General features: G+C 41.3%; 6 protein-coding genes across 12 annotated transcripts; 3 read left to right on the forward strand and 3 right to left on the reverse strand.

Moving 5' to 3' along the window:
* Positions 1–3,108: 3,108 nt before the first annotated feature.
* Positions 3,109–4,553, forward strand: LOC111951991 (2-aminoethanethiol dioxygenase). Its single transcript, XM_023970389.2, has one exon. It carries the CDS (start codon positions 3,414–3,416, stop codon positions 4,161–4,163), a length of 750 nt encoding a protein of 249 aa, XP_023826157.1. The 5' UTR covers positions 3,109–3,413; the 3' UTR covers positions 4,164–4,553.
* A 737-nt stretch (positions 4,554–5,290) lies between these two features.
* Positions 5,291–6,642, reverse strand: LOC111951729 (early growth response protein 2b-like). The gene has a single exon (XM_023969934.2). The coding sequence runs from the start codon at positions 6,555–6,557 to the stop codon at positions 5,823–5,825; it is 735 nt and encodes a 244-aa protein (XP_023825702.2). The 5' UTR covers positions 6,558–6,642; the 3' UTR covers positions 5,291–5,822.
* Positions 6,643–14,289: 7,647 nt separating this feature from the next.
* Positions 14,290–21,139, forward strand: LOC111951886 (kinesin-like protein KIF11). Its single transcript, XM_023970191.2, has 23 exons — positions 14,290–14,380; positions 14,622–14,730; positions 14,904–15,036; positions 15,142–15,239; positions 15,382–15,460; positions 15,550–15,735; positions 15,885–16,009; positions 16,114–16,204; positions 16,351–16,593; positions 16,692–16,787; positions 16,907–16,995; positions 17,111–17,198; positions 17,312–17,500; positions 17,638–17,845; positions 17,944–18,116; positions 18,248–18,373; positions 18,471–18,629; positions 19,174–19,313; positions 19,461–19,740; positions 19,953–20,175; positions 20,279–20,436; positions 20,656–20,760; positions 20,859–21,139. The coding sequence occupies exons 2-23, from the start codon at positions 14,654–14,656 to the stop codon at positions 20,967–20,969; spliced, it is 3,177 nt and encodes a 1,058-aa protein (XP_023825959.1). The 5' UTR covers positions 14,290–14,380; positions 14,622–14,653; the 3' UTR covers positions 20,970–21,139.
* A 1,599-nt stretch (positions 21,140–22,738) lies between these two features.
* LOC111951730 (solute carrier family 22 member 15-like) lies at positions 22,739–32,734 on the forward strand. 6 transcript variants are annotated; one of them, XR_011474085.1, is made up of 8 exons: positions 22,739–23,009; positions 27,297–27,438; positions 27,624–27,733; positions 28,093–28,258; positions 28,541–29,139; positions 29,494–29,585; positions 29,784–29,856; positions 30,657–32,734. XR_011474085.1 is itself a non-coding variant. In XM_070434978.1 (8 exons), exons 5-8 carry the CDS (start codon positions 28,786–28,788, stop codon positions 30,708–30,710), a joined length of 267 nt encoding a protein of 88 aa, XP_070291079.1. In that variant the 5' UTR covers positions 22,739–23,009; positions 27,297–27,438; positions 27,624–27,733; positions 28,093–28,258; positions 28,465–28,785; the 3' UTR covers positions 30,711–32,734. The 6 variants fall into 6 exon arrangements, 1 of the variants encoding a protein (XP_070291079.1); XM_070434978.1 differs by lacking the exon at positions 29,494–29,585 and having other exon boundaries at positions 28,465–28,796; positions 29,011–29,139; XR_011474082.1 differs by having other exon boundaries at positions 27,297–27,733; positions 28,465–29,139.
* An 11,421-nt stretch (positions 32,735–44,155) lies between these two features.
* LOC111951646 (cytochrome P450 26A1-like) lies at positions 44,156–52,418 on the reverse strand. The gene is made up of 7 exons (XM_023969861.1): positions 52,116–52,418; positions 51,688–51,912; positions 51,271–51,552; positions 51,003–51,152; positions 50,778–50,912; positions 45,295–45,447; positions 44,156–44,795 (listed from the first exon to the last, which is right to left on the reverse strand). Exons 1-7 carry the CDS (start codon positions 52,395–52,397, stop codon positions 44,454–44,456), a joined length of 1,569 nt encoding a protein of 522 aa, XP_023825629.1. The 5' UTR covers positions 52,398–52,418; the 3' UTR covers positions 44,156–44,453.
* Positions 52,419–54,014: 1,596 nt separating this feature from the next.
* LOC111952085 (cytochrome P450 26B1) lies at positions 54,015–59,895 on the reverse strand. 2 transcript variants are annotated; one of them, XM_023970569.1, is made up of 7 exons: positions 59,631–59,895; positions 58,761–59,015; positions 58,102–58,326; positions 57,561–57,836; positions 57,025–57,180; positions 56,374–56,817; positions 54,015–55,481 (listed from the first exon to the last, which is right to left on the reverse strand). In XM_023970569.1, the coding sequence occupies exons 2-7, from the start codon at positions 58,962–58,964 to the stop codon at positions 55,146–55,148; spliced, it is 1,641 nt and encodes a 546-aa protein (XP_023826337.1). In that variant the 5' UTR covers positions 58,965–59,015; positions 59,631–59,895; the 3' UTR covers positions 54,015–55,145. The 2 variants fall into 2 exon arrangements, with proteins under 2 accessions (XP_023826337.1, XP_023826338.1); XM_023970570.1 differs by having other exon boundaries at positions 58,761–58,875; positions 59,631–59,894.
* Positions 59,896–71,764: the final 11,869 nt, after the last annotated feature.

The raw sequence follows: 71,764 nt of genomic DNA on the forward strand, positions 1-71,764 counted from the left end.
ATGTCAGTGTCATAATACCATGTCAGTGTAATAACACAATGTCAGTGTTAATAACACATGTCGTGTAATAATATGTCAGTGTAATAATACCATGTCAGTTGTATATAATATGTCAGTGTAATAATACAATGTCAGTGTAATAATATGTCAGTGTAATAATACAATGTCAGTGTAATAATATGTCAGTGTAATAATACCATGTCAGTGTAATAAATACCATGTCAGTGTAATACACAATGTCAGTGTAATAATTCCATGTCAGTGTAATAATACAATGTCAGTGTAAATAATACAATGTCAGTGTAATAACAAATGTCAGTGTAATAACACAATGTCAGTGTAATAATTCCAATGTCAGTGTAATAATACAATGTCAGTGTAATAATACAATGTCAGTGTAATAACACAATGTCAGTGTAATAATTGTCAGTGTAATAATACATGTCAGTGTAATAATACTGTCAGTGTAATAATACAATGTCAGTGTATAATACAATGTCAGTTTAAATAATACCATGTCAGTGTAATAATAACATGTCGTGTAATAACACAATGTCAGTGTAATAATACCATGTCAGTGTAATAATACAATGTCAGTGTAATAATACCATGTCAGTGTAATAACTCAATGTCAGTGTAATAATACCATGTCAGTGTAATAATACAATGTCAGTGTCATAATACCATGTCAGTGTCATAATACCATGTCAGTGTAATAATACAATGTCAGTGTAATAATACCATGTCAGTGTAATAATACCATGCCAGTGTAATAATACCATGTCAGTGTCATAATACCATGTCAGTGTAATAATAACTGATCAGTCTTCTCAAGTCCTCTACCTTATAGCGGTGTAGTGGTCTGGGTGTAGCTGGTGCAGAGGTGTCAGGCGCAGGACAGCAGAGATGAGTAACACAAGTAACTTTACTCAAATATTCCAATAACATGTCGTAATACCGAGCCCACAATAACGGACCGAACATACATAAAACAATTACGCACAAAAACCAAGGGGAAAACAGAGGGTTAAATAATGAACATGTAATTGGGGAATTGAAACCAGGTGTGTAAAACAAAGACAAAACAAATGGAAATGAAAAGTGGATCGGTGATGGCTAGAAGGCCGGTGACGTCGACCGCCGAACGCCGCCCGAACAAGGAGAGGGACCGACTTCGGTGGAAGTTGTGACAAGTGGCTCCCGATTGGTGCAGCGGTCTAAGGCACTACATCTCAGTGCTAGAGGCGTCACTACAGCCCCTGGTTCGATCCCAGGCTGTATCACAACCGGCCGTGATCGGGAGTTCCATAGGGTGGCGCACAATTGGCACAGCGTCGTTCGGGTTAGAGAAGGGTTTGGCCGGGYTAGGCCGTCATTGTAAAATAAGAATTTGTTCATAACTGACTTGCATTGGCAAAAATAAAGGTTAAATTAATTTAAAAAAATGTTGCTCTAGTTGGGACCAACTGTTCACTAACAAAGATTGGGGCTATAAGTAGAAGTTGTTAATAAGACTGTGTCAGTTAGCAGTTAGCCACTTCTTATTCATCCTTAGGGATAAGATAGCATGTGTGGAGACTGTACAACAGCCCTGCTTCCTGCAAATACCCAGTGGAGTGTCGGGAGCGCACACATTGACTCTGGTTTGAGAGACCCAACAGCTCTAAGCACATTATATCCATCATGACCTTGAGAGTGATTCTGGAAAACATAAATCCTGTTTATTGCCCAAGTGTAGCATTCGATGTGAAGAATTTTTGCGGAAATAGCCTTGTCTTGCCAAAGCACAGTGGATATCTGTTTAAGATTAAACCTCAAATAGCCCTATGTAATTTAACTGTAACAATGCCCTATTACCATACTGCTGTTTCACAACAAATCAAGCCAAGTGGAGTCCTCCACAGCTCATTGCAGGCCCAGAAGCATAACCTTGATGTTGTTTTCAAAGATGCTACTGCTGCTCTCGCAGAATTTCTAAGACACAGTGATAAATATACAAGTGTCGTGTGGGGTTTGCTGGCAAAACAAGTCCACAAATAAACAGCTTCTTGCAGATATAATTCGTGCTTATTTTGTTTGGACAGAAACACCACAATGGAAGCAAGGAGGCATGACAGTGTCCTCTTGCTTTAGCTATGCTTCTTGCTAAGCTTTGCTTTAAATTTAGCTCTCCAGAGTTTCCACCTGCTTCCATCGAGTTGATACCTCACACGAACCTCAAATAGAGTATCAACCTATTCAATCAAGGGTGCAAAACCCATTTATAATGTGGTTAGGTTATGCATAAAATGATCTGTTGCTGGAATATGCTGATCTGGGAGCCAAGAAGAAGAGGAACAAGGGAATGGACGGGGGCGTTTGTTTCATTTCCTACACATGAGTGTATCCTATTTTTAGATTTTAAAGTTGACTGTCATGGGTGCGTGTGTGTGCGTGCTCTGAATATCGAGAATTCTGGAGGGAAAAGAACAAAAAACAACCCGATGAGGAACGATGACCAAATGTGCCACCATCTGTCACTCTTTTTAGATAACATGCAAAATAGCTTCCATGACAGGTCACACATGATTCATAAAATACATTTGGGTGGCCAAATTGTTAAAAGGCAATTCGGTTGTCGTAACRTACATTGGGCTTGCTGCTGGGTGAGATTAATAGACCCTCTTATTTTCCAGAGGAAATTCTACCATTCTTTCAAAGTCTAATGCTGCTCAGCTTTTTCCATTGATGGAATAATAAACGAGTTTAGTCTTATATGGTAGGCCTTATATGGTAGGCGTACTCATACTAAACTGCTGGCACTGCTGCTCTCTGTATGGTCCAGAATCAGTCAACTCATGTAGAAAGGTCAACAACCTCACTGCTGTTCCCCTTTAATGAGGTGAGGAATGGTATTTGGTTAATGTAGTACATAATTAAGTAATAGTATTATCTCTCACAATTATATATTATTTAAGACGTGTAATTGAAAACAGTATCATAAAAAATAGCATACACATTTCATATGGATTATTTTTTTATCTAATAATTATGTGTTTTGGGGGAAGATAAATACTAATAGTCCATTATTAAACCACATTTCCCATGATGCCCCGCGTTACGTACGAAGCGTTTTCTTTGCGGACGTGTGTGAAAGATATCCATGAATGGTGTGATGGGAMATACATTTGCTGTTGTGCCAGGCAGTGTACCCCTCACTTAAAATTGTATTAGACCTTCTGCTTTATTTATTTTTTATTTGAATGTGAAGTTGGAATATATATTTCACTGGGTTTAATCAATCATTATCAAGGAGAGAGAGGCAGGCAGAATCATCGACAGCTGTGCTTGGAGCCCTAGCCTGCTGCTAAAGCTAGCAAGCGCGAGACTTGTGTAGAATTACAGGACAGCGCTTCACGGGCTAGTTAGCGATCATGCTTCGAGACAACATGACCTCCATCGTACAGAAAATTGCTAGACAGGCGCTTGTAACTTTTAGAAACCCATCTTCATTCGGTGATAAAGCGTTTTTGGGTAATCAATGTAAACTCCAAAGCCTCATGACCGAAATCAGAGCTGCGGATCTGAAGATCCCTCCAAGGAAAGTTGACAGCGCTTCTACGCCTTTGCCACACAACCCCCCGGTCACATACATGCACATATGCGAGACAGACGAATTCAGCATGGGGGTGTTTCTGCTAAAAAGCGGTGCTTCCATCCCCTTGCACGACCACCCGGGAATGTACGGAATGTTGAAAGTTATGTATGGCAAGGTTAGGATCACCTGTTTTGACAGGTTGGACAAATCATCTAGCGTGGCCAGTGACACGCAATTCAACCCTCCACTGCTACCTTTTCAGAGAGGTGCGCTGAGYAGGTCGATACTTGGGTCGGTCGGGGAGTTTACAGAAGAAAGCGGACCGTGTATCTTGACCCCTGACCGAAACAACCTTCACCAAATCGATGCAGTCGATGGGCCCACCGCTTTCCTCGATATTTTGGCACCCCCATATGATCCAGACGACGGGAGAGACTGTCATTATTACAAAGTTCTGCAGTCTGCCCCGGATTCTGAGGACAAAAAGGCTGACGGTCAAAAAGAAGTTTGGCTGATGGAAGTATCCCAACCTTCTGAATTCTGGTGTGGTGGTGAACCATACCCCGGCCCTGAAGTGAAGATCTGAAGCGCACTTGCTATGAACGCTGAATTGATTTGTGAACCATTGATTCTCAGGACCATGTCAAAACAATATGTAAATGTATGACGATCATGATTCCTACAATGATGGATTATGGAATGGGATGTGTCACAGTGCTGTGTAATGGGAAAACATGTCTTGTGAACTAAAAGCACGATTCCTAAATTGGACTATGCATTCTGCSTGTAATGAAAGTACTTAAGCAGTTGATAAATTGTGATCTTTGCACATCAGCTCTAATGTATTTGAATTTTTGATAAGCATTTCATGTCTTGAAATGAACTGAAACCATACACATTACTCAAAATAAAAACATAAAGGTGGATTAAAACTAAATGGTGGTGTTCAAGCACATTAAAATGTCAAAAGCCATGATTTGCTCTAAGCATGTTTTCATTGGATCAAACTACATTATTTGAGTTAATCCCATGGGACATGGATTACTGAATGACCATCTTATAAATTGCTTCATTAATTGAGCTTCCCTAATTAAACTTAAATSCCATAATAACCTTGCTTGCTTCATCATTTTGGGAGCTTGGCTCAATGTGCTGTGCTTTTAGGAGAGCACTATTGAATTCATTGCTTGTGACCTAGGGGCCTCTTGTGGACATACTGGGTATTACCTCAGAAGGACAATGTGACTAGTAGCTCACTGTACAGTTGGAGTTTTTACAGCATAAACCTTGACAGTAGCCTATAGTCTACTTTCAAATGACCAAAATAAGACCAAAAAAACAAACATTCTACAACACAAAATGGATTTCATTGTTGTTTAAATAATAAACCATGTCCTTTGCCCAGTTATTTAATTTGGATTAGGTTTAAGAATACATTTGTGAAACAATGAACAAACACACAAACAAGCAGTTATCTAACATATTCTACATTTATTGCAAGAAGCATCAAGTCAGTTAAAGAACAATGCTCAGTGTGTAAAAACACGTAAAATGACACATGTAAAATAAACATATTTCCCCTTAGTTACTTTCTGTAATGATCTTACACAGATTTGACTTTCATCTTCATCCAACAAGTAACAGGAGATTTTAAAAAGAAAAGCAAACGTAAGCAGTTCAGTTCTTAATTGTCTCTCTTGACAGTACAGGGCTTCCAGTTTTTACACACATGGGACTCTAACCCCCCCCCCACTCTCAAAACTGGATGTGGGTAATATACAGAACATACACGCCCCTGGCCAGACCACTCAGCTCTGTGATATTGGTCATGACACTCCTTTCCCAGCTATAATGCAGGAATACCCATCATGATCTCATCTATTGTGGGAAGTCTCTCAACACTGGCAAAAGTGAGSCTACTTGCTGGCTGATACCCCCTATTCAGCATCTCTGTGACTATTTCCCCACCTACTCTATTGAAACACTTTCTATACTGAGCACTTGTGTTGGTGCACATTTACAGTTATGTTATGAAAAATGTATTCTATACCTAATATAAATGTGATAGCTCTGTCCGTTTATGTTGTTATTCATTCTGCACCATATATCCAAATGCATTAGTCACCTTAATTAACCATAGTCTGCTAAATTCAGTGTGAATGTTTGATTTGGATATTATTTAATTAATTGGTGCTGCAGGGAAACATCATTTATCTGAATGTTAAAAACCATTCTGCCTGGGTCATTATGATGACTTTTTCTCTTTCTGTCTTAAGTGGATTTTCGTGTGTCTCCTTCTTTCATCACTCCTGGCAAACTTTCTTCCACAGTGGTCGCAGGAGAAGGGTTTTTCTCCAGTGTGTGTCCGGATGTGCGTAGTGAGGTGGTCACTGCGACTGAAACTGCGCATGCAGATCCGACACTGGAAGGGTTTGTGCCCTGTGTGGATCCTGACGTGTCTGCTCAGCTCGTCCGACCGCGAGAACCTCCTYTCGCAGCTCTCTGCTGGGCAAGGGTATGGTCGCTCATGGACAGGCGTTTTGCTTGGGAGATTTGGATACTTTCTCGGTCTCAATATTGGCCTCAGGGGTAAGTTCGGAGTGTTGTAGGGATTTGGTGGACAAGGGCCCTCTGTCGCAGGTCCCCCAAGCGTAAAATTCCTTATTGTGTTCAGAGGTGTCAGAGGTGGTGGAACCCTCAGAGAGTCCAGTGAATATGGTAACGCTTTCCTGTCAGGAAATGCCTGGATGTCTCGTTGGCAGTTTGGCTGGAAGAACCCGCTGTAGTCAGGCATGATGTTTAAGAGTGCGCTGTCCACTGTCGACTTTGGTGATGTATAGGATGAGTACGACGGCTGTGGATAAGACATGGGGCAGGTTGACGTTGCCAGGTAGGTTGATTGATCCTGGTACATWTCCCCGGTACAAGAGTAAGACGGCGTAGCATACATGTGGTTTATATCGTGTTGACTCTGCGCCATGGTGCAGCTCACAGTTCCTGCGTAAAAGTTTGGTGGTTCAGGCGAGGGCAAGGCAGGCACCGGGGACGAAGCTGCCACCCTTATGTCAGCACTAGCTACGTTAATGGCACCCCCGGGATTCCAGTATCCTCCTAAACCTCTAGAATTGATCGAGAACTTCCCCGTGTATGCCACAGCCTGAGTGCTCGGTGGCTGCGTAAAGTTGCCGTGGTAAATCAACTCGAGGGTGCCCTTTTCTTCACTAAAACAATCACCTGCGAAGCAAAGAAAAATAAATGTTAGTTATGTGTCAAAAAAACGTTGATTATTGCRTTTACGCAAGGGTTTTTACTATAACGCTTTTTGTTTGTCGCGCGGTTGCGCACCACTTTGTGGTTTTGTAATGGGTATGCAGGAGGTTTCAAGTCACATAACGATTTAGAAAAAATACATTGATTTACCATAGCAGACCATCTACTTGATTAATATTGACCAATAATATGGATTATCCTCAATTTAGGATAATCTCAAATATGACTAATAATGCATTTTAATCCTACATTTTTTGTAAAGTTGATGAGGACATATGGCTTCTTTTCTATTGGCCATAACCGCAAAATATAAATTAATATTTAACAAAAATATATTAAATGAATTCTTACCCCCCTCGGTTTCACCCAATTGGCCGTGCTGTTTCCAATATGATTCAACTTTTAACCCAGTTCCCGTCTCTGGCAATGATGCGGATATTTCCTCTTCCATTGAATAGATTACCTCTTGAATGTCTTGTATAAAACTACTGGTGGGTACACAAACTTTGTCAATAGTTTTAGCTGTCATTTTTTTGACAAGACYGTGCGCTTCAAGCCTTTACGCACCTTTAAGCACACAATATATAACCTTCAGCTGTCATGGTAAAAACGCTCTAATGCTGTATTCTCTGCCATATCATATAGTGTRCCCTACGCTTGGGAAATATCATCTCATCTCGTTATATTATGGGGATGCAATATTGTAATATGCATTTAAAGGGAGTCTCTGAATGTCCCGTAACGTCACTGACCATACAAGGACTTGGTGGTTAAAAAGGGAAAAGGTTGGGCTAGGGTTGGGTCTCAGGCTTGATGACGACATCAAAGAACACTTGTCAATGAATTTAAAAAATACATAACCCAAATTACTTTTATTTTTGCGTCGTTGATGTTAGCCTGTTTAAGTTGAGTAAATATTAACACATGTATGGCCTATTTTATTATCAATATAATACTCGGCTTGCTGCCAAAAGCCTGCAGGAATTCCAGTAACACTTCACCAAAAATGGATTTATCCGGTTTAATAGACGACACCCTCTTTTTACTTATATGGAATACATCCGCTAAATTGGTGTTCATGAAATATCGGGTCGTGCCAAGGAAGAAGCCCACACAGAAGCATACGAGACGAGCGACTTCCCGGGGGAGGTTTGGCACTGTGCTTTAGAGTGGAGCGTTCCTTAGGAAAGTTGGATCAGTTGGTTAATTAAGTATATTCATTTGTTGTTCTATATCCTTTTATAGTCTGGGCTAACATTTTGCAAAAATGGAAACTTGAATTGATCGAAGTGCTATATCTACGTACATATTTTTTTGTTGTTGAAAAATCTGTATAGGTAAACAACACATTTATGAAGCCTTCATAAACCCTAAATTAGGCATGTGCTTCAGGATACTTTAGAAGGAATATTCCTTAGCCTATAACACCCTTTATGTAGTGTGACTGTTTATAAATGATTTGTGCACTATATATGTAGTGCCATGAGTTGTCCATCTAGAGTTGTCCATTTAAAGTTGGCCTGTTTGTAGCCTGTGTATAGGAGGTTCATTAGATAAGCTATTAATCATTTGTGAATCGTGAGTTATGGGTTGCCCACATGTATAGACTGAAAATATTTCTGACATATCTCTCCACCTACTCAAGACCCCACTGTATTGAAGGGATCATCTTGGGACAGCAACCCCTTCCTCTCTTCTCAGCAAGCTGCCCTCCGTTGGTGTAAATGACACCTGGCTGATGTCTGTAGGCTTACATGTGACAGGGTTGTTGATCCAAGGGCTGTGGTAGATAGTGATAAAACAAGGGGAAGCCCTTTAAACACTGTCTAAAGCCCTGCACGTCCACTATGACACACAGGTAATGAGACTGCTCCTCACGCAAGTAGAGCTAATTGCTATTCTGTCTCAGGGGACACTGTCTCCTGATAATGGAGATGATCTTTGGTCTTAATATGCAAAATGTGTCTGACATGTTCCTAATGACATCATACTCCCTAGGAGTTGTTGGCATATTTGTTTCCGAAGGTAGTAATCCTTAAGAGACTGGAAACTTTCCACATATGCCACTGTAGGCTAATGTATGTCATTTTCTATACCCAATATGACAATGTAGGAGACACAAAAAAATTGTCCATAGGCTTTTTTATATTGTCTATAACACCAGCAACAACTTTAACACTTGTCCAATTGAACATGATAGACCTACTTAAATAAGACAAGAAGAGAGAAGAGAGAGAGGAGAGAAGAGAGAGGAGAGAGGAGAGAAGAGAGAGAGAAGAGAGAGATTGGAGAGAAGAGAGAGAGAGAAGAGAGGAGAGAGAGAAGAGAGAGGAGATAAAAGAGAGAAGAGACAGACAAGAGAGAGGAGAGAGAGAAGAGAGAGAGAGGAGAGAGAGAAGAGAGAGAGAGTGGAATTGAACATGATAGACATACTTAAATAAGATGAGAAGAGAGAAGAGAGAGAGGAGAGAGGAGAGAGGAGAGAAGAGGAGGGAGAGAAGAGAGATTGGAGAGAAGAGGAGGGAGAGAAGAGAGGAGAGAGGAGAGAGGAGAGAGAAGAGAAAGAGAGAGAGAGAGAGGAGAGAGGGGGAGAGAAGAGGAGAGACAGACAAGAGAGAAAGAGAGAAGGGAGAGATGAGAGAGAGAGAAGAGAGAGGAGAGAAGAAACAGACAAGAGAGAGGAGAGAAAGAGAAGAGAGAGAGAGAGAGGAGATAGGGGGAGAGAAGAGGAGAGACAGACAAGAGAGAAAGAGAGATGAGAGAGAGAGAGAAGAGAGAGGAGAGAAGAGACAGACAAGAGAGAGGAGAGAAAGAGAAGAGAGAGAGAGAAGAAAGAGTAGAGAGAGAGCGGAGAGAAAGAGAGGAGAGACAGAGAAGAGAGAGAGAAGAGAGAAGAGAGAGGAGAGAGAGAGGAGGGAAGAGAGAGAGGAGATGGAAGAGAGAGAGGAGATAGAAGACAGAGAGAAGTTAGAGAAAGAAGAGAGAGAGAAGATAGAAAATAGAGAGAGAAGAGAGAGAGGAGAGATAATAGGAGAGAGAGAAGAGAGAGAGGAGAGACAGAAGAAAGAGAGAACAGAGAGAGAGAGGAGAGAAGAGAGAGAGAAGAAGAGAGAGGAGAGTGAAAGGAGAGACAGAATAGAGAGAGATGAAAGAGAGAACAGAGAGAGGAGAGAAGAGAGGGAGAAGAAAGAGAGAAGAGAGAGAGAGAGAAGAAAGGAGAGAGAGGGGAGATATAGAGGAGAGAAGAGAGAGAGGAGTTAGAAGAGCGAGAGGAGATAGAAGATAGAGAGAAGAGAATGAGAAGAAAGAGAGAAGAGAGAGAGAGGATTTGACTAGTGAGAAGTTTAGGAACGGTGTTCCCTCCCTATCCCCTCTCCCCTTGCAGGGGGGAAAAGGAATCCCTTTTTAAGTACTCTTTTTAACGCCCACAGTTCCAAAAATGTTAGTGTATTGTGTGAACGCCGCCTTCCTCAGGCAGATGGGTTTTTTCCAGGTCCAGTGTCCGGCCGATAGGCTGCACAGCGTGCCTCCGTGGGGAATGGTGCCCTCCTTGCACCCCTCGCCCACGCTCCGCCACATTGAGCGGGATTTAGAGGGGGGGGCGTTTTGTGTTGCCTATGTCTCAGTGTCACCTAGGGGTCTGGAGAGCCCCGCATGACGATTAATCAAGTGTCATGTGTGGTTTTTGTTAATATGGATCTTTGTTTTCTAACACTAGACTGATATAGGAGACTTTTCTTTGTTATTGTGTTGTGGTTTTTTGTCAAATAGTTAATACATGCCAAATATATCATGTTTGAGCTTTGCATTAAGCTTTCTTATACATTAAAAACAGACCAGAGAATATTCATTCATAAATGCACGTATTGCAAATGGGATGAATGTATGTCTAGATGTGTTTACATCACCCCTGACTTGAATCTTAGACATCTTTGAAATCACAAACAACAGTTTTAAGAATGACTTTACACTACAGCATCAATAATTAATAGTACTGTATTGTACATCACTTTCTTTTGCGCTTACTTTCAAAACCCTCCATTGTGAAATTGAGGCCCGATTGCTTGTCTAGTATTTTGAGCAGCAATAAGATACAATGTCCAAATTATAGCCTAGTAGCAGCCTACCAATACACAGTGGCACTGGTTAGAAGTAGTGTGTGTGTATACAGTGACATACTGTACTTCATCAAGAGTGAGTTATATTTGTAATGGATCCTACTCTTCTATTTCCCAAAAGACATTGATTACACTACCTTCATTTCATACCTAACAGTTAACATATTGGGTATATATTGTAAAGGTTTAAATNAATCATTTCATACCTAACAGTTAACATATTGGGTATATATTGTAAAGGTTTTAATCATTTCATACCTAACAGTTAACATATTGGGTATATATTGTTAACATGTGTATTTAGAAAGTGATCTATTCTACATATTTTTTACAAGCTTAAAACAACAATACTGTAACTATGGGCCAGTTTCCCGGACACAGAATGTGTCTTAGACTTAAAGGCATGCTGTGTTTGGGGAAACTGGCCCTAAGATTTCTGCATGTTCAAGAAAACTGCAGGGGACAAAGAAAAAACACACACACACATGAAACAGCCCCTGGATTGCTTACCTGTAATATAATAAAGATACTGGTATGTCTCCTCGTTCAGGCCCCGAGGCAGTGATAGCAGGGCCTCAGATAGAGACAAATGCTTCTGCTGTGGCAGTCCCCTAACATCTGAGCAACCACAGTTACCCGCTAGATTCTTACTCCTCCAATGGAGTAGGTCATATAATGTTTCTTTTTCTGAGCGACTGATGGAAAAAGAAACAATAGGATTGTTCCCACTTCACTTTGCTTCCACCCTCACAGTTAAAATTGTTATGATAATGAAGTGGATTTGTGAGACCCAGCAGATTGGAATAGAAAAGCTCTCTTTGATCGGAGGAATCTGAGGTGTTTGGGTCACTCAAACCCCATGCCTGGGGCGTGGCCTGGGTGACAGCTGCTCTCATGACGATGAAACTCCAGGAGAGGGTCATCTCAGAGACCCAACAACCATCTATGAAGAATTAATTTCCAAAGAACATGTAGTTTTAGATTCCTCCAATTTTGGATGAGCTACATTGTAGCCTATTAGTTAATTTAGTGATCTACCCTCATTTGCTTCATATCCTCCATCAGGTGTCTCATGTGATTTTGGAAATGGAAAACCCAGAAGATGCATGCAATGTGCATTTATTTGCTTTTGACTTTTTGATTACCTAGATAAGTTGTTTATTCTTGTTCTAAAAGTGAGGGAATCAGTGGACTGTGTGTGGCCATTGAGGACTGAAATTAGTCACCCTTTTCTACCACCGTTCAAAAACACAGGTTCAGATAATTTTTTAAAGTGCTTTATAATTGCTGAATAATCACACTGGGTAGGGAAATTGTGTGTGTGTGTGTGTGTGTGTGTGTGGTGTGTGTGTGTGTGTGTGTGTGTGTGTGTGTGTGTGGTGTGTGTGTGGTGTGTGTGTGTGTGTGTGTGTGTGTGTGTGTGTGTGTGTGTGTGTGTGTGTGTGTGTGTGTGTGTGTGTGTGTGTGTGTGTGTGTGTGTGAGAGAGAGAGAAGCACACAAGGGAATAACCCCCTCCCCACTAGGATGAGTGGGTAGATGCCCACGAGGAGATGGATGACTGTGCTCTGCAAGGTTGATGGGTGGTGTCATGTCATAAAATATGAGACAAAGAGTAGAGGTAGAAAAGGTCTTTCTTGGCAAATAAAGGAAATAATCTGGCGATAGAGGTGAATGGCAGCACTTCATTGACTCACTGCTAGTTGTTTTACTTTATCTTGGGAAAACATGATGAAATACTGGAACAATTGATTATTGGAAACAATTATATCAACATGCCATATATATATATATATATATATATAATGTCCCCTGTTCTTTAATTTGGGTTTTACAATCTCTGTTATTTATTATTCATAATCATATTATATTTCAATAGTCAGACATGACCAACTTAAGAAAAACTCAATTGAAAGTAAATTATTGTGCAAGCACAGAAGGATGTGTTATGTTCTTGCTGCTGTTTGATGTATTAATTAATCACAGAGAGTAGGCTATTGTATTCACCAGTGGGTTTACCAGTCCAGTGCAAATCTCAAACACAAATGCAAATCTCAAACACAAACCGTTGTTCATCTACGACAATCTGATATCTGAATGTTGGCGCTGGATGGAAGTGTGCTCCTCAAATGGCTCATACTGTGTAACTATGAGGGCAGAAAATACTGGCATAATGAGCTGTGTGTCAAAATGACATGGGCATTTCACCCACCAGTCAATCAAGTAGTGGTCAGAAGCCACGCAGTTAAACATAAATGGATTCTGTGCTGTTTGTTCAGCTTCAAGTCTGTAGGGTGATTGATGAACTGATGAATAGATAATGTAGACTACATTATTAGCCGACACAAGATACATTTGTTAAATTTGACTTTTAGGCTAGATTGGAAAATAGTATATAGCATGTATGCTATTCCCATAGGCTATTAGGCCCAGGAAGTTATGTATTTAAAGGCCCAGTGCAGACAAAAATTATGATTTTTTTTTGTGTTTTATATATATTGCCAAACTATGAGGTTGGAATAATACTGTGAACTTGTGAAAATTAGGATAATGCCCTTTCAGTGTAAGAGCTGTTTGAAAAGACTGCCTGAAATTTCAGCCTGTTTTGGTGGGATGGAGTTTTCACCAGGTAGTGAATTAGTTAAGAAAGAGAGTTCCTAACCTCTCTGCCAATAACAGCTAGTTTTCAGTTTTCCCCTCCCCACTCAGACCACTCCCAGACAGTCCTAGCAACATTCTTGCTTTAGAAATTGTTCTTTGCTAAGAATGTATATACTTTTTTTTTTTTACCATTTTAATGGAAAACTATTACAGTAAGGTACTTAATTGTTACCCAGAAATGATTTGATATTGAGACAAAAATGGTTGCATTGGACCTTTAATAGATGTTGGTATTTTCCACATGATTAATTCCACAAAATGAACAGCCATATAACTGACTATAAAGAACTGACTAGGATGTTTTTATTTTATTAATATGACTATTCCTGTATTCCGGATTATGTGAATGCAAAATTAACAACATGTGGGGAGAAAATTAAATGACCAGATCCATTAACTTTCCATTTGGTGTTTGTCATGTAAATGTATTTACCTTGAATCACACATGAAGCCAAAACGGGATTATTTTTATGGGCATACCAAAAAAAGCACATTAGCGCCATCAAGTGGATATGTGTTCCAATGTAAAGCTCAGTTCCCGTGATGCATCTCGCCTCCATTTTTCATGTGACCCCAGACTGCCAATAAAATCGCGTTTAAGAAATTCCGCCTAAGCCATTGGCTGTACATCTGGGTTGAAGAACATTTAAAGTTGTGTTTGAAAAATTCCGCACGGTAGCGCGCKAGCGGTGACGGAAGTCATATTTGTTCAAAAGTACTTAGCTACAAGATAATTGTTCAAAAGAAACAATAGAGGTAAGAGTTCATCACTTGGTAAGGACAATTTTGGGGCTCGTTTCCGGTAGCTTATGTTTTTTTTGTATATCGCACTATTTGCTAGCTGTAGCTAACATTCTAAGTAACGTAGGCAGTTATCTTGGTTGACACTAGCTAGCTCACGTTAATGTTAGCTGACTAGGTTAGTCAGAGTAGGGGTTATGTTAGTTAGCTAATACATTTGTTTTTAAATGGGGGAAACTGGGTTTATGTGTTACAGTTGACGTTTGCAGTATTGAGTGTTCTGCAAACATGTCTACGCACAACTCGTTCAGTGTCGCAAAGAAGGATGAGAAGGGGAGAAATATTCAAGTCGTTGTGAGATGCAGGTAAACTAAACTTGACTTGTATGAAACCACTGGGAGTTGGGACTAAAAGCAACTTGATCATAGCTAATTAACTTGCTAGCTAAATGGACAAGAACATCAGTGTTGGTATCACAYCAACAGTAGTTAGTTAGCCTAATGTTGTCTTACTAACTTCTCTGCCCATGCCTATTCAGACCCTTCAACAACGCGGAACGCAAGTCTGCCGCCCATGGAGTCATTGACACAGTAGAGAATCGAAAAGAGATCAATGTGCGAACGGGAGGGATTGGCGATAAGGCAGCTAGGAAGACGTACACCTTTGATATGGTAACTAATGTAACGTTTGTCTAAATTGGACAAACCACTATTATTGGGTTGCAAGGTCATTTGTTCCTAATGTGGAAATTACATGTTATCAAACCCTCGCCTCAGGTTTTTGGTCCATCTGCCAAGCAAATTGATGTCTACAAGAGTGTTGTCTGCCCTATTTTGGATGAAGTGATTGGTGGATACAATTGTACAGTTTTTGCGTAAGTACTACCTAAACAGGGGTTAAGTGGCATATCCACAAGGTTACATTTAGTCATTTGAAGCTGACACCTGCTACTGGTGCTAAGGTGGTTGTCAGTTTTATACATGTTTTTGACTAAACGGTTTCTTTCTGTCATTTAGCTATGGCCAAACGGGAACAGGAAAGACTTTTACAATGGAAGGAGAAAGATCTCCAAATGAAGAATTTACATGGGAAGAGGTATAACATAACTTGTATCAGATCTGTCAATTAACTTATGTTTTTTTTTTATAGCTTTCAATATTTGTGATTTGAATGGACTCTTTCAGGATCCTCTTGCGGGTATCATTCCCCGGACACTTCATCAGATATTTGAGAAGCTGTCCGAAAGTGGGACAGAGTTTTCTGTCAAGGTTTCCTTGCTGGAGATCTACAATGAAGAGTTGTTTGACCTGCTGAGCCCTTTTCCTGATGTCACTGAACGTCTTCAGTTGTTTGATGATCCACGTAACAAGGTACTAACCAGTCTCTTATGTACGTACCTAATGGGTTGAATCACACTTGTCTGTCAACATGTCACTGCTGCCCCCCAGGTTGATTTTCTTAATCTAATGGTCATATTAAAACCTGCTTTTGAAGGTTAAATATAATTTCTGTCCTTCAGAGGGGTGTTATCATCAAGGGCCTGGAAGAAATCACAGTACACAACAAAAATGAGGTTTACCAGATTTTGGAGCGTGGATCTGCCAAGAGGAAAACTGCCTCCACTCTCATGAATGCGTACTCCAGGTAAACCTGCATGTCTGACCAAATAAAATTGTCTCATACTAAACCACAGGGTGTAAATGTTTGAGTTGAGTGTTTGTATTTATCTGCCCCTTTTCGTTTTTCAGTCGCTCTCACTCCGTGTTCTCTGTCACGATTCATATGAAGGAGATAACTGTTGATGGAGAGGAACTGGTCAAGATTGGAAAACTGAACTTGGTATGGTTAACTGGTATTACCTACAAATACATTGTCATACACCCCCTACCAGTGACATACAAAGATGGATAGCACATTTGACCTGTATGTGCACCTGCTTGTGTTGCCCATCAAGAATTCTAGCTAATGTGACCCTCACCTTGTAGGTTGACCTTGCTGGCAGTGAGAACATCGGCCGGTCCGGTGCTGTGGACAAGCGGGCTCGTGAGGCTGGCAACATCAACCAGTCTTTGCTGACACTGGGCAGGGTYATCACTGCACTGGTGGAGAAGAGGCCCCATGTGCCCTACAGGGAGTCCAAACTCACCCGTATCCTCCAGGACTCACTGGGAGGCCGCACTAAGACTTCCATCATTGCCACAGTTTCACCAGCCTCCATCAACTTGGAGGTGTGTTTGTCTGGCTTTGTTATTGTCTCTTGGCATCGATGTCTAGATTGATATCTAATTTTATCAATACTCAACTTTTCGTTTCATGAAATCCCCAGGAAACTCTGAGCACACTGGATTATGCCAACAGGGCCAAGAACATCATGAATAAGCCTGAGGTGAACCAGAAGTTGACAAAGAGAACTCTTATCAAGGTATATAAGCGTAGAACAAAACCTCTCAATTTGAGTATGCATGCTCTGTTTACTTTATGCATGTGTATTTTATTTATGGTAAAACATCTGGACTGAAAAATATTGAATTTCATCATCAGGAATACACAGAGGAAATTGAGCGTCTAAAACGGGATTTGGCTGCCACTCGTGACAAGAATGGAGTGTATCTGTCATCTGAGAACTATGAGTAAATGCCCATTGTACAACACAAATGTTGTGTATGAATCAAATGTTTATTTCTAAAGTCTGAATCCCTTCCAAAGGAGAAAGTATATAGGTTAACATTTCATTAATCCCCTTAGGAGCATGGCAGCTGCGATATCTTCCCAAGAGGAGCATATAACTGAATACACAGAGAAGATTGCTGCAGTGGAGGAGGAACTGAAGAGCGTAAGCTTATTTAGGAAGTACTCATATTTTACTTCCTGTTTTTGGATGAGCAGCACCATGGTTACCGGCTCCACTTGACTCGTCAAACATGTGTAACCGTCCCTCCTCCCCAGGTTACAGAGCTSTTTGAGGATCGCAAGGAGAAGCTGGACAAGTGCACCAATGACCTAGAGGAGAAGAACCAGAAGCTGCAGGAGACTCACAGGGACCTGCAGAAGACCAAYCAGAAGCTCACTGAGGAGGAGTTTATAGTGTCTGAGCTGGCCACCACTGAGGAGAAACTGTACACCACTGCAGACAAGGTTAGGGTGATATCATTACGACCAGTTAGGACAATGTATAAGGGCGTCTACTAAATTACTAAAATTACACTTTTGAGAATGTACAGGATATTCAAATAACTGATTTAGTCTAAAGTTATGAGTTAATGTTTTCCCAGTTGCTAACAACTGTTGACGCAAGCACCAAAGARGTGTCTGGCCTGCATGCCAAGCTGGAGAGGAAGAAAAAGGTTGAGGAGCACAACTCTGAGACCCAGATGAGTTTTGCAGACTGCATGGATGCTATGTTCAGCCAGATGCAGAACTCTGTAGAAGACCAGCACAGCAAGCACCAGGGCATGCTGGACTCCTACAAAACCTCAGTTGGTGAGCAACTTGAAATGGTTCAGTACTTTGAGTGATATGAGCGCATCATAGAATTTGATATCCAATTTAGTCTTTTACTCTCCCCCCCCCTCCCTCAGAGGGTCTTCTCACAGTCAACGACAAAGCTTTCAAAGGAGCCATGGCTACTGTAGCCACATCCTTCTGCAGCATCAAAGACCTGGTTGCTGATGGCGTGACCAAGTGTCAGGCTAAGATGATGGAGCAGGAGACGCTGTGTGTGGAGGCTAAAAACAGTCTGCACCAGGTTTTGGTATGGACAGAAATGAAGCCGTCTCTATTGTCTTATCTCTGTTCRCATCTTTTCTATTTTTTGGGTGCAKGAATCTGTATGAATAGAGAGGTGGGAGAGGTTTCATGATAAATGCAATCCTGGGTTAACAGGAGGAGCATAAGCTGGAGCTTGAGGAGGTCCTGGTGGCCCAGGTGTTGCCTGGTCTGAGTGCTATCATGGCCATGAACGACAGCCTGAGGAAGACACTGGAGACCCACCATGCCCTGGCAGCTAAGGTAAAGGAAGCTGGCTGAAATAATGCACAATACTGTTCTCAAAATACTTTTGAGTATACATGATGGACAACTTTGTGAATTCATTCCTTTTCCCCAGATGGAGTCCATGAAGGTGGAGACGGCGTCATTCTTCAGTGGCCATGCCCAGGACCTGGCTACCCTGAGGGAGACTGCAACAGAAGGTCTCGGCTCCCTAAAGACTGAGCACGACAACCTGAAGGAACAGATCAGCAGAGCAGACAAGGAGCACCAGACGGTACAGCCTGGGATCTGCTTGGAGTTGTGTAGTCTAAAGCAGGGGTGTCAGGCCATGGGAAAATATRGATATAATTTAAAATGACTAAAACGTAATCGAAACTGTCAAAATAATGGACCTAAGTTCAGTTTCTTCACTGTGTCCAGTTCGCTAATCATCATCACAAATGAAACCTAGACAGCGAGGGAGTATGAAATTACATAAACAATGGACTATTCTTTTGGGCAAATGTTGACGGCAGTGTTTCAATGTGGCCCCGGGACAAAATTTGTCTGACACCCCTGGTTTAAAGTATTCTCTTATCACCCTCTTACATATCTTGTTTTTTTTTTCAGATCATTGCAAAGTAATACTACACCTTGAGATGTACAATAGTGTTGCTCTTACAGCGGTGTCTACTCTGCTTTGATGCCATTGATCCAGTCCTTGTTCAACATCCAAATGTTGATGAAACCCCTGTCATTCTCACTATCAAGGCTGTATGGTCAACAAGTGTGCTTTTCTATCTGACCTTGTAACATACCTTCTGTTTCTGATCGTACAGGGCATGACCCAGGTGATCCAGTGTCTGCAGAACCAGCTCAACCTCCTGGCCATGGAGACCCAGAATAACTACGCTGGCCTGATGAATGCCTCCGATGCCCTGCAGGTCCCTGTTCAGTCCCTTCAGCAGACCCTTCAAACGTAAGTGCAACTGGGCTGTCTTAACTGGGCCATTGACATGTCTAATGATTTCTGTCCATAGTGTGGGCTTTGTTCATTTGAATCTGCATATTTTTCACCTGATATGTTTGCCAGGGCAGAGCCTCTAACTTTGCTGCCCTTCTCCAGGAGATGCAGTGTGTCTGAGAACCAGACCGCCACCCAAAAGGAGCATCTAGAGTCCACCACTGCCAGCTTGATCTCTGAAGTCCAACAGACTGCCCAGGAGGCCACGCGCACAGTGGACGAGTGCTCTGGCTACTGCAGCCACCTGCACAGCTCTCTGACCCAGCTGGGTGAGAAGAGTCTGCAGTGGTGTGCCTCTACCAAAGATGGCATTGACTCCCAGGCCCAGGCTCAGCTCACCCTGATCAGAGACCAAACCGCCTCTGCTCAGACCCTGCTAACGGTAAACTATACACTCGGATAGATTGTTGTGCAGTTTTACCTCAAACGGATGCTTGTTGGTGTATGAAATGGCGCATTTAGCGCTTGACAGTTTCTGGTACTGCAATTTTTGTTTTGCAAAATTGTTTAGCTTTGAACTCCATGCGCAGCTTCTTACATGTCTAATCATTATGACTGAAATCCTGACCGGTGTTTCTCTGTGGTGTTATTCAGAGAGTGGAGCAGAGCTGTGAGGAGAGGGTCCAGGAGGTGAGTGGGCAGCTGAAGCAGCAGCAGGAGATGGTGAAGGAGGGTCTGGGGGCCATGAAGGAGCAGACGTCACTGGACCAGAACACCCTGGAACACCACCAGACGGAACTCAAGGCCCCCTTGGAGGATGGCCTGGCCCGTGTCCACAGCTTCCTCAGCGAGGAGCTCCTACAGGATGTCCCAACTGGTYAGCCTGACATGGATGTAATGTTAATCTGGCTTTTTTCTTTTCTACACATTATTTTCCCGAGTCACTGACCTGTCATGTTTCCTTCAATTTGTTCTGGTAGGTGCAACTCCTCGGAGGAGGGACTTTGTGTACCCACGTCTCCTGGCCAAGTCGAAGAGCAGAGCAGAACTGCTGGAGAACCTCCGCCACAAGCAGGAGGAGCTGCAGACGGCACTGTTCCAGTGTGACGCAGTGGAGGAGGAGAACCAGGTTGATCAGGTACACTTCAGAAAATTAGAGCCCAGTATTTCCTGTTTGGGTCATGTGGGTTTGGGGCTGTATTGCAGATTACATTGACATGATTACATGAAGTCAACTGTACAGACTCTATTAACTTTGACTGATCTTGACTGTTCAGCATGTATGACATGTAATGACAATGAAAAGGGTGACTTTCAGAGAGTACAGAGTAGCTTTAATCTATGACTGTTGCCATAGGACTCTCTGGAGGATGAGGTGAGTGGCTATGACTACGTCACTGAGCCGCCTTACATAGACGAAAACCTCATGTGCTACGAGAACGGGAGAGTGCCGTTCTTCAAGGTAAGATTACTTTGGTGTTTGGCTAAGTKCTGTCATCTCCCAGTCCCAGCTATAGATGGCATTGTTTGATTGTAATGTTTTGTTTTGTTTCCTTTCAGCAAAAGAAGGCCGGCAAGAAGGAAAAATCAGTTAATCATTCCAAGATGGTAGWTAATGATACTCAGGCAACGCCGGTCAGGTCAAAATTACCACTCAGGTGTCAGAACTAGTAGAACTTGACCGACCTTTACATTTCTTAACTATTTTGTTAATCTTTTACCTGGGTCGTCCCACCAATTAGGTGCCTTTTTTGAGTTGTGTGACTTGGTGGGAACTTTATTTCACAATTTTACCATTCTGTCAAAGAACACATTCAACTTAATAAACACTTTTTCCAATCATCTTAAATTGTGCATGAATCCTGTTGTGACAGGGTGAATGTAACCTTGTGTGCAACAGTGAGTGGCAATTGAATGCAATTTTCAACATTTCTAGCCCCTCTATGGTTTTCACGGTTGATGTTATGCTCCATCCGCTCCGTTTTCCACCACAAAACATCAGACAATGGCCAAAAAGAGTAGAACCAGCTCACCTGCTTTTACACTATGATTTGACCATTAGATGTTCAGTGTTTATTTTTATTTTTTTATTTTTTAGGCTGCAATATGGACCTGACCAAATTCCTATAGAAATGTGTTATAGATCTGTCATTCAAAATGAAAGCAAGTCAAGTGCTAGATCTGTTCTATGCTACCTGTTAAGTTTTGTTTTTGGGTGTTTTGATTTTGTACACCAGCTTCAAACTGAAAATACAATATTTTTGGTTATTGAAATATATTTCACAGRGGTTTAGATGGTACAATGATTTGCTACACTATACATTGCTTGTTTTGTCGCAAACTGAAATTAGGCGAACTAAGAATTTTAGCAACCAGGAAATGGCAGATTTTAAAGGAGTTTCACCATATTAAAACAAGTGTTTCACGTAACAGGGTTGACCTTAAAATTAGGGACTTTTTTTATACCTTAATGTATAAGTAATTACATAAATATTCAGAAATGACTTTCAAAGCAACAATAAATAGGGRTTTCTAAAGGTGGTAAACATGAGATGTTGGTTAAAATGTCCTTTGCATACTCTGACTTCTAGGGAGATGTCAAAATGCTGGTTATTGGCACTTTAGCAAGTCTTTATTCATAAAATCTGTGTTCTATATTAAAGGCACTTCATTCTAATATAACATGCTTTTAAAATTCAGGATTTGTGCACAATTTCTACTTATAATATCAAAGGGATGCAAAGTTATTTTGTGGAACGACCCTTTTCTGTGTCATTTTACTATTCATTTTCTCTTGGTGTAATGTTCGGCTTTTTATTTTGTTATAAAAAAAAATTGGCAAATGAATGAGCTAGAAAACATTAACTTAATMTTATGTTTTGTACGTCAAACTATTAAACTGATATTTTTTAGATGTCGGCTTCCTCTGAAATGTACAACATAAATGATCATTTAGTGGACTGTGCCACAAGTCCGTACTTAAATGCAATACTGGGAATTGTCATGAGCCTTTCTATAATGCAAATGAGTATGAGGTTCTGATTATTAGGGCTCAGTTTCATGGCCAGGATGAACTGGTTCAAGTTATGATGCAATAATTTGGATGAAAGGGGACTTAGTTTATAGGAATGATTTCAGTTAAATGTACAAAAAGCTCACAGTAACCATGTTCAGTACTGACCATAGTGTGTGTGTATATACAGTTACTGACTTTGAATTTGTGAATCCTAAACCCCGCCTCACTCCTACCAAGTCGCTCAAATGGGTCCTCTGTTGGCACGACTTGCTAACTGGTTGAACACAGCACGTGTATAACCAAAGGCAGTACAGTATGAAGAATGGCAGAAACTGTTTCTCCAATAGAAATCCCCGATCACGCTTATCGGTGATATCATGGCGACTTTGGTTAGCTATGCTCATGCGCAGATACGTCATTGGTTCAAACCTTCGATTTAAAGTTGTTTTGACAAATGAAAACGTCAGTTTGTCACTCACTGGCTTGGCGTAATAACATGTTAAATTAAGATGTATTGGCTCGAATCTAGGTTGTGCCTTTAGATTTCGAGAAAATCAGCAAATAAGGAAGAATGTTTCACTTCTCTTTGACTATTCTAAACCCAAACACCGGCCAGGTCTGCTTCGTAAGCGTTCCCAGAAGTCTCAAGATGTTGCGCCTTTGGGTTTAGAAACTGGTATAACTACACCCAGATAGTAAGTCGAACATTTCTGAGTTTCCTAGTTCCGATTAATATAGCTACGTTTTTCAGACAAATGTGCTTTGATTGGGRGAGTTTGTTTAGCATCGCCTGTATAGGTGAAATTAGCATATTTTAGACAATGATGCTCCAACCCTGTTCCTGGAGCGTTACTCCTGTAGGTTTTCGCTCCAACCCCAGTTGTAACTAAGCTGATTTAGTTTATCAACCAGCTAATTATTAGAAGAATGTGTGTTAGATTWGGTTTGGAATGAATATACAGAACGTTAGCTCTCCAGGAACAAGGTTGGAGAAACCTGTTTTAGACCATTCAATTTTGTCGTAAAGTTAAATCTCCAGCCCACCCTCATGCGCTGTTTTGGTTCCCCAGTCTCCTTGAACAATCAGCTTTCCTAGATAAATTCGATAGCAATCCACGTCTGCGAAAATTTTGCCTAGTTCGTCCCTCGGTCTGATCGTATCAGTAGCAGATGGTGTTGTTTCTTGTGTTGCTACAGGTTTGTTTTATGAACGTCCCTTGCTTTGGAGYACATAAGTCGCTTTGGATAAAAGCATCTGCWAAATGGCATATATTATTACTAGCTATGTATGTATTATAACATAATGCCACCCTAACCCTATATATGACGCCGCGCCGTCATATAGAACAAGACACCCAGCTAGCTAGTTTATCACCTTCACCTTGCTTTATAACTAGCTAGCTATCTTTATTTCCCTTGAACAATTTACATATACTAAGCCTTTGAACAATTTACATATACTAAGTAGGGAAAGCCAGATAGTAGTATATCCGTCGCTGCTAATTTTATTCTGACAGAGATAATGAAATCACAGAAGCTTTGAAGTATCTTGTTGAATCTTAGCTAACTAGTTATCGCTCCAGTCATTTGCATGAGCATTAAATCTACAGCACAGTCTGCACTATTTCCCGCTGTTCAATGACCATTTCAATTAATTATACGAAATTATTTTTTGAAGAATTTAACTCTTATCCTACCATAGCCCAATATGTACTCCTAAGGACCCTACCATTACTCCTTATGGCCCAAGGACCTTACAGTGCCTTCCGAAAGTATTCACACCCCTTTACATTTTCTTGTGTTACAGCCTGAATTTAAAATTGATAATTTCTGTCACTGATCTACACACAATACCTCATAATGTAAAGTGGAATTTTGTTTGTAGAACATTTTAGAAATGTATTTGCAAGAATATWAAGCWGAAATGTCTTGAGTCAATACGTATTCAATCCCTTTATGGCAAGCCTAAAGAAYTTCAGGAGTAAAAAATGTGCTTAACAAATCACATAAGTTGCACGGACTCATTCCGGGTCCAATAATTGTGTTTAACATGATTTTTGAATAACTACCTCTCTGTACCCCACACATAGAATTATCTGTAAGGTCCCTCAATCGCGTAGTGAATTTCAACCACAAAGARCAGAGAGGTTTTGTAATGCCTAGCAAAGAAAGGCACTGATTGGTAGATGGGTAAAAAATAAAAAGCAGACTGAATATCTCTGAGCATGGTGAAGTTATTAATTAGGCGTTGGATGGTGTATTAATCATTGGTGGGAAACGTATCCTTGTCATACTTGAGTAAAAGTAAAGATACATTCATAGAATATGACTCAAGTAAAAGTGAAAGTCACCAAGTAAAATACTACTAAAAGTATTTGGTTTTAAATATACTTAAGTATCAGCTCCAGAGTGGCYCAGCGGTCTAAGGCACTGCATCAGTGCTAGATGCGTCACTACAGACCCTGGTTCAATCCTGGTCTGTATCACAACCAGCCGTGATTGGGAGTCCCATAGGGCGGCGCACAATTGGCCAAGCATCGTCTGTTTTAGGGTTTGGCTGGGGTAGGCCGTCATTGTAAATAAGAATTTGTTCTTAACTGACTTGCCTAGTTTAATAAAGGTTAAATAAATATAAATGTTTATATAATTGCTAAAATATACTCAAGTATTAAAAGTATAAATCATTTCAAATTCCTTATATTAAACAAACCAGACTGCACTATTTTCTTGTTTAAAAAAAATCTATTTACAGATAGCCAGGGGTACACTTCAAAACTCATACATAATTAACAAACAAATAATTTGTTAATTTGTTGCCAGATCAGAGGCAGTAGKGATGACCAGGGAATTTATCTTGATAAGCATTCAAAATGTAACAATTATTTTTGGCTGTCAGGGAAAATGTATGTAGTGAGAAGTACATTATTTTCTTTAGGAATGTATTGAAGTAAAAGTAGTCAAAAATATAAATACTAAAGTAAAGTACAGAAAACTAATTGAGTAGTACTTTAAAGTATTTTTACTTAGGTACTTTACACCACAATATACCCAGTCACTATAAAGATACAGGCATCCTTCCTAACTCAGTTGCTGGAGAGGAAGAAACTGCTCAGGGATTTCACCATGAGGCCAATTGTGATTTTAAAACAGTTAAAGTGTTTAATGGTTGTGATATGAGATAACTGAGGATGGATCAACAAAATTGTAGTTACTTCACAATACTAACCTACAAAGAAGGAATCTTGTACAGAGTTAACAATATTCCAAAACATGAATCCTGTTTGCAGCAAGGCACTTGATTAATATTGCAAAAAAACGTGGCAAAGARATTAACTTTTTGTCCTGAATCCAACACAACACATCCCTGAGCACCACTCTTCATATTTTGGTTGTGCATGGTTGTGGCTGCATCATGTTATGGGTATTCTTGTCATCGGCAAGGTCTAGGGAGTTTTTWAAAATAAAAAATGAACGGAATACAGCTATACGCACATGCACAATCCTAGAGGAAAACCTGGTACAGTCTGCTTTCCAACAGACACAGGGAGATTAATTCACCTTTCAACAGGACAATAACCTAAAACACAAGGCCAAATCTACACGAGTTGCTTACCAATACGACACTGAATGTTCCCGAGTGGTCTAGTTACAGTTTTTACTTAAATTGGCTTGAAAATCTATGACAAGACTTGAAAATGGCAGTCTTCCAATGATCAARAATTAACTTGACAGTGCTTGAAGAATTTTTTATATAATAATGGGCAAATATTATACAATCCAAGTGTGCAAAGCTCTAAGAGACTTACCCCCAAAAGACTCACAGCTGTAATCGCCGCCAAAGYTGCTTCTACAAAGTATTGACTCGGGTGTGAATAGTTTTGTAAATTAGACTTCTATATTTAATTTTACAATATGTTTTTAGAAGTTTGTACAAATTTGTTTTCACTTTKAATATGCAGTATWGTGTGTAGATGGGTGAGAAAAAAATATAGTTTAATCCATTTTGAATTCAGGCTGTAACACAACAAAATGTGTAGTAAGTCAAGGGGTATGAATACTTTCTAAAGCGCTGTATGTTATTTTCAGGTATACTGGCTCTGGCAGCCAAAACAGCAAAGTACTCCATTTAAACAAATCGATTCTCAATTGCAACAGAATCATAAAGCCCTGTACTTTCATATCCCATCAAAATAATTTCACTAATGCAAAATACACACTTACTGTACACTGTTTCAACCGGCTTTATCACAGTTACAGCCGACAGTAGATTTCAGTGACAACACATTTCTGGCGGCTTTATTCCGTTACACACAGTTGTTCAGAGCATTCTAGATGGCTAATTAGCACAAGTAGTTCCTCTGTCTTCAGTCTGTCTTCTGTAAGCATGCACTGTAACATGGAGATATGGCCGTGAGGGAACACTAACCCTATAACGGTGTGTATCAGTTTAACCGTATGTATTAAAAAAAAAAAAAGATTTCTCGCTGATATGAAAGACKWMGTCTTTATGTTTCCAAAACCGWGCCGCAAGCGATGCATGTCAATGTTCAGACCGAGAGTATGGTGCTCTTAACAAAACTCCCCCGTACAGAAGACGCCTTTGTCCAATGACTCTTATGTGTGATGTAATGGAATTGCGAGTCATGACTCATGATCAAGGGCTCATCCTATCAAAAGCCAAGCTCTAAGGTTGTAGTTTATGTTTTTGTTGTCATCTAAGTGTTTGTAAACAAACAATGTGTGCTGTGGATCTAAAATGTTTTTAAAACCACCAAGCCAAACTCATAGACTGTCAGTCTGTTCAGAGGATTTGAGCCCATCCCTTAGTTAACCCCACAAAGTGGCAGCTCAAGCTGTTGAATTGCTGAATATGTGAAAGGTAAATGCAAGCACCAGATWACTAAATACCAGTGATGGATAGATCAGTTGGCTAGCTAGGCCTGTWTTACTTGCTTGACAGTCAGCMTGGTTTTGTTTTCCAGGTGTGTATGGCATGCCAGTGCATGCTCATTGTTTGTGTTGGAGTTGTACCAGAATACCACATTGAACAAGGTGACCATACCAACCATGAGGAGTTCATCAAACACGTTACATTTACAGAGGACGTCAACTCTCGTGACGGAGGTGAGAGAGGCCACTGTTCATGATTCAATGGGAGCAAAACTGTGCTGTGCTTGAGAATGTAGTGTCATTCACACTTGTATGGAATTGAACATATTTCCAAATACTCTAGACGCTGGAAAATATATGAATGACATCTTCCAGTCTCTGTCCTTCCTTTCGCTTAGTGGTTCCTTATAAATCAACAGGCTTACAAGGTCAGTTTGGCAGGCTCTTTGTTCTTCGCTGGGGTTTGGTTGGTAATGTTTGTTTGGACCCCTCTTTGACAAGATTGGAAGGAAACCAGTCTTCCTAACAGGTGAGGAGAATGAAGCTCACAACTTTACATATTATGATCATAATCCATATCCTATGAAGTAGTTGACAGGCTAATATGATGTAGTCTGCTTTTCAGCCCAGCTAATTGTAGTGTCACTGGTATAAATCTCAGAGATATGGTTAGGCCTCATCATTCATCATTTCAAAAACATCAGCCATTGACTGCTAGTGCATTGATAATATGCTCTTCTACTGACTTTCTGTTTGACCCACTGTTTTGATCTCGCTGTTTCTCTCTCTCTGCTTCTCTCTCTCTGCTTCTCTCTCTCTGCTTCTCTCTCTCTGCTTCTCTCTCTCTGCTTCTCTCTCTCTGTTTCTCTCTCGGCCTTTCTCTCCCAGCTCTGTTCTTCGATGTCTTGTTTTGGTTATGCCACAGCCTTTGCTCCCAGCTATGAGGCGTTTGCGTTGTCCTGCCTGCTAATGGGTCACATGAATGGGGGAATGTCCCTCGTCTGTTTCGTGCTTACCCAGGAGTATGTGGGCAAGGCCTACTGGGCCATGACAGGTACAAATAATCATCATGACACTGACAGATGTTTGTCAGACACAGCTACAGTAACTGAGGAGGGTGGGACTAGGATTCGACAATGGGTCAATTGTAGTCAAGAAGAGTCCGTGGGAACAAAGTGAAATAAGATGGTGGTCTGGCACTATTGGAAAGTGTTTTSTCCCGACTATTTCAATTTAGTTTTTGGTGTTTGTGTTTTTCAGGGACCTTGACTAATATGACCTTTGCATTAAAGGCTTGACTGACACCTTTCCCAATACATTTGGCCCCATATGTGAGACTGCAGTTTGCTGATGGAACAAATGGCAAGATGCCCTTTTCGTCACCTGTATTCCCGTGATTACACGGAGCAGGCGGAGGAGGTTCTGTAGTACAAGGCCGTGAGGAATGGGAACGGCAACGCCACAGCCAAAGTGAAGCTCCGCAGGTGTCCTGGCTTCGTCAAGACGTAACCAGGACAACGATGGCCCTGGCCTCCTCGGTCTCGTCACCCACCTAGTGCTCCGCTGGAGGACCGTGGTGTCATGTATGTCTGGTGAGCATACAGACCATAACCTGAACCACTGGGAAACCACAAAGGGACTCGCTTTTTGCCATMCCATTAACAGCGCATGGACAGTGTCAACAGCTCACGATGATGCTTTTCGGTTCAGTATACATTGTTTTAAAGACCTTTCACACTGAAGACGGCAAACATGAATGACCTTAAATTGACGCTGTCTCTGGATGTGCTCTCCGTATTCCTGCAGCCTGGTGTACTATGGGCTCATCATGAACGCCTGTGAGGACGGTGGGAACCYCTACTTCAGTGTTGCCATGTATGAATTGGTGGAGCTCCCGGCCTACCCTCTCTGTATCCATTTCATAAACAAGCAGTGGTAAGATTCTCACCACCTGTCATGATATCCTATGAATTGAAGTGTGTCAGTGGTGCACTGAATAAATGTCATGTTTTGTGGTTAAAAATAAAAAGTTTAATTGTAATAGTTTCACAAGACCGTTATTCTCATCACACCTGTGCTAGACAGTTAGAGTGTATGCTTGTTTTTAGGGCTGGGAGAAAGAAAACCCCAGAAAGCTAGTTAACTGGCTTGTCATATRTATGCACTATGTTTATCCCAGTAAACGCTGGTAAGGGCATCCCATCTACAGTCTATGACAGAATATATTAGATACATTTTTATGCATAATGTGTTTTTTTTAAGCTTTGTTACCCTGTCTTTATTATTTAGGGACTGTGTTCAATGCTACCTCTTTAGCTTTGTTAGGAAAGCTGTTGGTCAGTGTACGTCTACACTACTGAACTGTAACCAACTGTTATAAGGTGAGTGCAGTGCAGACAGAGCCCACTAACAGATCCCACAAAATTACTTTTATAAAGTACAGTAGAGGGCGCTGTTCTTTAATTTTGGCTTCAATGAGCTTCTGCATTTCAATTTAAGTTCTCACAATGCAATATGTTTTTGTACAGTATGTTGAAGAGGTGTTTAAGAAAATGTTCTGTGCTTTTTCTTGATGTCAGGAACGCTGGTCTTGGGGTCTGCTCAATGTCCTGCAGAGTKGGAGGGATCCTGGCCCCTTTTGTGCCRTCTACGGTACGTCGGCAGAATATAATTAATATGATGATGGACAAAGAAATCATCAGGATTGTAGTTTATCAAGTACAAGGACCACTTTGGGCTTTCTGTAAGTGTTCAAATTGTGGTAAATAGAAGTTTTGCCTTCTGTCAGATTATATGGTATTCACTTGAGCCCCTGAAGCTTGTGCTGCACTTGGTTTGCGGGCAGTAGATAGCCTAGCGGTTAAGAGCGTAGGGACAGTAACCGAAAGGTCTCCGGTTCGAATCCCCYAACCATATTGGGTTAGTTACGCCCTAGCCTCGGACGCCGGGCTTATCACGTAGTTTGAAGACCTGGGGAAGTTCTCCTCAGGAGGAGGATAAAAAGGAGTGGAGTATGGCAGGGCTTGCCACACAAAACSAATCACATATTTTGTATTGGTGGAGCTCCGAACAGGGTTTGTGTTTCTGAAATGTTTTCTGATTTTCAACAGGCTAGCAACCATAAGATACAAACMAATGTTGCAAAGACTACACAAAACTTTGTCTGACACGGTAGGAAAAGAGACACAGACAAAATCGAGAGAAAAACAAAGACGAAAAAAAAGGAAATGCCTCTTCTGAGGGGAAATGTAATTTCTACTCATAGCCAATCAAATACAAGCGCTGAAAACAATACTGAAGTTCTCCAGAATTCCAATAGTCGAGACGGGATGAGAAGGATGGTCATGCATGACTAGTTACGCCCTATCCAAATGTACATTTACAATGCTCTTAAAAAGGACAATGCTTAACATTCTGTATCTTGGGGGGTTGGTTTGTGTTCCCTTTTACAGACACTTTTGTTTGAAGAGGACCAATTGAAAACGAGCCACAAACGAAATCAGTGACTGACTATGAACGAGAGAACAATCTGACGAGAGGGACTATCGAAGCCTGTTCACACACGAGTGCTTTCTCACAACATATCAGATGTCCTCTTGTTTCCATGGTGAAGCAAGGACAGGGCTAGCTACATGCCGTGATGTATGGTGGACCATTTTACAGGGAACAGCACACATGTTTTGAATGTTTTCATGTTATTTTGTTTCTGTGTGGGGGTTGTGTGATACGTTTTGTACTGTACAATGAAATGTGAAGTGCCTTCTAAAATCGCTGTTTAGCAACAGTGAATATATCATGTCAAATGGGATTATAAAGCAACAGTTAATCATGTGATATCAAATGGAAGAGAATTACAATTACTGTCAAAGGTTCTCTGTTTCTAACAATTTGAAGCCTGTAGTTTAAATGGTTTGTTTCATGATGTTGGGCGATTAGGCCTGGCTCGCAATCAGAGTTTCAATTCATCCCAAAGGTGTTCGATGGAGTTGAGGTCAGGGCTCTGTGCAGGTCAGTCAAGTTCTTCCACACCGATCTCGACAAACCATTTCAGTATGGACCTCGCTTTGTGCACAGGGGGCATTGTCATGCTGGAGCAGGAAAYGGCCTTCCACAAACTGTTGCCACAAAGTTGGAAGCTCAGAATCGTCTAGAATGTGATTGTATGCTGTAGCTGCTGCTATTTGCATTGAGAATACAGATTATGTAGTAAGTGTGTATATATATTTTCACACAGGCAGCCCAATTCTGGTCTTTTGACCAATCACATCAGATCTCTTTCAGAGCTGATCTGATTGGTCAAAATACCAATTAGCGGGAAAAAAGATTGGAATTGGGCTGCCTGTCTAAACACAGCGAAAATGTGAATGGTTTGTGCAGTATTCTAATTTGTACAGTATTCTAGTACCCCCCAACCCCCCACAGGTCATTGGTTTACGTTGTGCTCCAAGGTGATGCCAGAGCTATAATTGTGATTGTTAACATGACAGCAAGTAGTACAGTGGTGTGTAATACGAGTAACTGCCAAACTATAGGGAACACCAACATAAAGTGTCTTCATGGGCCACCAAGAGCCAGAACATCTTCAAAACACAAGTACAAGTGTCTGGAACTCAATTGGAGGGATGCGACATCGTTCTTCCATGAGAAATTCTATCATTTAGTGGTTTGTTAATGATGGTGGAAAACGCTGTCTCAGGCACCGCTCCAGAATCTCCCATAAGTGTTCAATTGGGATGGCAAATGGTTTACATCGTTTTCATGCTCATCTGACCACTCGCGCCCTGTGGATGGGGTCATTGCCATCCTATTGGGGCCTAGCCATGATAGCCAAAATAATGGCTTGCCCAGCATTTATATACAGTACATGACCCTAAGCATGAGGGGATGTTAATTAACTCAGGAACCACACCACCGCTTTCAATATACTTTGTATCCTTCATTACTCGTGTTTCCATTAATTTGGAAGTTACCTATATATTTATGAGAATGACTTGAACATGATCATAAATTACACAAGCCTGCACAGTGTTTATGCCCTTCAAAATTACGTGATGAAATTTTTCTTCTATTCAAGCAAAATGTGTTARACTGTAACAGGGTGTATTGTAATGTTAATGGTCACTGTAATGTATTCTTTTTTTATTTTATTGAGGGGGGGCATTGTAATGTTTTATAGCTATGTAAATGATGTTGAAAAAAGTGATATATTGATACCAGAGGGCGCTCTAGTAACAGTCACTGGTATTGTCAGGGGTTTGTGTCACCATTGACGCAGACAGGAGAGGCCCAGTTCAACCATATCGCCCAGAAGCTGTCTCATCAAAGACTGAGAAGTAACCGCATAATGTTTTTCCCCATCATTTATAATTATGCCTTATGGCAGAGTTGGCCCATACCACCGGTTCAACAAGTAGTTGGAGCGAGTTGAAGAGTTTAAACTGTAATCATTGTTTTCAWTATATACCTCTGACACTGTGCTTGCCAGCACAGAAATCCCCTTTTTGAAGTAAATAAACAGTCTTCAACGAAAGTTTGTTGAAAATGTCTTGAATATACTGTACATAGAATGATTATAAATGATGTGAGGTCAGCTTAATATCAAGCTCACAACCACAAAGGGTGGATTCACTTCAATTTTAAGAGTGTTCATCCTAATGCAAGCCCAAGTGCTTGTTCTACTTACATAAAGTAACTCTTGTGGTCTSCTACCATCATTATTTTATGATTGAGCTTGAGGTTACTGCCCAACACTGATTTGAGGTCATGGAATTGCTGCACCTCACACTGAACAGCATATTGTGTGACAAATAGATTTGTCACACAATTGCTCTTGCTGCAGCATATTTTGTGGATGGGTGAAAGAACGCAAAGCAGAGAGGTAGATAGCACACACGACGTGGCTGGGTGAGGTTACTTCCATTCCCTGTCTAATTAGAAGCCAATTTAAAGGCATGTCAGATGATTCAGCTGAATGGTTGTATAAACTAAATAACAAACAGGAAAGTCTGAAGCCGCAAGGTGATTTCATTATTCAAACTGGCACTGGAGACTGGGTAAACACACAYAATATTGTTCACACACTTGCCCACATACACACTCAAATAAAAAGTTAAGGAACTGGTCAGATAACTAACCCAACCCCCAATTTGTCACTTAACACTCAGAAATAAGCATTTTCCAACAGCACAAAAACTGTATCTTGATATATATAGTTACAGTGAATTCGGAAAGTATTCAGACCCCTTGACTTTTTCKACATTTTGTTACATTACAGCCTTATTCTAAAATGGATTAAAACGTTTTTTCCTCTCATCAATCAACACACAGTACCCCATAACAACAAAGCAAAAACAGGTTTTTAGAAAGTTTTGCAAATGTATTAAAAATAGAAAACTGGAATATCACATTTACATAAGTATTCAGACCAATTACTCAGTACTTTGTTGAAGCACCTTTGGCAGCGATTACAGCCTRGAGTCTTCTTGGGTATGACGCTACAAGCTTGGAACACCTGTATTTGTGGAGTTTCTCCCATTCTTCTTTGCAGATCCTCTCAAGTTATGTCAGGTTGGATGGGGAGCGTCGCTACACAGCTATTTTCAGGTCTCTTCAGAGATGTTAGATCGGGGTCAAGTTCGGGCTCTGGCTGGGCCTTCTCAAGGACATTCAGAGACTTGTCCCGAAGCCCTTCCTGCGTTGTCTTGGCTGTATGCTTAGGGTTGTTGTCCTGTTGGAAGGTGAACCTTGGCCCCAGTCTGAGGTCCTGAGCGCTCTGGTGCAGGTTTTCATCAAGGATCTCTGTGTGCTTTGCTCCGTTCATCTTTGCCTCGATCCTGACTAGTCTCCCAGTCCCTGCCGCTGAAAAACATCCCCACAGCATGATGCTGCCACCACCATCCTTCACCTTATGGATGTCGCCAYGTTTCCTCTGGATGTGAAGCTTGGCATTCAGGCCAAAGAGTTCAATCTTGGTTTCATCAGACCAGAGAATATTGTTTCTCATGGTCTGAGAGTCTTTTAGGTGCCTTTTGGCAAACTCCAAGTGGGCTGTCATGTGTCTTTTACTGAGGAGTGGGTTCCGTCTGGCCACTCTATCATAAAGGCCTGATTGGTGGAGTGCTGCAGAGATGGTTTTCATTCTGYAATGTTCTCCCATCTCCACAGAGGAACTCTGAAGTTCTGTCAGAGTGAGCATCGGGTTTTGGTCACCTCCCTGACCAAGACCCTTCAATTTCGAGTCTCATAGCAAAGGGTCTYAATACTTACGTAAATAAGGTATTTCTGTTTCTTATTTTTTTATACATTTGCAAACATTTCTTAAAACCTGTTTTTGCTTTGTCATTATGGAGTATTAGAATAAGGCTGTAACGTAACAGTCAAGGGGTCTGAATACTGCCTCCAGTCATCTCCATTAAGTTGATGAGGCATAAGGAGGGTAATGGGAGTGTGGTTATGGGTTTGAGTGGGTGTGGGAGCACTGAGCTTGTGGCCAGGTGAGTAATGTCGACACTGACCCACTGCTGAACTTTCCAGGAACAACGCTGTCAGATCTCTAGAGAGAGTGTGTGTGGGGGTGGGTGTGCAGGGATTGGAGTGTGTGCGTGTTCCTGAGAGCATGCAGGAGAGTGTGTATTTGTGCTTGTGGTAGCCTATTGTGTGGGTTGCTAACAGTAAATGTGCTTTCACTAGTCCATATTTATGTGTTTATTTAAGCAATAAGGCACGCAGGGGTGTGGTATATTGGCCATATACCACAAACCCCCAAGGTGGCTTATAGCTATTATAAACTGGTTATCAACGTAATTAGAGCAGTTAAAATAAATGTTTTATCATACCTGTCGTATACGGTCTGATATACCACGGCTGTCAGCCAATCAGCATTCAGGGCTCGAACCACCCAGTTTATAATTAAGATTTTATCCGTGTAAAATTTTTGATTCATGTTAATATTATTTTACCCACAAAATTATCCAAGTAAAATGCTAATAGTAGAACACAGATTTTTTTTGTGTGCTTTATGGTCAACTCAAGAACAATCTAACAGCCAGTATAAGCCAGTATAGTATTTTCTGCTGGTTCCTTGCTATCTTTTCTCAGACAATAAGTTAAAGGGCAAATCAATTATTCTGAAGTACTTCAGAGAGGAGTCAAATCATTACCAATAGATTCCCCTTCTTTTGTCTAACATGGGTATAACAACTCTAACTGTGAATTGTTGTGATTGTCAGTGAGCTCGTGTCAGAAGTGGACTTTTTGAAGGATTTGTGGTGACTAAACAAACAGTTACTCTCCACAGTGAGAGGATGGGCCATAAACCCAGCAGTCTAACAGGGAACAATGCAGGGTCACTGCTCTCCACAGCCATCGCTCCTGCCAACCGTTTTCAACCTACAACCACCTAGGGGTACAGACGACAAGTGGGGTTGAGCACTACCAGAGGGGACAAGTTTAATCCTCCTGTTGTGTTCGTTTCATGTTAATTGGTTCTGTGTTCCCGGTCCAAAATGACCGGCCCATTATAGCTGATTGTAAATCCATAATAATACATATATTATCACCTAATGTTGTGTTAGATCTTTTTATCAACTCAAGTTCTTGTGAACAWTACAAGTTTTGAACTTCTATTTGCTATTTATGGCCTGTAGGCCTCATTGACCTGATCTCATACAACTCGTTTTTGAGTAAAAAAAAGCCTAATGTATGGATTATTTTGACTAAAACAAATACTCAGATGTAACACATTGTGCTATATATCACAGACTACTTTGAGTCAAAGTTTATCAAGGACTCTCTCCTCCTCATCAGTGTCATGATCAAAGATATGATCAAGAGCCTCACATACAGTATATAATTTGGTCATTGTGCTGCCACAGAATGAATTGTGAGGAAGGCCTCAAAAAAGCTTTATATACCAGAGCTGRGAGAAAAGTTKTATATATTATTGAAACAATGTTGCGATTGTTTGTGAGAATGCCAACAGATGTGGTTCCCGTGGGGGGAAGATTATATTGGGGTAAGGTTCCCATGGGGGATGCCATGGAAGCCAAGAAGAGAGTGAGGTGTGTGTGTGTGTGCTCAAACACACATACATGTGGGGGTCTGGGATAGGAAGTGTGTCCATCTGATGAATGGGAATGTGCCTGACCTCAATTTTATACACTAATTGTAGTCTCACCCATTCATTTCTAATGACCGGTCATTTTTGACCGGGAACACCYCAGGTGTACAAGAGTTAAATAAAACACCCAAAATGTTATGAAAATCATCAAAATGTATTTTGTGTGTTCAGATGCCCTGTGTGGACAAAGTCATGGAACCTTATGACAATCAGAATAAATGAACWAAATTTTTCAGAGAGAAAACTTGTATATCGGTCCAATTCGACCAGAACACAGCAATAAGTTTAAGTTACATTTTTAATTTGTCAAAGAGTTCTGCATACAGATACACACCTGCTACACTCTAGACATGTGAATATGTGATTGTATATTGTACGTGCGCGTCCGGGTGTATTATTTTCTTAGAATGAACATAAATCTCTATCCCCAAATCCCTGAATATTTTCTCTGCAACTGTAACCGTTCTAACCCTACTCCTTGCTGCTGCAGCACAGTGGGTGTGAGCAGTGAACGGGCGTGTAGCATAGGGCTGGGCCAGGCTGAAGCACTTCAAATATTGAGCCATAACTCAGCTGCTGCCACTCCACTGTGCTCCCCTCCACTGGGCTCTGTGTGAACTCCTGCACGCTGGATGACCTGATGTTATCTGCTGCTTTCACACTCGCTGCGGCTTCTGGTTGTAATTACACTGTGTATAAAGCCTCCTGCCGGTGAGTCTCTCAGAGACTGAGGCCTTTCCACTCTTTGAGAGAGAGCTGGAAGAACGGAGGGAAGGAGATGTGCAGGTGGGGGTTAGAGAGGGAGGAAGGGGTTGGGGAACTTTCTACAGATGGAGATAGCAAGGATGAGAGTAGGCCAAGGTGATGAGAGTAGGCCAGGGTGATGAGAGTAGGCCAAGGTGATGAGAGTAGGTCAAGGTGATGAGAGCAGGCCAAGGTGATGAGAGTTGGCCAAGTCTGACCTATGAGGAAATGGGACACATGCATCTTTCATATTCTTAAATACCATATTTCTCTGTTTCAGTTTTGTTATGTGTGGGGAACATATTGCCTCTCGCATAGACTCCAAGAAACTTTTTGGATTTGACTCTGTTTTAGTGATCAATCAACTTACCCCGTTTCAGCTCACACCACCCTGCTTGCAAACYTACTGTGCCATCATGAAATTTCTGATAAAATGTTTAATTAAAGGTATAATTATCTATCTGATTCAGTACAGATAAGAAACTCCAGTATGACACTGACTGTTGATTCATGCCAACATGAGATCTGTACTGACAAGGCCAAAGCCAAGTGCCTTACTTGCTGTAACATGACCTGTTTAACCGAGTGCATTCTCCTGATTTTTGGCAAGAGCCTCAAAAGGGTCTGGAACGTGGTACTACTCCGTCTGATAGTTGAAGATGGAAGGTAGCACAATATTCAAATTAAATAAAATCAACGTTTATTGGTRGCGTACACAGTTGAGCCGATGTTATAGCCTAGTTAAATAAAGGTTAAACTTTTTATTTTATTTTTATAAATAGRGGGTGCAGTGAAATGCTTATGTTACTAGCACCCAACAATACAGTCAAATGTTAAACAAGTACAAAAATTATACTTAAKAAAAACATATTGAAATGTTAGAACGAATCTAAAATAAACCAAATAGTAAAATATTCACTATTCACTGAGCTGCTGATTTCTCTTTATCTCACAGATGTAGAGGAGGCTAGACATGTTGTCTGAGGGTGACAAAAAGATGGATGACTTGCTGCTCAGCCTTGGAAAAAGTTAAATCAGATGATGAATGTGTGGCCAGAATCTGGAGGAGATGGCTGTTCCCTCTAATGAATTGTGATGATGCGTATTAACCTGGAATTAGGTGCAATGAGACGAACTTGAGAAGCTGGAAAACACAGTGCAGTGGATTTACCCAAACCTGTGGATTGAATGCTTTTAGAGTCTCCAGCCTTTTGGAACATCAATGTCTGAGTAAAAAAAGAAACTGAAAGTAGTGACCTATAAATCCTATAAATATTTAAGGTACCTTATAGCTATCATATGAACCCACAACAAACCCTACAACACGTATGTGTACATGGCTGCTCATGTTTGTCCCCTGTGCATTAAAGTGTGTAGTATGTGCATCAGAGATTGTCTGTCTGTATTTATGTGAATGAAGTGTCGCTGCAGTGTCCCAGGCGTATCCCCATGCCCGCTGTGTGACCTGGTCACCCTCCCTCCTTATGCAGAGCTGCCACAGTTCAATCCCCACCATYGGAGCTGTCTGAGGGAAGCAGACTGTTTAAAATACCCCTCTTGATGTTATATCAGGCTGCCTGCGACTGCCATGAAAAGTAAATGTACCTTTTCACAGAGTGGAATTTGTGGAAGCACTCTTCCTACACACAGATTCACATACCACAACAGCTAAAAATAACTGTGTCCGTCGTATTGTGTCCTGATGGATGGGGAAGGTTTCTTAAAGAGCCTACCTGCCAGTCAAGCGCACCGCCTTTTCTTAAAAGCTCTGAGGAGAGATCTCCCCAGAAAGCAACGCAGCTTTCAAGGCACTTGTTCCTTATAGAGGGATATTTATCCTAACAGCAAACATGCAGGGGCACTTTCAGGTCAATGCTAAAGGCTTTCAAAGGCAAGCAGTCCGGGCTTTCCTTCCAAATACATTAAACAACTTCTTGACTAAGACTTCTGGTAAAAAGCAGATCAAAGCCTGAACAAGTGAGAATAGTCAACTTCATTTATGTGACTCCTCCTCTCTCTCTAAAGCTTATTGGAAAGGCAATAAACCATGAGCCCTCGTAAAAACCATAATAATTTTAAGCAAATGAAAAGGCCTATTATATGACTGAGTCAGCAATGAACAACATGGTATGTGAGGAACAGTAGGCTACACTGATCAAGTTAAACACTCTGTATTCTTTGTCGGTAAAAACATGAGGAAATTATCTGTAACAGCAGCTAAGGTTTTGTTTTCATTCCAGAACCAGTTATGCCTGCTGCTGSTTTGCACTGCTAGGCTGCGTTTTGGATCAGGAGGTGACACAAAACGTATCTTTAAACAAATACACGCAGGTCATAACCCTCTGTATTTATTCCCTGGTCCGTCCCAGACAGACACACACCTCACAGACGTACATATGAACACAAAACCTAGGAAAGGATGCCCCTCACCACAGTGACGTCCTAGACCCTCTTCTTTTGGGCACTGGGCAGGGCAGCCCAAAGCACACACAACTGAAAGGACTGATCAAACAGCCATGCTTGTATAAAATAATTGTCAGAGACTCCAGTCACCCAAGTTATAGATTGTTTTCTCTGCTACCGCACGGCAAGCGGTACCGGAGTGCCAAGTCTAGGACCAAAAGGCTCCTCAACAGCTTCAACCCCCAAGCCATAAGATTGCTGAACAATTAATAAAATTCGCCACCGGACAATTTACATTGACCCCCTGCACCCTCCCTTTTGTACACTGCTGCTACTCACTGTTTATTATCTATGCGTAGTCACTTCACCCCTACATGTACAAATTACCTCAACTAACCTGTAACCCCGCACACTGACTCGGTACCGGTGCCCCCTGTATAGTCTCGTTATTCTTATTACGTTACTTTTTATTATTACTTTTTATTTTAGTCTACTTGGTAAATATTTTCTTAACTCTTCTTGAACTGCACTYTTGGTTAAGGTCTTGTAAGTAAGCATTTCACGGTAAAGTCTACACTTGTTGTATTCGGCGTATGTGACAAATAAAGTTTGATTTGATTTGAGTTTCATTCACAGCGACTGTATTTGTGCGCCTAAAAGGGGGCGTGGGGGTCGTCAGGGGGTCATAAAGTGAATCCAGGAGGGGGGAAGTACAGATCAGGAAGGAGGAAGGAAGGGGGGCAGGAGTTGTGACACCTCTCACCTGTCATTGCCCTTGAAGGTGGTGTGCAGCACTTTCCGGGTTGTTTTATGCTGCTCTGAGCTGCTCTGTCTCTCTTTTATTTGACGTATGGGTGGAACTTCCTGCTGTGCCRTGACAGAGTTCATGGTTAAGATGAACTTTGGAACTTCTGCTGGCATGTGGCACACAGTAGTACAGTGTATATCAACCCCACACAGGATTTTATAGCATAAACAACTCTGTCCCGAGACTCAAYGGCTCTTGCAGTTCATCCTCCCCCTCTGCTTCTGCTCTGTCAAAGAGGGTTCACAGCTCTTATTTTGTCCGCCATGTGCAAAACTTTAGGAAACTAAAACAGTAACCCTCAGATACTTGATTTAGCTTGGATTGTTTTAACTTTTCTACGAACTCTGCCTGACCTTGAGGCACAGGTTGCCACGAAACAAGTTTTTGCAGTTATTTGGCGATGAAACGCATGCTTCCTATCTCATTTTACCATGCTTCAGGGCTGGGAGTTCACTCTAACTGTATGCAACAAACCCAAACGTTTACAAGGTGAGCCTTCAATGGGTAAACTGCTAACATGAAACATTTGAAAACTGTAGCTTAATAAGTTTAGCAATTTCACAAGTAAACAACATATACTCCTTCCAAATACGCACAAGAGCGTAAGACTACTTATGCTAACAAACACACACACACACACACAAACACACACACACACACACCCCTAAAGATGTAGGATCTTAACTTGATCACCCTGTTACAGGAGCATTTTCTTTCAAAGCAGGACATGTTTAACTTGTAATGTGTTTGAGGTTCAAAAATGCTTCTGAAATTACTATTTTCCCCTAACAAAAAATGTATCAASCCCTACACAAATGTCCATTAATTATCCTCTGCATAATAATTCACATTTCCTGTTGCTGCAGGATTATTTTCTTGCTGTAGAAAACTGGCTCAAATGAAGATCCTACATCTGTATACAAACCCCTATATGAACCCCCTACACACCTGTCTGATACACCATCACACACAAATTCAAATGTGTGTCGTATCATCTCTTAATCTCTTCTCTCACCACTATCATGCCAGATGCGCTTTATTGTGATGGAAATGGAGGAGGGTGAACTCCAAAGGGAACAGCCAGAGGGCTTTGTCAGTCATGAACTCTGGAGGAGGTTTCAGCTTGTCCTCAGAGAAGCTGACTGCTGGAATGTCACAATAACAGATGTTGTCTGACATAGCCAATAATTAGCGCTCACCTTGGCAGATCCCAGTTTAATTTGCGCCTTATTCCTCCTGTGTGAACAGTTTGTGTCCTTTTCTGGATAAGGTCACAGCAGTAGGTTGCTGTTTCTCTCTCTCTCTTACTGTCTCTCATTGTTTCTCTCTCTCTCTCTTACTGTCTCTGTTTCTCTCTCTGTTTCTCTCTCTCTCTGTTTCTCTCTTTCTCTTACTGTCTCTCTCCATTTCTCTCTCTTACTTTCTCTTTTCTCTCTTCAATTCAATCTCTGTTTCTGTCTCTCTCTTACTTTCTCTCTCTGTTTCTCTTTCTCTTACTGTCCCTCTGTTTCTCTCTCTCTGTTTCTCTCTCTCTCTTACTGTCTCTCTTTCTCTCTCTCTCTTACTGTCTCTCTCTGTTTCTCTCTCTCTTACTGTCTCTCTGTTTCTCTCCCTTTTACTGAGTCACATGATTAGAGCATCGTTTGTGGCTTGGATCATGTACTGTGTTTGTGTGTATGCGTGTGCGTGCGTGTGCGTGCGCCTGTGTGTGAGTGAGTAAGACAATGGTTTTGCCGTTAAATAGATATTAGACTAGGTCATATCCGCTTTTGTCTTCACCAGGTTATGACTGATGGACACTGATGGACACTGTGATAATAAACAGTGCTGGTTTCTGCAGTGGGCTGTGTGGGGCAGTGGGGTTGCTACAGAGACCACAGAAAAGGGGATGTCAAATCTGTTTTTCATTGAGACATAATGTACTATTGGTACATGGATATCACCTCATCATTTGAGAAGGGTAGTTTTTATGGATATGAAATCTAAATGGTTATTTCCTTTTGTTCTTAAGATGTTTGTCTTCTGAAGGTATTTCCTGGCAGCTTCTTGTAAAGTTCAGTAAACTTTGTTACAGTAATGTTTCTTTTTCCTTGTTGGTACATTTTTWTTTTTTWTGCCTTTGACTGGAATGCTGTAAAAGAAAGTCTCAAACCCAAAGTCTATCGCCTAGCCCTGACTTCACCGAAAGAGTCAACATGGTTTCTGGATTTAGTTTTCTTTCTGTGAAGTCTAATGTGTCTGGGCTGGTACATGTTTCTCTAAAGACCGCTCCTTTACCTCTGTATTGTAATGAACTGTTCTCTCAATGACCTGGAAAAGCTATTTAAAGAAATCATTATTGATGTATATCTTTTGTACCATACTAGAATACAAGTGACATGATTCCAGAGGGAGGTTAGGGGGTCAGTTATAATTTACATTTCATTTGGCATTAAAGGTGGCATTACCTAAATTTGGGCTTGATGTTTTAGGAGCCCAATCGTACACTCCATCTGCCTTGGTTACCTCTCATTTCACAAATTGTTGTCCCTTATCGCTTTTAATGTGACTTTGAACCAAAGCACACACAAGTGGAGAGCAAGAGTTCTAAGAGTGCATGAACATACTTGTTCAAATGTGAAATGCACTTTGATTATGAAATATCCCTATTAAACTTCTTGCCTCAATTTTTTTTCGTTTTCTTTACTCATTAGCGAACTATTTGAACAGGCAGATGAAAAGCCACCCCCAACCACAACACTGTAATTTCAGGGTCCTTTTTATTATCACTGAACTCTTCTTGACCCCAAGGTGCCCTCTGAAAAGCCTCTCCTCTCGATTATAAATAATACCAATGGGTTGCTAATAGGTAACCTGATTGAGAGTTAGGGGGATTGATATGGTTCAACTAGAGGGCAAGAGTGCACCAGACATGCAAATGACATTAGAAGTTCTTTCATCCACCCTGCTGCGAAGTGAAAAGTCCCATTTCCACTCACATGAAGTGTTGCCACACTTGCCCTATATAAAGCCTGGTTTTGTGTGTGTGTGTGTGTGTGTGTGTGTGTGTGTAAATAAATGAAGTCTGTGCAATGTCACTTAAAGAACATTTTGAGAGCACAAAGATACTTTAAATAAACATTGAGGGGATAAAGTTTTACTATTATTTTAAGCTTCGGCTTCCCATGAAGTCACATGCCACCCCTCTCCCCACTCATCTTGGGGGTCTAACATCCTGTCCCCCATATGCTGCCTTTGGGTCCAAATTCATCACTGTTGACATTGTCTAATGTAATTTGGGGTCTTATGATGCCTTAAGTGTAATAGTTATTGTAGTATGGAGTGAATGTCATTCAGAGTAGGCTATGTAAACTGACGTGTGCCATTCTACGTTGGTTCAAAGTAATTGAAAAGACGTGGAAACAATGTTGATTCAACCAGTGTGTGCCCAGTGGGTAGGTCCATAGAGTGTGATACAATAACAGGAAGTSGTACCAATAACTGTACATCTATATTTCTTCAAGAAATTGAACCCCCKAAAAAATATTTGGGGATAGAGGGACATCTGACATGAAAACATTTCCCACTGGACAAAAACTGGTTCAATCAATGTTGTTTCGACTTCATTTCAACAACTATATATGATGACATTGAATCAACGTGAAAAACTGATTGGATTTGCAAAAAGTCATCAACGTAAGGGAATTCCGTTTTTTTCCACCCAACTTTTAATATAAATTCAATGGCATGGTGAAATTTGTTGATGATTTCACATTGAATTCACATCAACCAAATGTGCCCAGTGGGTGGGCTCTATCAATGCCAAGTCAGAATATTGGGAAAATGGAAATGGTTTTGATTTTGAAAGATTTGAAGTGAGAATCAACTGTACAAAATAATAGTTTTCCATTTTTTTATTGAAAACATTCCATATGCAACAGAGTTAAGCTGCGTGAAAATGATAAAGTACAGCTTTAAAACAATTGTATTTCAAAATATCCATAAAATTATTTGCCTCAGAACTATTGGTGTGCAACATGAAGTGCTTTTAAAAATGTTGCTTTTACAATGCTACAGGGGTTGACATAAATATCTGTCGTACAAAAGATATGTAATATAAAAAATACATAATATGTCTATCTTAAATATTAAGTGTATTTACATAAATGCCAATACATAAATGCCAATATTTCACTATCAGTAGGTCTGGATACATTTGGTGAATTTTGTGGGCAGATTGTCCACTGGATAAACGGTTGGGCCTGTTTTCATTGTCGGTGGTCCATTCAACAAAGTCCAGTCGCATCTGGTGACCACCTCGACCAGGAACACCTTAAGTAAAACTTTAGCAAACTCTTTACCCACACATGTCCTCGCACCACCCCCYAAGGGGATGTAACCAAACCGGGAGGAGTCATCTGGTGACTTGTCCATAAACCTCTCTGGCTGAAACTCCTCCTTATTAATAAGTGTGTCCAGCACATCGTGAGTGTCGCAGATGCTGTAGATGACTTTCCATCCCTTGGGAATCTGGTAGCCCTGAGGAGACACAATATAGGTTGTTAGGTTGGGGCGGGGATGGCAATGACTTCAAATCATTTTATTCCAATCGTTATACAGTTTCTGAAGGCATTGATGTATATCACAGGAGGTTGGTGGCACCTTAATTGGGGAGAACGCGCTTGTGGTAATGACTGGGGKAGAATGAGTGGAATTGTATCAAATACATCAAACACATGGTTTCCAGGTGTTTGATGCCATTCCATTTGCTCCGTTCTGGCCATTATTATGAGTCATTCTCCACTCAGCAGCCTCCTGTTATGTATACAAGGAGCTCTATATTAATACATATAGTAGAGCTTCTGCCATATTGTGTGTGAGATATTTGTCGAAAAACTCATATGCTATAACAGGACATGGTTTCCATTTTGTGTCTCTCAAAAGACAATCAATTATGCCTCCTTTAAACTTTTWGCCTAAAATCTTGTGTAAATGTTATTTCAGGACCTTTTAAGGACCTACACGGAAGTTTACTTACATTAAGCACAAAAGTCTTCAGTACTACACGGAAGCCACCAGGGACAGGAGGGTTGATCCGGAGCGTTTCCTTAATGACACAGCCGATGTACTTCAACTGCTCCAACAACTCAGTACTCAGCGGGTTGTCCTCTGATTGGGCTCCCAACAAATGCTGTAAATATATTACTATTTAATTACACAGAGATAGGGGGACATGCTTCTTGCATGGAAAGTACTCTTATTAAAACCACTGTCTGGGTGAGGTGTACAGCAAATTCAATCAATTAAATATAGCCCTAGATTTGGAAGAACATGATTTATAAATACCTTAATGAGATTTGTGTCTGATCTTAATCTCATCATCACCAAAAAACGATGGGCCTCTATTGATTATACTTTTCTTGTCATAGAAAACATTGTAAACGAATGATTTATGGTTTCAAATCATGTTTAAAAAATAWTATGCCATGTCATTGGCACTACAAAAATCATGTGCTTTTAATGCTAGCCTATTGTGCATAGTGTTGCTTTAATGCATAATACAAGTCACTGCCAAAATAAATGAAAAAACAACACAACGTGTCTTATGTTGGGCCAGKACGAGCCAGAACAGCTTCAATGCACCATGGCATAGATTCTACAATTGTCTGGAACTCTTTTGGAGGGATGTGACACCATTCTTACATGAGAAATTCCTTTATTTGGTGTTACGTTGATGGTGGTGGAAAACGCCGTCTCGGGCACACTCCAGAATCTCCCGTAAGTGTTCAATTGGGTTGAGATCTGGTGACTGAGAAGACCATGGCATATGGTTTACATCGTTTTTATGATCATCAAACCATTCAGTAACCACTTGTGCACTGTGGATGGGGGCAGTATCATTCTATGGGGGCATAGCCATGGTAGCCAAAATAATGGCCTGCCCAGCATTTTTATACATGACCCTAAGCATGATGGGATGTTAATTGTTTAATTAATTCAGGAGCCACACCTGTGTAGAAGCAACTGCTTTCAATATATTGTGTCCCTCATTTACTCAATTGTTTCCTTTATTTTGGCAGTTAACTGTAGCCTTGGTTTCATGCATGTTAAGATTACAAGCSTCCTCCCTAAGTTTGTTTTATTCACTGCTTTAGCACACTCTGCCAACCCGGATGTCCTAGCCGTGTCTGAATCCTGGCTTAGGAAGACCACCAAAAACCCTGAAATMTCCATCCCTAACTACAACATCTWCCGACAAGGTAGAACTGCCAAAGGGGGCGGTGTTGCAATCTACTGCAGAGATAGCCTGCAGAATTCTGTCTAACTATCCAGGTCTATACCCAAACAATTCGAGCTTCTACTTTTAAAAATCCACCTTTCCAGAAACAAGTCTCTCACCATTGCCGCTTGCTATAGACCACCCTCTGCCCCCAGCTGTGCCCTGGACACTATATGTGAATTGATTGCCCCCCATCTATCGTCAGAGCTCGTGCTGCTAGGTGACCTAAACTGGGACATGCTTAACACCCCGGTCATCGTACAATCTAAGCTTGATGCCCTCAATCTCACACAAATTATCAATGAACCCACCAGGTACAACCCCAAATCCGTAAACACGGGCACCCTCATAGATATCATCTTAACCAACTTGCCCTCCAAATAGACCTCTGCTGTTTTCAACCAAGATCTCAGCGATCACTGCCTCATTGCCTGCATCCGAAATGAGTCTGCGGTCAAACGACCACCCCTCATCACTGTCAAACGCTCCCTAAAACACTTCAGCGAGCAGGCCTTTCTAATCGACCTGGCCCGGGTATSCTGGAAGGATATTGACKTCATCCCATCAGTAGAGGATGCCTGGTTATTCTTTAAAAGTGCCTTCCTCACCATCTTAAATAAGCATGCCCCATTAAAAAAAWYTTGAACCAGGAACAGATATATCCCTTGGTTCTCTCCAGACCTGACTGCCCTTGACCAGCACAAAAAAATCCTGTGGCATTCTGCATTAGCATCGAATAGCCCCTGTGATATGCAACTTTTCAGGGAAGTTAGGAACCAATATACACAGGCAGTTAGGAAAGCTAAGGCTAGCTTTTTTCAAGCAGAAATTRTCCTCCTGTAGCACAAACTCAAAAAAGTTCTGGGACACTGTAAAGTCCATGGAGAATAAGAGCACCTCCTCCCAGCTGCCCATTGCACTGAGGCTAGGAAACACTGTCACCACCGATAATTCCACTATAATTGAGAATTTCAATAAGCATTTTTCTACGGCTGGCCATGCTTTCCACCTGGCTAACCCTAACCCGATCAACAGCCCTGCACCCCCCACAGCAAATCGCCCAAGCCTCCCCCATTTCTCCTTCACCCAAATCCAGATAGCTGATGTTCTGAAAGAGCTGAAAAATCTGGACCCCTACAAATCAGCTGGGCTAGACGATCTGGACCCTTTCTTTCTAAAATGATCTGCCGAAATTGTTGCAACCCCTACTACTAGCCTGTTCAACCTCTTTTTCGTATCGTCTGAGATTTCCAAAGATTGGAAAGCTGCCACGGTCATCCCCCTCTTCAAAAGGGGAGACACTCTAGACCCAAACTGCTATAAACCTATATCTATCCTACCCTGCCTTTCTAAGGTCTTCGAAAGCCAAGTTAACAAACAGATTACTGACCATTTCGAATGCCACCGTACCTTCTCTGCTATGCAATCGGGTTTCAGAGCTGGTCATGGGTGCACCTCAGCCACACTCAAGGTCCTAAACGACATCATAACCGCCATCTATAAGAGACATTACTGTGCAGCCATATTCATCGACCTGGCCAAGGCTTTCGACTCTGTCAATCACCACATCCTCATCGGCAGACTCAACAGCCTTGGTTTCTCAAATGACTGCCTCGCCTGGTTCACCAACTATTTCTCAGATAGAGTTCAGTGTGTCAAATCGGAGGGCCTGTTGTCCGGACCTCTTGCAGTCTCTATGGGGGTGCCACAGGGTTAAATTCTCGGGGCGACTCTCTTCTCTGTATACATCAATGATGTCGCTCTTGCTGCGGGTGATTCTCTGATCCACCTCTATGCAGACGACACCATTCTGTATACCTCTGGCCCTTCTTTGGACACTGTGTTAACTAACCTCCAGACGAGCTTCAATGCCATACAACTCTCCTTCCGTGGCCTCCAACTGCTCTTAAATGCAAGTAAAACTAAATGCATGCTATTCAACCGATCGCTGCCCGCACCTGCCCGCCCGTCCAGCATCACTACTCTGGACGGTTCTGACGTAGAATATGTAGACAACTACAAATACCTAGGTGTCTGGTTAGACTAAACTCTCCTTCCAGACTCACATCAAGCATCTCCAATCCAAAATGAAATCTAGAATTGGCTTCCTATTTTGCAACAAAGCATCCTTCACTCATGCTGCCAAACATATCCTCGTAAAACTGAACATCCTACCGATCCTCGACTTTGGCGATGTTATTTACAAAATAACCTCCAACACTCTACTCAACAAATTGGATGCAGTCTATCACAGTGCCYTCCGTTTTGTCACCAAAGCCCCATATACGACCCACCACTGCGACCTGTACGCTCTCGTTGGCTGGCCCTCGCTTCATACTCGCCGCCAAACCCACTGGTTCCAGGTCATTTACAAGTCTCTGCWAGGTAAAGCCCCGCCTTATCTCAGCTCACTGGTCACCATAGCAGCACCCACCCGTAGCACGCGCTCCAGCAGGTATATCTCACTGGTCACCCCCAAAGTCAATTCTTCCATTGGCCGCCTTTCCTTCCAGTTCTCTGCTGCCAATGACTGGAACGAACTGCAAAAATCATTGAAGCTGGAGACTCATATATCCCTCACTAGCTTTAAGCACCAGCTGTTAGAGCAGCTCACAGATCACTGCACCTGRACATAGCCCATCCAACTACCTCATCCCCATACTGTATTTATGCACATTCATCTTCTGCACAAATACCATTCCAGTGTTTAATTGCTATATTGTAATTACTTAGSCACCATGGCCTATTTATTGCCTTACCACCCMTATCCTACCTCATTTGCACACACTGTATATAGACTTTTTCTACTGTATTTTTGACTGTATGTTTGTTTATTCCATGTGTGTTGTTGTGTGTCGAACTGCTTTGCTTTATCTTGGCCAGGTCGCAGTTGTAAATGAGAACTTGTTCTCAACTAGCCTACCTGGTTAAATAAAGGTGAAATAAATAAAAGATACATAGCGATACCACAGATTATCCAGCCAGCATCCATTATATTGACCAGGGCCCGGTTTCCCGAGAGCGATGGAATTTAGGTTTAGGAGTGTTTTAAAGATGCATCTTTCCTACAACATGTGTTTCCCAAAAAATCATGCAGAAAGAACGGTCCCAACGTGCGTCGTTGGAGCATGTGTCTATACTGATAGGATCGAAAGATAGATAGGGAGCGCTGCTCTCAGATAAGCTTTCTCCATTCAAATCTTTCCTTAACATTATAATTATTTCACAATACTGATGACGGATCAACCCCTAGAGAGATATTACCACCTATGGCTGCAAATATTAAGACGGCTTATTTGGATGATTACCTAATAAAAATGCACAAAATCCCCAATGTCGCAAATCATTGCGCACATGTTAAACTACAGTAGCCTAGAAGTTGCAAAATAGAACTKAATTGATTGAACATTAAATGTTCTTTCAATATGTTTGAAATAGGCCTATAGCCTACTATTTATATTTTGATGCAGTCATCTCGGTTTTATTTTAGGCATTTTGTTATAGCCTACGTCGCTTGTTTGTATCAATTGCAAAGACACTGGCAACTTCGTATTTTTTTGTCAACTTTGTTCTTAAATTATCAGAAGACACAGACAGATAACCCATGTGATACTACGTTTAGAGATCTTCTGTGTATAAAGTGATACGGGAGGGCAAAAAAGCATCTAATGACGCACCTAGCTGAGTGTTCTGAGGCAGGCGTTAGATTCCGAGCGTTTTCAAGTGCAACGTCCATAAATATGATTTTGGGAAACAGCTCTGAGATTTAACGATGTTCCTACAAATGCATCTAACGATAAACTTATCCTTAAGATCCTTTTGGAAAACCGGGCCCAGCTACTCAAGTGGGGGCTCTAACAATGAAAAAAGTCTTAAAAAATGGACGGTAGTCTAGCCAATGAGAGGGCAGATATGAGCGTGAACAGGCACAACTCCAATATGAAGTGTTTTTCTCAAAGTTGCTGGGATGTCACGTGTCCTACTTAGGCTATATTAGTACACTTATAACAACCTAATATAACAACCCAAGCATTACGAAACTTCTAGTCGATCAAATGAACCACACATAGCAAATAAGCTATTACATTTTTTGTTAACCAAATTCGACACTCATTGACCTCCATACAAAAATTCCTTACTTAGTGAGCGAAAAATATACGAAAAAACGCCACCTGCTGGAGAAGACAGATTTTGGGCCCAGTTATACCTCGCGCTTCGCCTCTTCCTCTGGCGATACCAACCTTCTCCTGAAGCTCATGGCGCATTTTACGCACGACATTCGCATGCAGCCCGAGAAACATCACCAGAGAGGTCGCAGTGCTCGCTGTCGTCTCGTGGCCACCGAATAGTAATTCTGTGGCAGATTCTTTTATCTCCTGTTGGAAATACATAKATAATGGTTCATACATGGAGTAAATGGCAGTGTGTAGAATCAAATGACCATGAAAATGAAAGGCATCTGTTACCTCCATGCTTACTCGCTCCTCCTTCCTCTCACCGTACTCAATCAAAAATTGCAGCGCATCCTTATAATTGTTGTTGTTATRGATATTGGACAGCTTCTTTTTGATGTTTTGCTCTATTTTTGAGTGGATGATGTTGCGCGCTCTCAGACCCTATAAACGGAATGGTGAAAAATATCGGTCAATAATGTTGTGCGCACACTGTAGCCCCATGTGACGCATTCCAGGGCTGCTTCAATCAATCAATCCTACCATTTCACAGGCAACTTACCCGGTACAAGCCGCTGAAAGGAACATCGATTGGTAGGGAGAAAAGGTTCTTTATCATTTCTTCGAACACTTCCACTAATTCCAGCTCGTCGGTCTTTGTTTGCTCGGGCTCGAAGCCAAGCAGGATCCTCATTGCGATGCGGAACATGAGGCGCTTCATCTCTGGGTACATTAGCACGCAAGAGTCGCTCTGCAGCCAGTTATCCACGGCGCATCTKACCTCCTCCCGGATCACAGGAATATACTGTTCCATGGCTTCCCGGGAAAAGGCTTTTATGATCGCCTGCAGGCAAACAGGAGAGAGCGCTTTAAGTGTATGCTATAAGGAAAAGGCGTGATAAATTACAATGTGTTTTTCATTATAAGTATAAACCATGAGATGCCTACACAGATTTGTAGGCTACTCAACATTGCCTACCTTTTTCTTGCTCTTGTGGAGCGCGCCGTGCGCATTGGAGAGGGCGTGCGACCCGAGGATGAGTCGCACTGATGCTGGCCACTGAGCCGCGACCAATTTGTGTTCTGACATCAGAATCTGTTTCACATGTTCTGAACCCATTATCCTCACGGTTGGACTCCCAAAGAGATGCGTCTTATAAATATATCCATATTTCTGACGTTTCATTTTTAGAAATGTTCTTCTCTGGAAAATAAATCGTGTATGAATGCACACTATCAATTGCATACTTAAATTGCTTGAATTAGTCTACTTAACAATCTTTCAGTTTATTCAATAGAGGACATTTCAGCCRGATGCATAACCCCAACTAATCGACAGCAGCTTGCTGCACACTGCAAATATAGGCAGGATCAGAGTTTGCAATTGATGTTTCCATCATCAGTTACCTGTAAGACCATCTGAAGCGTCTCTCCAATGAAGGGCAGTCCCATGGTACCCGGAGGAAGAGGACTCTGACAGGTTGGATCACTTCCACTAATGACGTACATTTCCCACAGTTTCATCGCCGCAACGATCAAAATGAGTGGGAGCACGAGAGTGCAAAAACATGTTATGAATAAAGCGCCGAACCCCATCTCTAGGAGAATCTTGTGAAACAAGTGCAAGATGGACGGCGGGGAGTGGAAGTAGCCAAGTGTTGCACTTGACTGTTGTGTCTCACCCTCCATTCTGCGCTTTTATACGCCCGTTTCCCCCAACCATGCCTCATCTTACCTTGGGCCAGACAAATTAGTTCACTCAGAGTTCATCTTTAATTGTGTTGCTTTTGCTCGCGCCCCGTGCTCCGCCCACAGTGGACTGGTACGAATGTTTAACCATTTCTTGGTGCGCGGCCCCACAATAGAATACAATCATTTTACTTTAGAAAATACCTCATCGGTTACCCAATATATCGTGTTCTTCGTTTACAGCGTGAATCCCCTAGTCTGAGACTGATCGGGCTTGATTGTGTTAATAGAACATTTGGCCTATTATACTTCCGAGAGAGACTCGTGTCCATGAAGAGGACATCCAGGCTTGACACATGTGTCAATAGGCTAGGACAAGCGCTGCCTCTGTGTTCACTTTGTATTCATATCAATGTATTGTCCTATATTTTTCTGGCGGCAACGGATTCATGCTTTGTATTTAGTTTACTCTACGGGGTTTACTGTTAATGAATAGATTACTTTGGAATGGAGATGCCATCTAACACTCTCCAAATCACCGTCCTCTGTGCACCCTGTGTTTAAAACCCATTACCGCAGCGCGATTCCAACAGATTTGGGGGCAGGGACGCTCTGTCCCATTCCTATGCGTTGACCTGCATGTGACCTACAACACGGACCGTGACATCCGTGTGAACTCTGGTGCCAAAACGTCGCCAAGTTCACTGCCCACCAAATGACGAGTTACAMGGCCCTTTACCACTCATAATTAGGATCGCGCCATTTTCTTCACAGTCGTCTATTCTGTCAATCATGACAATCAAATTGAGTGCATAATCATACCTTATCTCAATCTATAAMCCTATTTACGTCAGGAGTTCATACATTGTTTTTCAATGTCTCAATTAACCTATAGGGTATATAGCCTACAATTTAGAATAATTTCAACCTTTTTGAGGGTAATTTGAGAAGGGTCATTTTACACTGTCGGTTTTAAATTGGTAAGAGAGAGCGAGAGAGAGGAAGATAGAGGGAGTGTGTGTGTGTGTGTGTGTAGTTGGGTGGGTGGGTGGAAGGGAGGGGGTAGTTCTGTTAAACGTGGGTGGTCTGAGGGTTTAAATCAAGTGTCTTACCTACAATGAATAATTTCAGTCGTCTATGGAGGAAAGTCAGATAGTGAGCTGTAGGTCTAGAATTCTTTGGTGTGGAAATTATGTTGTGAGATATCATTGGTGTTGTGGTCACTGCTCGTGAACGCACAGTTAAAAAAGCCGTCACCTAAACTGAGGGTRAATAGGGCAGAGTTAAATGGTTCACTAGAGGGTCACACTGCAATCCGAGTTCACTCTGAAGGTGTAACCTTTCAGGTTCCATTTATCTTCGGGGGCGGAGCCTGTCAAATGATATGCAAATCGTTCTTGTGGTTATGGAATTCAATGATATGAGTTGGCGAACGAAAACAGACCCAACTAACCACTAAGACTATACACTACGCTTACAATTGACTATATTTTGGCATCTCATATTAAAAACATAACACATTTCATAATATATTATATAGGCTTATACTGTGATAATACTGGCACACTTTTCAAATGTCATATTATCAAAACCTTAACAATTTTATCTATAAACAAGTTCATATTGGTCTTTTTATAGAACGGGAATCTATACATTGTGGTTAACATGATGGCAGCAAAAGCACATTTTGTATGGTAAAATGTCCTATTCTATGGCAGAAATACACTTTTTTTTTGTAATTTACCCTTTACATCGTTCTATAGATAATACGAGCATCATCTACACAAAAATACACACATTCAATCAATAGAACAAATACTGTATATACACACTCCGTAAAGGAGAAAAAGTGCTATCTCCTTCCATGAATCCATCTTAACCGGGTCATTTCACAGCGCTTCCATCATGCTTTAAAATCAACAAACGATTATTCATAATGATGGAACATGTAATAATAATAAGAATACAAATAATAATTGGTTATTTTCACTAGGTAAGTTTATATAATTGCATTTTGATTTATAGACTCTAAATAATCAAATAATTAGCGATACTCTAGGCCTATGGTTTGTTTTAACGGCCTATGCTTTACATTGATTATAAATAACTAGTCCTATTCATTATTATTCCATATGTACACAGACTTATCCGAAGTGTTCTATAAATAAAGCTTATTTGTAATACTACTTCATTTCATACACACATACACTTATTTAGCCTATAAATGTAGGCCTATATCTCATTTATATCTACTTACATACTGGACATAAACACATACATTTGGAATGTATTTCTGAATGTATTTCGTGGAGACCAAGTGCAAGATCTGAAAGACAATTTCGTATTATAGACGGATATTTATAATCAGTCCTGAGCACAGATAATGTTTGTTCTGAGAGGAAAGCCCTACTCGTCCATTGTATATTGCATTATGGTGCTGAAATATAGGCTATCATCTTTCGATTTGCTATGTTATGGAAGTGGGCGCCCGGATGTCCGTGAAGAATAGCAAATGTATGCAGTCACTTTTCCCAGTGCGTAAAAAGGCGATCTTGGCGATAAGCAGATCATCACAGGTCACTGGCACCATGCATTGGTTCCACTCTACAATGACCACCATGTTTCTCACAGCATAGGGTTCTTGCTGATGTATTCAGATTGAATAACTTAATATTGCAATTGCGGAAAGTTAATGAGCTTAATGTTTTTAATAATAACACAATGACATCTCTAAACTATCGGAGTAGGCTATGCGTAATTGAAATGCACATGCAGTCCATTGACGGGGTGGACTATTGGCACCGTCTGCATCTTGGGGAATGTTTCCGTGGCGAGTGTCCATTTGCACGTGCCAATCACCTCAACTGCCAGGGTTTTAAGTATCATTTGGGCAAGTTCCTTTCCGACGCAACTCCTTATTCCGCCACCAAATGGAATGTAATTGAAGCGCCCAGTCTTGCTCTCGTCACGCTCCGGCCCGAAGCGGTCTGGGTCGAAGATCTCCGGTCTCTGGAACACTGCAGCTGTCTCATGGGTGTCCCGGATACTGTACATTACACTCCATCCTTTAGGAATCTGGTAGCCCTTGGAAGTAGAGAGACAAAACAAAAACAAAAATGAAACTTTACAAGGTAAAGGTTGCTATTGGCAAGTGACAACCGCTTTACAGTCAGATTGAATGCTCTTTGACTTCCGGAAATGTTAAGGCATATTCAGCATCATCTGTATCTCACAACATATCACATGGACCCTAAACATCAATATGAATCTTATCATTGTAAGTCAATTATTAATCAGTATGAATAAAGTTTTCATAATCCGACTAGAATATATCTAATCGTATCCACCATCGGGCATAGGCTATGACATAACCTTCCAGGATATCCAGACGGCTTCAAAGTTATTTKTACTTTTACCCTAGGGTCCTCAGTTCACTATATCCCTCATTTCAAATAAAAGCCTATGTGAATCTCTTGGTCACTTTATATGGAGCAATGATTGGGAGATGCACTTGAGCGCTGCACGCATTATGGTGTATTGAAAACTCGCTCAATTACTTAAAAAAAATACTGACATCGCATTGTATCTGCTTTCGAATAATGGTTTATGTTCTAGCCAGTTGAGGGACTAATTGCCAGACATCACAGTAAATCTAAAGTATGATGCGGTGTGGCCTGGTCATGGGGTTGATCTAAGGTCAGCTTCAATACACTCTTAGAAAAAAAGCTTCTGGATAGAACCAAAAAGTGTTCAATGCTTCATACATAGCACCACTAAAGGTTGTATATAGAACCGACATTTATTCCAAATATAACCCTGTATGCAACCCAATGGTTCAGTGAAGAATAACCCCTGGGGTTCTGATCACATAACCCTACAAAAGGGAACCTTTTTGGTTCTTTCCAGATTTTTTTTTTTTTAAAGAGTGTAGTGCGCTTCCGTAGTGTGTAAAAAGGGCGCGTAATTATATACTTACGTTCAATTCGAATGTTTGTAGCACCGTCCTGTATCCTCCAGACACTGGCGGGAGAAACCGCAGGACCTCCTTGACGACACATTCAATGTAACGTAGCTGACTCAGTTTCTCCAAAGTTAAACAAGGAATATGAGACCGAGAACACCGTGCTTCTTCGTTTTCATCCAGTGCGCAATTAACAGTCCCGTTACCATTCATCAACAGGGTGTCGTCTGCGTCTAGAGGCCGATGTTCCTCATGTTCCGCCGCAAGAGGACCTTTCAGACCATTTTCTTTGCCGGAGCATCTGTGGGCGCTATGTGCTTCGTAGCCGAGACCCTCGGACTCCAGCTCTATCTGGGCTTTCTCCACCACAGCGGGGTGCCGCAGGAGTTGAAGAATAAGCGAAGTGGAGGCACTGGCTGTAGTTGAGTGAGCAGCAAATATTAACTCCACCGCGGTTTCCTAGACACCAGAAACAGAACACAATTAACATTTAATTTAAGCTATAATTTTGGACATTTGTTTTGGTCGTCCAAAGTAAATAAATTGTAAATTCACCTTAGTAGGCTATAAACCTCCAAATAAGACTGACTACACAATTGCAAATGTGGGATTGTATATGCAGATGACCAAAACAGAATGGTTAAACAGAAGAATACAATAATTTACCTTCAACTCCTGCATGCTGAGTTCATTTCCATTTTCCTTGGCACTGATCAACATGTAATCGAAAGCATCATAGTACTCATCAGACTGTTGTTTCTGCATTTTTTCCTCTATGATTTTCTCCATGCACGCATGTAGGATTTCCCGGGCTTCTATTCCCTGAGAAGAAAACATACATCAGCATGGCGTCTAATGGATTTTTAGCTGCCTTGATGGGATATTTCCATCCAGTGTTTGAAATTATATTATATTTATTATTTTCCATTCTAATAACATATTGGGAGTTAATGTGATGTGCAAGTTTTTTGTTACCAATGAAGTTAGCAAAATAGTTTTGTTATCATGCCACACCATACAATATGAATTAGGCTACACATATATATTTTTTTAACATGTAAAGATATTAATAATAAATAAACGTATTATAATTTCAGGGTTATCATTTCCCTGGACTATCATTTCTACAATGATTAAAACATAAAATAAATATGCGAATAATTTTACAGCATAATAACATTGTTGGCTATAGGCTTACTCACTTTGCGGAGGCCACTCATAGGTGCGTCAATTGGTAGTGAGAAGAGGTTGTTCATGAGTTGCTCAAAGATCTTAGACAGGTAAACTATGCGTTTTTCCTCCATCTTCAGTCCCAACAAGACMCTGACAGCAATGCGAAATGTGAGAGACTTGGCTGAGACGTAAACATTCACTGGGCCAGGCTCCGAGCACCACTTTGCAATTTCAGACTTGACAACATCTTGCAAGCGAGGTAGGTAAGACTCCAAGGCCCCGCGGCTAAACACTTTTGCCAAGATCTTAAAGGAAAGGATAATAAAAAGTTATCACCTGGTAGGCTACAAGGTACTCCAGACAACAATTGAATAATACTTGAGACAAAATTAATCATCCCGATACTTCTCTAGTTATTACCTATAATAACTCAATAACAACAGCAGGGAATTATGTGCATATTTTATTGCCTTGATTTGCCTCCCTGGCGAGTAACAGGCCTAGAAGATGATCATGCCTCACCAAGTTATGTCCCCTGCGGGGTTTTACTCGTCTTTATTTCATCCTTACTTTTCTCTTCTTCTTGTGCAAATCTCCGATAGAGTTGACCAGGGTGTCGGGTCCCAGGATAATACGGGTGCTCTGAGGCCACTGCGTGCAAACCAAGTTGTGTTCTCCAAGCAAGATTTTACGGATGTTTTCGGCACCAGTCACCCGGATAACAGGCTTTCCTAAAAGGTGAGTTTTAAAAACGTTGCCATGCTTCTCTCTCCTGGAGATGTGGAAGTTGGACCCCTGTCATAAAACACAAACACACACAAAAGCGGTAAAGGAGGTGTTCATTTCATGTGTATAAAGAGGGCGCGTTCTACCCATAGCCTTAAGGCTCTACCCCGTGCCTCCTAGTTTACGCCCAGTCTGGAAGCGGGATGCATTCCTACAGGAGCGCGGTGTGGAATTGAAGTGAAAGCGTCTGTTTTTCACCGCAAGAATGAATTACACACGCTCATCAAGTCCACACAAGTATAGTACCATGGACGCATTATATTCAGTATACAGTATACTGAACTGAGATGTAATGTGTTCATAAGTTGTGTGCTGTTTCTTTGCACATTTTAACACAAACAAACTCTTTAGCTCATCTAATGCATGGTGACATACGTCGCGTAAAAGGCACATATAGTCTATCTTGGAACGCTTGTAAAAAAACGAAACAATACTCATCATACCTGAAAGAGCCAGTGGAACGTTTCTCCCACCAGGGGCCAACCCATGGATCCATTGGGTAGCGGCAACTTGCTCTCTGTGTCCCGCGTAATGGTCCACCGGAAGGTCCACAGTTGCCTGGAGACGGCAAGCAGGATCAGGGCGGAGACCACAGATGTGAGCGCAGTGACCAGCGCTGACAAGTGACTGAGCTCCAGAAGGAACATCTCCAAAAATCCACGTGCTACTGTGTGAAGTCTGACTCGTGCTTCTTTTCTCTGTCCAGAGTAGAGAGAAATAATTTCCCAAAACGTTAATGGAGCTTTTATGTTGCAATTGTTATTCATGCAACTTACTTTCCAATCTTAAAAGGCATTTCATAGACACATATTTGTATGACAAGCATGGTTTCTGATAATTATGCAGAAGACATGGTTGAAGTAGGCTAAACGAAAGAAAAAGATGATCCTGATTTAAATCTACTGGAAGTCTCCTTCATTCCGCCTCAATTTACTTCCCCTTGAATGACGAGAAACTGACAAGTATTCCAAATAGTTGTACAGGTTACACATACGTCGGCTTGTCTATTTATGTGCGTTTATACAGGTCAGGGGGTTCAATATTCCCAAGGCGTCCAGCGTTTTATAGTGCATTGTAATAAATCAAGCAAAAGCGGGGGTACACTCACATTGATTGAAATACAGTAGCCTACAGTTGGCCAACGTTTGAGACGTGTAAGGCGGATGCTGACTAATAATAGTAWAGTATCTTCCTTTAAGAAAGTAACACTGAAAAAAGTTGCCTATTTTAAAAGTGTTTGTAGCTTGAGAAAAACACAAAAACATCAAAGAAAACAACTGGAATATTTAATAAGGAGGTGTAGAGAGCCTTACCTTGTCTTAAACGTGGAACCAAGTCGCTGACAGCAGCGAGAAACTCGTCCTTAAAGGTCTCTTTCCTCCTCCACAATGTATTGTTCGCACGGAGCTTTATAAATATTGGAACACTACATGATCCACCTTCGCAGATGACGTATAACGTTTTTTTAATATATCTAAAGAGCTCGATAAATTGCCAGGATTGGAGAAAAGTTTGTGATAGCACTCGGAGATTGAGTGAGCGCGAGCGAGGCGGCTTTGAAAGTGCGTGTAGGGTATGGGGATCGAATGGCAGCTGATTGAGGAGACAGGTAACCAACCAATCACTGAAACCCTTCAGTTTGACGGACCCTGTTCACATAGACCAGTTCTCAATTGGCATGGACATGGCGCAAGCCGTTGTATTGCATGCCCTGTCAACCTGTGTGAATAATAATACATATAGGCCAATTATAGGTAATTATAGGTAATATTTATTTTCTCGGATAAATAGCACTATTTACATTTTCTAGAACCTAATCTAACGTGAGCAAATTATAACAAATCTAGGTTTCCGGATGATTTGTCCTGTAATTTTACGCAGTTGAATTTCTTCATATTTAATGTTGAAATCACAGGTTGAACGTGTTAGATTAAAACCACAATATAGCATTTTAGAAACTGGTACACAAATGTCAAAAGAAATGTAAATATAACATTAGCTTCAATTCAAAACTTCGGGGAATGCTTTACGCGTGGTTGTGTTAACATTCCTCTGGTTAGAATTGTGTTTCTCTCATATTTAGTGTTGATGAGTGATGGCGGAGTGGAAGCGTGCCCCAGAGATGCCGCTACCTGGTGTCCTCAGTTCTTCAAGGAGGATTCCTTTTTCGATCAGGGAACAGAAGGAACCTGTTGCACACATTTTGGATTGGTGGCCAAATTCGTCAGTTGAATGTTTAAACAAAGAATTTCAATACAAGAGGGTAACCTACAGTCTCATTAAAAAAWAWATATACAAATATTTGTATCTAATGAAATAACATGTGAAAAAAATAGATACAGTAGATCAATGTGGTGCAAAATAGTCTGCCTATTTTTTTTATTGTGAGATGAAAAGGGTACATTTATCTTCAGTTTGATTTCAAATAAAATGTTAGACTGCGGCCTCACATTGTAAACATGTCATTAACCAACCGTGTCACTCTCTATGACAAATGGGTGTGTAATGACCCTTTATGGTTAAATCCAAACATCTGGTGAAAAAGTTTGAAAACTTTTTTGTATAGCCAGTTAACAAGGGTCACGTAATTTTCACCATTAGGACCTGTTAACTACCACAAAACTGTTAACAGGTAATAACATAGGCCGATGTTATAACAGCTATATCAACCATATCAAATMTACCAACATTTCTCATAAGCCTGTTAGGCTATGTGGAGGGCATCAGTTATAGAAGGATGCACTATGTTAACAAATCTTATTTGAGGCTTGCAAGCCATGTTATAGTGAATATGTTCCTCTTAATTGTGAGATTGCTGATGTTACTGTCCGATTGAGTGACAGTGTTGGCTTCTGTGTTGACATGTGTTGGCTTCTGCCATTACATAGTCACTATATGAGCTGACCTTGGTCTTTGCATGCTCTATGTCTGTTGTGCTGTTCCCACTGTTACATAACTCAGCCAGGCCAAACTTTAGTGGAGGGTCCATCACAAATTTCCTAGGTGGCAAWGGTCCAGATGGATAATGTAATTTGTCGGCGTAGTTACAAACCCCCACCTCACAACCCATGCGACCTCAACGCCAGTTGATTATGGAGACTCTAGTGGATTACTGTCAAATCATTTTAAATTGTGAAATTATGGCCTTTATTTCCGTAGTCATTATCCTACCGTCCATTAGGGGCAACGTGAGCACCTATCGCCTATCCCTACCCTAAAAACACACCATCACAAATGATTGTGAAATAGATACAAATTACTAATTAGATATTCGTGACAGGCACACGATTTTTTCATGTCCACCACACAATTTTCTAACWAATTTTATCTTTAAAATTCAAATTTATTGTGGCTAAAATTAGCTAGGTTAGAAAGGTGGCAAATCTTAGTTTAGCTCATTGAAGACAAATGAAGCCGGTTAAGATGGAGACATAACAGGCATAGTTTGAATTACTCCAGGAAGTAACGTTGCAGTTTAGCTCAGTGCTGCCCCCTCTCATTGAGTAATTCAAGTCGAAGGCCGACCGGGGCTCCATTAGCAACTTAATTCTCCTTATTAGTTCTTCTGTGTGCGATGGAAATATTATCGGTTCAAGGACATACATCTGGTGTATTAGAAGCAATTATTGATACATTATTGTCCTCAAAAAATTATTATACTCACGCTAAGATTGACCACAAAGATCAACAAGTTCCCATTCACTATAATGGAGGATCCTGTTTTCGTCTAATAATGCCTGCAGTATTGTGGTCAGCCTTGAACTTCCGTGGCTTCAATGAGAGGGGGCAGTCGTTCTCCCCTGGGTTAAGGTTAGGGTTAGRTAACATGCTAGGTACGTAGTTAAAAAGTATAGATGGGTTGGCTGACAACGTCATGGAAGTGATGCGCCCACATCGATGTGGCCGGTAGCCGTGCTTTGTTATGATGATAGCTAGCAACAATGACAAGAAGCTGCCATGTGGGGAATCGTAGGTGGCTCGTTTCAGCTAGTAATATTTTGTTCTTGATACTATGTCTTGTTTGGAGGTGTTTTTACTTATTTCATGTCAATMCTAATATGACTCAAATTCGCTAGCTAGCTAACCAACAACTGTAATGATGTATTTGAGAGAAAACATGCTCATTGTGCAAATGTATTACTGTTTTCAATAAATATTTGGAGACAAAATGTACAATTTGTCAACAATCTAAGCCTTTGCTCCAGAGTTGCAAACGTCTCGGTTTTGTTGCTAAACAACCAACCCATCTATTTTGCAGTCGCTAATTAGCTAAAATGTTAAAGTTCTCCATCATGTGATTTAATCACGCAACATTTGGGTTGCTAGACCTTCGGTTATTTTACTACCACTGCTTCATACATGTCATCGAGAAACCCTCTCTGCCCTCAATGTTAGTCATGGATCAACTTGTGTTTGAAATGCTGTAGTGATGGTAAACACATAGTATAGCCCTCCGTGTTATGTTTGGTTGTAATGATAACCTGCTCCACTCCCTCTTCCTGCTCTGATGTTGATGAAACTCAGCATTTGATATATGATTCATACTTCCAGCTTAATGCCACTCCTAGATGCCAAGTCCCCAGGTGATTGAGAGGCAAGTCCCATCTCTGTGCCCCTTGGTGCCCCGTGGGCTGCTGCTCTAGAGAGATATATATACCCCCCTCAGCAGGTAAACAGACAGGGATTGCAGTCGTTATTTGGATTTAGACTAATCTCTCCCATGGGGCAGAATACTTGCCTGAGACCCAGCAGCTCCCCTCCTGTCCTCTTCTCTCACTGCCACCGTGCTGTCATACGACTCCCCTACTAAAGCCAGGTCAGAGGTCTGTTCACTGATTGATTTGATAACTAAGTCAATATTTACATAATTATGGCATCACATACCAATTTATTACGATGGAAACCATTTCCCATGATTGACTTAGTTATCAAATCAATCAGGGAACAGACGTCTGCCCTGGCTTCAGTAGGAGGCAAAATGGTGAAGAATACTTAATGGTTAGGCAATGTCTTGAGAGAAATCTGTAACAGCTTTCAAAGTGTAGTCACTGTGACCCAGTCTCACTTTGAAGTGTGAGAGGCAACAACTCAGGTACCTTTCCACTCAACCTTTTACGGGGGGCAGGGGGAGAATGTGTGTGTGAGAGTGAGCAAGAGAGAGAGAGAGAGGGGGGGGGGGGTATTCTCTTGTCTAGATATTTAGGAAATGCCATTATTAATTTTAACAGCCGGGAACCCGAATACCAAAGAAGAAGCTATCAGCTATGGCTGTGGGAGACAAGTAGGAACTTGTCAGACATGTGGAGGGAGCTTTTCATCTAGACAAGAACACAACGCTCAATGTTAGGATGATAAATTAATGTGTAAAATAACTGTTTCACTAACAACATCATCTCAAGAGGGGATTTTGAATTTGTTTCCCAACKGTAGTTTATAAGGCTATTACAATGATTAATAACCCGTAATGCTCTTATAAAAATATATATAGTTAATTTTCATCTAATGATGATTATGCCCCAACACAAAATAATGTCAAGAATAAATGACTGCTTTATATTATTTGTTCCAACATAACATTGAATTAAGTATGGATACTAAATTACTTGAGGTGTGTTATGGAAAAGACTTGACAAAACAGCTGAATGAAAAGTGATGCAAGGGCTGTCCACAAAGAAGAAGACAGTGTAAACACTGCGAGAAAGAAAGTGAACTATGCCACCTACTACCCTAGAGACATTGCAATGGCATGTGTCTGGAACCTTTACTGACATGAATACAGCTAATGTACCTCTTACTGGAGTGCTGTGTACTTTACTGTCATGGATAGAGATCATCAGATTTTTGGGGGGACAACAGTAAAACACATTTTTGATCCATGGGATAGCAATYTACTTTCAAAACGTCTTGAATGAATTTGGTAAACACTGTGCTGAAAACGTAGTGTCAAGAGGGGGGATATTTTGATAGATACTTTATTTGGAAGAACTTGTTCTGACACCAATCCTTTGGTCAATTAGTCAAGGAATTAAGGGCGTTGAGGTAAATTTCCCATTTCCTTTGAGCATTACAAAATTTGAGGTTATGATTCTAGGTGTTAACGTTAACAGACAATATGGTGAATAAATGAATGGCAGCTATTTCTGTCAATAATATAATTAACAGGGAAAAATAAAACGGTTGATCCCATCCTTTTTTGTTTCTTTATTCTTCTGTTGCTATATTAAACATTCTGTAGGGTCACTCAAATGTACATTTAAAGCCATCTCCACTGCTTTCTTTTGCTTCATTCTTCCCTTCTAATCAGGGACAGATTTAGAACGGGGACACCAGGTGGGTGCAATTAGTTATCAAGTAGAACAGAAAACCAGCAGTACTCCGGACCTRGTAGGGTAAGATTTGAATACCTTTGCTCTAGGATATTTAATTTACATTTTCATGCTTATTACCACAACGTCTTTGATCGGTAATTATAACACACACACACGTGGTTTAATTCACGGACAACTTTGAAATCCCCTGCCGTTCTATCAAGACCTGTTCTCTCAAATGGAGCTTTCATATTTTTATTTGTCCATCAAGTTAGACAGAGTGAGAATAAGTTCAAAGGGGGTGAGATATCCCGTGATCTCACAGTGAGGTAGAATAAAGAGAATGTGCTTTAATTTMGAGAATTGTGGCTGTCTGTCATGTCACATAAGTTCACACAGTGAGCACTGGGCTGATCTGGTTTATATAATAATATAAGAAATGCCATTTAGCAGCTGCTTTTTTCCCAAAGTGACTTAGTCKTGCGTGCATACATTTTTCATATTGGTGGCTCCAGCAGGAATTGAACCCACAACACTTGGGGTGGCAAGCACCATGCTCTACTGACTGAGACAAGATGACACTGACAGACATGGTTGCCCTTTTTCTAGCTCCTAGCCAACTTTGCAGTATTACTATAATTGTTTTGTTATTTCTTACATTATCTGCTCAGAACGTTTCTTGTATTATTACCTACAGCCGAAAATTACTTTTGGACATTAGATTGGCGGTCACTCACCAGAAATTCTAGCASAAATTCGATTGRGCACCCCAATACATGTCAAACATGCTTTTAAGTTATGTACCCAGTATGTCCCTCAGGTCCTCTGGCACTGGCCTTTTAACTATCCCAAAGGCTAGGATGAAGAGGCATGGAGAAGCAGCCTTTAGATATTATACCCCCAGCCTCTGGAATAGCTTGCCAGAGAACCTGAGGGGGGCCGAAACTGTGGACATATTTAAAAGAGATCTTAAAACACACCTTTTTAGTTTAGATTTTCCTTAGGATGCTTTTCAGTCGTTCAGTTTTTATWGTTATTTGTTAGATTTTTATTCTCTTATGTTTCTGTAGTAAATATTTCTGTTTTTATTTTCATTGTWTTTKWTTGTTTTTTCCTGTGAAGCACAATGCGTTGCATTCCATGTCTGAAATGTGCTGTCTAAATAAAGTTTGATTTGATTTGACTTCCCTGACCTGTATCCTTTGTTTGAACTTCCCGAACCAGCTCTATTCACCCCGGGGGCTGCACCAAAACGCTGATGTCGGAGAAGAGGAAGAAGAAGTGGGGCCCTAGTCAGACTCAGGTGGCTTGCATACCATCCACCGCTTCTGAGTACATTACTCGCTAATGTTCAGTCCCTGGACAATAAAGTACACTAGCTCAGGGTGAGGATCACCTTCCAGAGAGACATCAGGGACTGTAACATACTCTGTTTTKCAGAATCATGGCTCTTTCTGGATATATTGTCCTGTCCATTCAGCCAGCGGGGTTCTCTGTCCATCGTGCGGACAGGAAGAAAGAACTCCAGGAAAAAGAAWGTGTGATTGTGTGATTGRGATAACGTACAAGAACTCAAGTCCTTTTGTTCTCCCGATCTGGAATAACTCACCTTCAAATGCCAACCGCATTACTTCRCGAGAAAATGTTCTGCAGTCATCATCACTGCTGTGTATATTCCCCCCCAAGCCGACACCACAACATCTCTCAAGGAACTACACTGGACTATGTGCAAACTGGAAACTGCTTATCCRGAGGACACATTTATTGTAGCTGGGGACTTTAATAAAGGAAATCTGAGGAAAATGCTACCGAAATTCTATCAACATATTTCCTGTGCTACACGCTCATGACATACTCTGGATAATTGCTAATCTCCCTTCCAGGATGGCTACAAGGCCCTCGCCCACCCTCCCTTCAGATTACGCCTCCATTCTGCTCCTCCCCACCTATAGGGAGAAAACATAATCAGGAAGCACTCGTGGTAAGGACTGRTCAATGTTGGTCTGACAAATTGGTTCTATGCTTCAAGATTGTTTTGATCACGCGGACTGGGAAATGTTCCGGGTCGCCACTGAGAATAGTATCGATGTACAGTATACATTGACTGGGCTCATCAGGAAGTGCATAGAGGATGTTMTTCCCACTATGACGATTATAACTTATCCAAACCAAAAACCGTGGACAGATGGCCGCATTTGCGCAAAACTGAAAGTGCGAACCATTACATTTAACAATGGCAAAGTGACTGGGAACATGTGCAAACAGACCAACTATGATCTCCTTAAGGTTTAAAAGAGGCAAAACYACAGTACAGGGCCAAAGTGGAGTCGCAATTCAAAGGTTCAGACACAAGCCGTATGTTGTAGGGACTCCAAACAATCATGGATTATAAAGGGAAAGCCAACCACTTTCCGGACACCTTCTTCGCCCGCTTCGAGGAAAACAACATTGAGCTGCCGATGCGGCCCCTCCTCTTACGAGGACTGTGTGCTCTCGTTCTCCGTGGCCGACATGAGTAAGTAATTTAAGTGTGTTAACCCTCGCAAGGCTGCCGGCCCAGACAGCATCCCAAGCCGCATCCTCAGACCAATTCAAAATGGATTAAATAGATTTTTTTCTCACCCATCTACACACAAGACCCACTAATTGCCTCTTCAACCTCAGGAGGCTGAATAAATTTGMCTTAGCCCCTAAGACCCTCACAAACATCTACAGATGCACCATTGAGAACATCCTGCCGGGCTGTATCACCGCCTAATACGGCAATTGCATCGTCCGCAAAGGGCTCTTCAGAGGGTGGTGCGGTCAGCCCAACGCATCTTCGTGGGCACACTGCCTGCCCTCCACGATATATACAGTATCCGGTGTCACAGGAAGGCCACGCATTCGGTGTCACAGCCATCCTAGTTCACCCCACTATCATCTAGAAGYCGGAGACAGTACAGGTGCATCAAAGCTGGAACAGGGAGACTGAAAAACAGCTTCTATCTCCAGGCCTTCAGACTGTTAAAAAGTCACCACTAGCAATCCTCCGCCCAGTACACTGCCCTGAACCTTAGTCACTGTTACTACCCGGCTACCACCATGTACTCTATCATGCACCTTAGAGACTGCTTTGCCCGCTATGTACATAGGGTCCGTGAACACTGATCCTTTAAATAATGATTCTATACTTTTTTACCCACTTTATATGTATATACTGTATTRTAGTCATGGCTCATCCTATATACTGCTGCTGTACACACCTTTTATGTTCATATACTGCCCATACACACCATTTTATATATATATACAGTATATAAGGTGTGTACAGCAGTAGTTTTATGTCTTTAAAAAGTATTCATACCCCTTGACTTATTCCACGTTTTGTTGTGTTACAGCCTGAATTCAAAATGTATTACATTTTTTTTTAAATCACTCATCTACACACAATACCCCAAATGAAAAAATGAAAATGTGTTTTTAGACATTTTAGCACAAATATTGAATTTACATAAGTATTCACACCCCTTTGCTATGACACTCCAAATTGAGCTCAGTTGCATCCAATTTCCTTTGATCATATATTATATATTATTGGATGCCTGATGAAGACCTAAGTGTTGAAACGTTGTAACAAATGCAGCGTTTTCCTTAAAAKTTTTCTTGATGATTAGTTGACAAGTTGAATCAATTGTGCTAGTCTGTAGCTACAACAAAAAATGTGTACTGTTAAGGGTACTCGAGGACTAGAGTTGGGAAACATTGACGTAGGATATACAGGTAACTTCTAAAATAAAGGAAACACTTGAGTAAATGATGGATACAGAGCATATTGAAAGCAGGTGCTTCCACACACGTGGTTCCTGAGTCAATTAAGCAATTAACATCCCATCATGCTTAGGGTCATGTATACAAATGCCCAGTTGCCCATTATCTTGGCTACCATGGCTAGAAGAAGAGATCTCAGMGAATTTCAAAGAGGGGTCTCAATGGAGCATAGGGGGTTTAAAGGGTGTGTGTGTGTCTCAGTCACCAGATCTCAACCCAATTGAACACTTATGGGAGATTCTGGAGTGGCGTCCCAGACAGCGTTTTCCACCACCATCAACAAAACACCAAATTATGTTAGTTATCGTGGAAAAATTTGTGCTGCATCTCACCAGTAGAGTTCCAGACAGTTGTAGAATCTATGCCAAAGCACATTGAAGCTGTTCTGGCGGCTCGTGCTGGTCCAACGTCCTATTAAGACACTTTGTTGTTTCCTTTATTTTGTCAGTTACCTTTAASTTTGTCATGTTTGTGGTAACGCTAGATTGTGATGGAGATTACATTTGTGTTATGAGATGCTTGTGTTCCCCATGGCAACCTTTGTGTTAGTGCAGTGTTACTATATACTGTAGGGGCTTGAGTTGGCAATCTGCTGGCAATCTGTTTTCGGTGAATATGGTCTAAAAAGCAGGTACAATATGGCCTAAATATGAGGTACAATATGGCATAAAAAGGACATTGGTGGATATCTCCTGTAGTCCAGTGTAAAAGGTCAGAACAGATTGTTTTGTAAATGRAAGTTCTAACGTAACATATAAGATAATGAATTGCCTACTGCAGTTGGTAAAATAGTAGCCTARGTGATAATCAAATTCTCCCGTTTTAAATAGAGGAGTCTGGTTTTCTGTGACCTTTGCTTTCCATGTTCTTTCCTGTTCTGAAAATGTAATGGGATTTGTTACTGAAATAATGAAGTATCCATTGAATCCAATCCAATTCAAATACATATTTTTGGTCTTACTATAAGATKATTTCAGCCTAGTGAACTCGGAGTATACTCTTTGGTCCTGCAGTCAGTTTGCAGAGGAAACAGTGGAGGTTATTCTATAGCACTCTGTCTCGAAATCTAACACTCCTCAATCAACATCCGCAAGCTATCAATCAGGGAAACTTCCAACTAGCGAAAGAGAAAGTTGTCCACGTCCCAAAAACAACCACCCCGAGAGTTGACAGGATACAATACATATCCTAACAAAGGTTAAAAGGCTTCCACATGTCAACATGGATTTAAATATCACTTCCAGAATTGCACATTTAAAGTTGCTATGAGTTGGCGATGAAGATTGACAATATGTTTCACAATGAGTTCTGTTTGTGGCTCATATTCTCAACACAAWCTGAAAGAGAATGTTCAGCTTAACATGTTGGCCAAAACAGAAAGGAATGGAACAATTWTAAACCTGAGACATTAWTGACCAAATATCCTGGCTTCATTAGGCCGATTACGAGTAATAAAGGAAAGATCTCTGAGAATCCATTTGACAGGTACGTGGTAGGGATCATTGGAAGGGGAGCCATATTCTAGATAAGCTAACGGTTGTAGAGATAAGCGGTCTCTGTTACTAACCAGGCTTAGGAATCAGGAGATTCTCTCCGTCTCACTGATCRTGTCTGTTGGGTACCGTCTCTCATCGCACACAGCGTTCCCCCTCCTTCCTCCCTGAGTCTCCCCACCACGTCTCTTTGATTTGCAGACCCTTTCCCCTCGTCTAAGCAGCTACCTGTCATCAGCTCGTCCCTYGGGGATGGGTGGGAAGGGAGGGGTGTGTTGGTGACCCCCAGGGCAAGGCCAGGGTGAGGGGGTATGGTCTGACTACCGGACCCCATTTCCTTATCTTTCATGGGCCCGCGTAGCGAGCAAGCCAGGGTATCGAATTTMGGCTGAGGTGCAGTGTCATGACCCCATCGGAGGTGCTCCTCGAACAAGGGCCACTGTTCCTCCTTTAGAAAGGGAGACTGTTTCTGACAAACTATGGTAAAAGTTCAAAATGAAAGACCTTTCCTCCACTTTCCTCCACTCGCTGAATACTTTGGAAAAGTTCAGTCCTGATGAACATATTTCATCAATGAGGACAGATGTGTGACAAAATTAGAAAAAATCAAGCTCAAGCTTCCKAAAAATATCACAATGTCTAATAATAGTTAGCTATAGCTATTGAAGTTAAACAAACAGGTTGCAGTTGAATTTAAATCACATTCTCGCTTGACAACTGGAGTATTTCCGACGCACAGTTTCAACATTATATGCTCATACCGTTACTAATRGTCACCTAAGAGGGCAGTTCAGAAAGAGTTGACAGTCAGTTGTCTGGSCTGTGTGAGGAATGTTCCATTGAATGTTCCACAGACAGGTCTCTTTGACACAGAGCAGGAAATACAGATGATATCTGTCAGACAGACCAGCTAACTACAGCATACCGTTTGAGACGCTGGAACCCGGATCCCTTCCCTCGTGTCGGCCCATTTATGACACGCCTCTTGACATGTTTTTGCARTTCTAATCAAGAGTTTTGTATAACACATCAGACAGTGTCACAGAATGTGTCTGTTTGAGTTAGGATAATTATCTTCCAGACATGGTCTAGATCTACTATATGATATGCTATTAGATCTTAATAGCTCTAATGATGATAGATTTGCTACCTGGATTGTTATATTAGTAATGAACAACTCTGGCATGTGAAATMTATTTTTATATTTGCAATTGTGCATATATTTGGTTTGAGTTTCACAGTTAACATTCTGCATTGCCTTGGATGACATTGGTGTCTGATAACGACTGAACACAAGGAGGAGGAGGGTGGCGTGGCGTTTTAAGTGTGATGCAGCGGAAGGCTTTCTRTCCTGAGGGTTCAAAGGCTCAGGGGGGAAACGGTTCCTAACCTTTGTGACAATGAGTATTGCAAAAGGTGTAGTGTTTATGTTTTGAGTGAATCAACAATAAGAAGGAAGTCCTTTTATTAAAAGGAAGAGTGGGCATMAGGCTCAGAAGCTGCTGTCTGTGAAACCCATTACCTGTGAAAAGCCCACCTGAGGCAGCGATTAAGAGGTCAGCAGTGGTTCAGCACCAAACAGACACACACATAGGAGGGGAAAGAGGAGAACAATGGCAGAAAAGGCTTCTTCAGTTGCAGAGTCTCTTTCAAAGGGGAAAGCCATAATCCATTAAGTCCCCTACCACCCTGGTCTCTGTCACACACACGGATAAAGGACAGAGACTGGTGGGAGTGACAGGATCTGGAGAGTGGCCTGCAGTGTGTCAAGTTGTGGTGAATTGATCCTTGCCACAGGTCCTATTCTTGTCGATCAGTACAATCACTTCTACAAAG

Source organism: Salvelinus sp. IW2-2015, linkage group LG25, assembly GCF_002910315.2.
Source record: "Salvelinus sp. IW2-2015 linkage group LG25, ASM291031v2, whole genome shotgun sequence".
Lineage (NCBI taxonomy): Eukaryota > Metazoa > Chordata > Actinopteri > Salmoniformes > Salmonidae > Salvelinus > Salvelinus sp. IW2-2015.